This window comes from Ananas comosus, linkage group 20, assembly GCF_001540865.1.
Source record: "Ananas comosus cultivar F153 linkage group 20, ASM154086v1, whole genome shotgun sequence".
Lineage (NCBI taxonomy): Eukaryota > Viridiplantae > Streptophyta > Magnoliopsida > Poales > Bromeliaceae > Ananas > Ananas comosus.
This window is the reverse complement of record NC_033640.1, coordinates 10,317,588-10,384,988: the sequence shown is the minus strand read 5'-3', so window position 1 is coordinate 10,384,988 and position 67,401 is coordinate 10,317,588. Positions and strand designations below refer to the sequence as shown.

Genomic DNA, 67,401 nt, shown 5'->3' with positions numbered 1-67,401 from the left:
TCAACTAAATTAAATGGTAAAATTTAATTTTAATAATCTTATAAAGTTTAAATTAAAAAAAAATTATTATATTAAACTAAATTCTGAAGTCTAAAATATTATAGGGGAGGACTAAAAGCGTAATTTACTTAGCCAAATAATAAAAGGAGGGATTAAAATATTGATATTTGTAACAGTGGGAAAATGATTTGAGAATGATTGGGACTACAAAGCTTTTTTTTTTTTTGGGTTCTGTGAAGCTTGACTTTGGACATAAACAAACACGGGAATTACATGATAAACAGATGGTGGTTAAATTTGTTTCACAAAAAGTGAAAAAGCTGAAGTGATTTTTTCTACAAATATTTTTTTTATTGTTCAATTTATCATCAAATAATTTTTTCCCTTATTTTATTTTTTTAGAAAATATTACAAGAGCTAGGCTGATATACTATCGGTAGCACGGAGGCCTCTGTGGTACCAAGTTGTTTTCAATGATGCAGCTTCCAAATCGACGATCGGCTTCGTTAGACTTGATCTACACTGATGAAATTCTTATAGAAAATACTTTTCACTATTTAGAGTAAGATCAATATCTCTGATCTTAATTTCAAATATTTTATGATCATTTTTTATGAGATTTTTTTTTCAGCCGTTTATTTTTAGATTACTCGTTTGATAGGTAAATTATACCGAAAAATTATAAAATTTTGTTTCCAAATACTTTTGATAGTGTAGATCAAATCTAACGGAGTCGATCGTCGATTTGGAAGCTATATTATTAAAAATAATTTGATAGTACAAAGGCTTCCGTGCTAGCGATAGTATACGAGTCTAGCTCACATTATAATCGGCTTTATCTTAGATGACATTGTGACAAAGTTAATTAGGAGAGAAAAAAAAAATGATAAACAATATTAACTGGTATAACTTTATTTTTTTTCACAGTCTCCTATGCGGAGTGTTTGTGTGAAAAGTTTCAATAATATAAATATAATAAATGGTGAAGCTTTAAATTTCTATTATTAATTAATATTTTATCAATTAAATAACAAAATAGGAGAAAGTTTCGCTTCCAAATTATTGACTTATCATTAAACAAATAATGATGAACTAAAAAAAATATCCATACTTTTTGTTCGGCCCAAAATTAATTTCATCTTAAAATCAATTACGGAGAAATAAACATGCTGTAAGACTAGTTGTCTGCTATTTAACGTTTTTCGAAATTATTGAATCAGATCGACTCATTTCGATTCGTTTGATTTAAATTTACGAGTAATTCAGTGTAGGTTGATTTTGTCGATGAAAAATTATGCCTCTAATTTGTACTAATTAATATATATTTTAGCCTTAAATGGATGATTAATCATTTGCAATGCTTAACTAATGGCTGTTATCTCTCGAGATATTAAAAATTATAAAATAATTTTCTTGTAGCATTTTTATCTCTTTATAAAGAGATGTTCCAAAGAAATTTTCGTACTATGCATCATAAATAATTTGTATATTTAAAAAAGGGAGATTGAGTGAAAGTAACATGAAAAAGCCCCAAACTAATAAGAGGTTTCGTTTATTTAATTTCTAATAGCAAACTTGAAAAGTGTAAAATTTAATAAGGAAAAACTTCAACTATTATTCCTGTAGTTTCACACTTTCTCACTTTAATACCATGTGGTTTAAAGTGTATCAATTTAGTGCCATATATATATATTTTTTATTTTTTTTATTATAGATTTTACTAATTTTGTTGTTAAATTAGTGACAAAGTTAAAACTAAAGAGTATTGAAGTGAATACTCAATAAATCTAGGTGGGATATATGAAGTTTTTTGTATATAATTTAACAAAATATTAACGAAAAAACTGACGAAAAGATAAAAATAAAACCACAGTGTACTAACTTGATACACTTTAAACCACATGGTACTAATGTGAGAAAATGCTAAACCACGGGAGTGGTATTTGAAGTTTACCCATTTTACGGGACACTTTAAGAAATTTAGACAAAAATGTAGGGATAGTACAAGTCCATCTACTGTACTATCGATACTATCAAGTTTTTGATAGTATCAATTTTTTTTACTGTTGGATCTATCTTTTAATCATTTTTATTCGTTAGATTATGCTATTCAACTAACCACTTACTCAATCTCAAGGGACCACTATCATTTTAGTCATATATTTTTTTATCCAATAATTAAAAATTTGATGACACTAAGTGTTCGATACTATTAATAAAATTCAGGATAGTATGGATACGTTTTCACCCAAATTATTATTGTTATATACTTTAATACAAGCATTTTCCGCATACTCATTTCTCGTTACTCTTTTTTGTGTTTTTTGTTTTTTTTTTTCCTTTAACCGAGAGAGGGAGAGGGAGAGAGAGAGAGAGAGAGAGAGAGAGAGAGAGAGGAAGCATGAGAGTGGCTTCGAAGGTGATCGTCCTCGTCCGCGACCCCGACGGGTTCGGCATCGCCCTCGCCGACGCTCTCCGCCCCGCCCCCGAATCCCACCTCACGAGGTTCGATCCCTACATCTCTCGCAACCCTACATCTCTTCTCCCTTTCGCCCTCGATCGATCGACCTCTCATTTGCTTGATCCCTCCAGAGAATCCTCTCCCTTCGAGATCTCGTTGGCTAAGTACGGCATCACGGATACCAGCGCCTCGGGCGATTTGATCCACTTCGTCGATCCCCGCGGATCGCCTCAGGTTAGTGATCTTCGCCGCAAAACCCTAGATGATGATGATGATCTCATTGCATCGGAGGTGTACAGGATCTACTAGTTAACGTGTCATCGATCTATTGATTCGATTTGTATGTTATGTGCATAGTTGGTGGAACCTTATGCTGGGAACATTGATTTTAATGATGTTGGAGTGATTTGTCTATGTGTGTTTGATTGGAGGTGGGGTTTGGACAATAACTGTCTATTTTTGGCTTTATGTATCCTAATAATTGATAAAAAACAGTGTGTTAGCTATTTTTTTGTGAGATGATAAGATGTTGCTTTATGTAGATTGGTACATTTTGTTTGTGAAATCGTATAGAAGTAAATTACTTTATAGTTCGCTTTTAATAGAAATAATAGTACATTTGCCTAACTTTGCGTAATGAATCCCAGGTCTCTATATTGGTTCTCCCAAATTATGCACCTCCTGTTGCTGCATGTGCGATAAACGAAATTGTTGGATCAATTACTTGGGCTAACTTTTCACATCTTCCGGTCCTAATACTTCCACTTATCACAAAAACTCTAAATGCTGATCATGAAGTCGCGCATCGAGCAAAATCAGCAGAGGCAATTACCATTTATGGAGCTCAAATAGGAGATGCAAACAATTCTGCTGATACGTTAGTTTCTGGACTTGCCGTGCCGCCTCCGTCATTTCAAATTCGCAGCGAACCTCTCGCCTGCTTAGTTCAAGTTGTACGCGTGTCAAAATTACCTACGGTTCTCCTTATTGCTCCGAGCAGTGAACAGCAAAGTAAAGGATCTGCTGATCGTGAGCTTGAGGTTCGACTAAAATTCTCTGTAATGGTAGAAGCTAGTTTTTTTTTTTTTGGTTTTGGGAGTAGTGCTATGTGTACCTTAGAATGTGTTCCCGTATACCATCGATGAGTTAGCTCGCTCTGTACATGTGAAAGCTAGTAGTTGGTTTAGCTTTTAAAAATTTTAAACATGATACCTAACAGGGCATGAACTCTGAGCAAATAAACCAGTTGCTAGCTGCAACATATATGAAGTCGACTTATTAATATTATCCTTGTGCTAGAGCTAGGGGCCCATTTGACGGCATGTTAAACTACTATTGAGATGAATTGACAAATATCTAGTTCAAAGCTTTTTATTGGCAGTATACTGCATAAGGTTATTCATGCTGCTCGTCAAGGACTTTCTTGCTGTTATACCTCATTTTTGCCATTTCTAGTTATAGCGTTTACTGTACTGTACTTTAGTGATGTTGCCGCTTTGTCCACGTATTTTTTACTCAAACATTTTAGTCCTGAATTTCCTTTATGTTGCAATTGAATCCCTGGCTCTATGCGCAACCATTGTCATCTGAACTGACCATTTTACAATTGTACCAATTGAAGTGAAAGTGAAAGTTACTATGCAGGAAAAGGGTTAAAATGGTCGTTTTAAGGACAGTGGTCTTGTGCTTAGCATGTGACTAAATAGATGTTGGGCTACAGATGGAGCCCGGTATGCAATTTCAAATTGCAGGAAAGATTCCATACTATGTTGTTTAATTTTTATATTTCGGTACAGGGACGGTTCATAATTATACCTCCTAAGTACTTTTAGTTGTCTGTTCTTCCCTCACTAGTGGAGCAATTTGTTGATTTTTTTTTTTTCCTCTCTTTTTTTGTTTTGTGTTCCAGGCGCTTTACGAAATAGGGAACTTCTTGGCCGGCCGCGCTAATTTGAGCTTCTCCAAAGAAAGCATTCAGGACAAAAAGTTAGAGAAATCGCGGGGTGCCCAAGAACCATGGCGTGAATTGTATGGCTGAACTTTTGAGGTAATTTTGAAGTGTCGTTTTTGAGATGGCGAAAACCTGCATGTTCTGTGCCGAATACTAGATATCTAGTTTTCAAGCGTAAATATGCAATGGAATACTCTACCTTTCTCATTTTGTAACGGTTTCTCATCTTCCTGCAAAAGTTAGTAAGAACTTAGTCAATTGAGTTGCTAAATATTTTCTCAGTTTCGCTTTTATTTAGAGTTAGCAGTTCCTCCGGTTCTTCTCGTTTATGGCACAGATAACTGATTTTCTTTTTTTTTCTTCCCTTTATTCTTCAACAATCCACGAAAGTTGCAGGAAAATGTCATATTTTTTTGGCTATATTATAAAAACACTCCTTGCTCTTTAATCTGGCATTTCCTTAACTGCATCAAATAGGTCCAAATTTGGAATGGTTGCTTAATATAAGTGCAAAAGTTACATGAAAATTAATTTTTCCATTCTTTTGGCCCAAGGAAGAGCACTTGTACCAACTGTGGTTCGAAAAGCCATTCTTTTGGATGCCAAGAACGATCTAATGCTTGGGCTGTAGATGGTGAACCCATTTCTGTGATAGTGTCATGTATTTAGTTTAGATTAGTCTGAGTCGTGTTGGGTCCGGTCGGGTCAGGTTGGTTCAAAACGGGCTTACTACAAGTAAGGTATATGTATATCATTAGGAGCTTTCGAAAATATGGATATAATCTTGAACTAACCCTAGTAAGTGTCTCATATTACATTATTAAGAATTAAACCTTAACTATGACAATTTAATGGGTCAGTTAATTGAATATGGAAGAACTCTTGGTGCTGGAAACATTCATTCCTAGAACGAATACAGTAGAAAGAATTTTTGGCTTCAAGTGGATAAACATTTTAAGTTTGCTTATGAAACAACTCTTCTGTATTGGCTGATCAACGTAATGTAGTTTCTAAAGAGGTAAATAAGTATAATAAAAATGACATATAAATCAGTGCGTAAAGATCAGAATCTATCAGATGAAGCCTTCAATCGGCGAAGGAAGAAGCGGTTCCACGAACGGTGATCGCTCGTCGATCGCCGCGAGTGACGGCTGCCACATCCCTGCAAACCTCACTCTCCTATTGCTGAGCTTGACATTTTCTTCCGCAATCGCTTTGTCGGGTGCGGCGCGGTCATCGCTCTTGCTCATTTTCTTGCTGTCGCTCTCGGATGCATCAACTGTATCAGGCTGAGGCGGAGAAACCCTTGGTCGCCGAGCGCGCTTCTGCAGCTTTAGTACCGTACGCCGTGGCACAATGTAAAGCTTCTCGCCGGGCTTCAAGATCTCGTCGGGATGGACGACGGCCTCCCACGGCCGACGAAACACGTCGGGCCGCGCCAGCACCGCCAGTGGGTACCTTTCGATTATCGAGACCGCAGGGGTCGCCATGTAGTAGGACTCCACGTAACCGCCGGCATGGATAATTCTTAGCGGGCTCGGGGGTCGGTCGGGGAACGAGGCGGTGACTTTCTGCTCCGTCGGGTTTCGGAGAGCGCCGCTCGATTTGGCGGCACGGCCTCCGAAGATCTTGGAAAACATTTACGGGGCGACAGTTACAGCAGTTACGGTCGGTAAGATGGCGGCCGCCGGAGAAGCAGAAGGGCTACCAGATGGCTGTGAAGAGGCAGAGAGAGGCGTGTTTATACAGAGGAGTTGGCGGGAAAAGCAAGGAGGTAAATGTAGGCCATATCTTTTTTTGTTTTTTTTTGCTATTAGGAGTGTGTTAAGGAATTATTCTATCATTATATTCCTAAGACTTGGGCTTTATACGATAATTAATTAATTAGGAAAGATGAAATCTATGATTCTATTAAATCAGTAATATTATAATACAGATAAATTATTTGGTCTTTTAAATTCGGATTCGTATGACTTACTTAAATATCCACTTTTTATGAACCGATAATAATAATATGGTAAGGCTAAAGCAATGTTCTATAACTCACCTTTGAAGAAGTATAACTCTGATGAGATCACTTGGAAAGTGCTTATTGATGGCCTGCTATGAAAGGGCCATGTTGATGTTTTTTCTGAGATGTTGTCGTTTTTTAGAGAAGAGGAATTGTAGACCAAGTCCTCAGACATATGCAATGCTAAGCAAGGAATTCCCTAGTGGAGCAAATGGGACTTGGAATTAAGCTTAATGACCTATTTCAAATATACTTTCTCCTTCAGTTCATTATAATGGATCTGGCTGGGTAAATATTCGAAGCTCGAAGAAATTAAATTACAGATCTCGGGGTTGTACATCAGAAAAGGTAGAGAACTTACCCAGAGTGGTGTAAACTGTAGTATTTTACTATCTTACTTCCAAACAGATTCTTATATGAAACAAAATCAGAAGTACAAGGTACCAAAATATAAGCTTCAAATATCAAGGGTGGCAAAGGGTAAGCGAAGAAAAACACTGGAGGATGAAGTTTACCCTATGCATATCGCGACATGGTCGCATATATCTAATTGTTGTCACAAAGTCTCAGCAGAAAAGAATGCAGAACCGAAACATATAACTGATTTTCACATGTGATTGAGCATGTGCGGTGTCTTGAATACAACTGAAGCCTCAGATACCAGCAGAAAGGTAACATTTGACACCAATATGTGGACATGGGATGACGGGAATTTCCATAAGATTCAGGAACTTAAAAAATGCGATAAACAAATCGAAGCTGCTTCCCTGTAACTCGATTGGTACAATATTTGAGATCAAAAGAAAGAGACAACTAATGAGGAAGCATTGCTACTCTTCATCGTGTTTAGTGATTCCCAATGAAGAAAAGAAATATTTTAGCTCAACCTTCTATTTGAATAGCTTTCGAAATCCATTCAATATTGTAAGAGCTCTAAGTTCGCCGCTCCTCATGTCCCTCAACCTCCTTCGCAGTATCTACATTATGTGGGAAAAATAAAGATAAGAGAAAAATAAAGATAAAAGAAAATTTTGCGCACATTTAAACCGCAATGCTTTTATGTAAAGACAACACCATCTCCTTGAAGCCGATTTTGAGTATGTTACTTATGGCTTGTTTGGTCCTACTAGAGAGTATATTGTCATTTTATGAACTGCTACTCAAATAGTATTTTTTATATATATTGGAATCAAATACCTTAAACTGGAGCTTCTGCCTTTTGGACTAAAAATCTCATTTCAACTTCCCACCGTAGTAGGAAGCTCCAGGCCTTTCATTTTGCTCAAAGCTTTTTACTAGAGGTGGTCAGAGCGCCGAGCAAGGCCAAACAAGCAACTAAATAAAAAATTACATACTATTACTTCGTCGTGGTTTCACCTAGGTTGGCTAAATTTATATATTGGAAATTAAATGCGGATCAAGTGGCGTAGCACTTACATATTGAGCTCGGTACAGAATCCTCCGCTCGCTGATGCATAGGTCTGTCGCCAGCTGTTTCAGAAGCACTTTCCTATTGGCTTGCTTTGCACTCAGTGCAATCAAATCGAAGGTGGCACCACCCTGGATATATATATATATATATATATACACAATAAATATCACTAAATATTACCACCAAATTCTCTTCTTTTTCGCAAAGTGAAATTCACGCAGCATAAGTTTGAGAAAGTAAAACTGTAATGTTTAATTTAACAATATATCCGAATATCTTACAACAAATTAAGAAATTTCCAATCAATCGTGTCTAACAGTAAGTAATTAAGCATATTAATGTTAGACGAAGTTCTAGGAACGATGAGCGGAACAAAGTTTAATAAGCTCGACCTCTATGAATTTGTTGTACTTTGATATGCTTGATTCACAGCAATCCAGGATAAACTGAAGAGTTTGCTCCTCCAATTCAGGATAGTTTAGTTTAGCCTTTGCAGTTCCTTTATTGGATGCAGCAGCAGCCATCTGCAAAAATATGCCCAGGGTGTCAAAGAGAGTTTTCAGCATGAGCCGTCATTTCGAGTGGGCGGGCTCACAGGATTTACCTCTTCGAAGCATCGGCTCATGTTGGGCGGGCTCACCACAAGGTAAGCATAGGCCATCATTTCGAGCGGCCATCCGGTGATCTGCAAAGGAAACCTTTCCGACCTGCTCAAAACCAAGACATGAGAATGTGGTGAGCATTACATCATTTGCAAAACAAGTTTGGAGTAAATGTTTGTGTAAGTTTAGATAAACATTTGTCCTTAGGTAATAGCAGCCTACAGATTCAAGCGTTACGTGGGGGCGGATATCCGGTACTTACGTCGATAAACCATACTTTTTTAGGGCTTCTTGCTTAGCTTCATAGCATTTATCGGACTTGTCGACGGACATTGACAACTCAACTGAGTCATTTGGATTTGTGCCCTCTTTTGGAACAAAGCCATATGAGAGCAATAGCTCTCCGTTTGATTTCTTACCATAAGAAATAAATACCTGTACAGATCGGATAAAAAAAGTCAAATTGAGAAAAATATATTCAAAGACGAAACTATTGATAAAGACAAATAATAAACGAGTACTTTCGAAATAGTTTTTACTTTCTAAACAGGTTTTAAGTCTGGCAACAAAACTTATTATGTTGCTTGCCTTTTCAAATATGCAAGATCACAAAATTTGACATTGTTTTAGAAAATTACTTAAAATAAAGAACAATGAACAAATTTACCTGCTCACCTGGTTGATATGAGCGGTCGGTCGTGAAAACTATTCCTTGTGATGACTTGTCATAGTCCAAAAATGTTTCCACCTAGACCATTCATATAAATTATCTAAGCTGAAAGATATTCAAAATAGTAAGTTCAAATTAGTAAGTTTGTCTTCTGTCTATCTCGCAAATGCTTACACTCAAAGAACAAACTTACAGCTCTATCTATACCAAGCTACAGATATACACGTGAAGTAAATATGAACAAGAACATGTAGGTAAGTCCGGAAATGATAAAATTTGATATACAGGCAATCCAAGAATCCAACTGCCCGACGTCAATTTTTTCAAAAAAATGTAACTTGATACCTCAGAGCTATGATTAAGCATGTCGGCCCAAGGAACTAATGCAACTTTTCCATCCATAGATGGCAAGCGAACCTGTGTTGCCACAGTAAATATCCAATTAAGTTTATAACTAACTAGAAATAAACAAGTTGGCACTAAGACCATGATGGAGTCAGAAATCTACACTGAGAACAAAGCCCAAGTCCAGATTAGACCAAGGAGAACGAAATTACAATCTGGAGAAGTACAAATCACCCAATTACTGGATCACTCATAAAAAGCTTACTCACCAACCGTGAGAAGAGAATGCCGAAGGACCACCTAAATGTTTCCATGTTGTACACCTGAGAGTGATTACAACTTCATCAGAGTCTAGATATAGGTAATTCCTAAATTTAATGTTCGCAAGTTATAAACAGGTCTAACTGTCTCAACAGTTTGCATACTGAACAGCAGCCTTCTTCAGAAAACTACCTCCTCAGGGAACAGATCTGGATGCTTGGAAAATATTCTCTCCTTTAAATCAATGAACCTGCAAAAGTATACCAAAGTAACCAAACACAGAGCTGGTTCTAATGTTCCAAAGCAAATGCAATAACAAAGAAAAGAAGGAGAGTTACTTACGTTCCTGTAACATCGGTTATCCTTTCAATGGCTCTTTTCCTAATTGGCGATGCTACCAAGAATGTGTCAAGCTCGGAGCGAGTCCTGCAATGATATATAGCAGCTGTAGGGGAGAAATCTGAGAGTAAATCCTTAATAAGTGAGAGCAAGAACACTAAAATATTTCTTGCCTCATCAACCATTCTCTCTTCAAATTCTCAAGTAGTAGGCGAATAGGAAGTTTGGCTATACCAGTATAAAAGCGAGTAAGGTTGTCGAGGTAAGGCTGCGATATAACTGTTCCATCGTGAAGAGCTGCTGAGACTCGCCTCGCTTATCAGGTAAGTTGCGAGCAGCGGCCAATCTGGTACTGAGTGTCTCCTCATCGCATTACCTACTTCTGAGCTGCTCCATTCCTGCAGGTTAACATCGAAAACTTCTAAAAGCTTGCCTACTAGCAAGCAAAAAGATACGTTTAGTTTGAGTTCGATTGAAAGATGTGCCAGTGAAGTTTAATGTTAAATGCCTCATAACAGTTAGTCAGAGTTCTCCTTAACCTTAAATCATACATGAATCAAAAGCTTAGTGAACTTTGAGCCTACAATCTAGTGATGTCCTTAACAAAGTGAATTTGATAAGAGAAGCTTAAGACATCTGATATTAATAGCATTTCTGGGACTATGAATGTAGTCCTTCATGGGGTAATCAGCATATATATAACATGGTTATTTAGTGGCTTTTTTAAGCTACTGAAAATCAGTTAAGAGCCATTAAATTTGACGAAATAGTATATAAATTAGCAAGTTTCTAACTTAATTGACCGAAATTGTTTTTGAATCAAACCAACGCAAACTAAGCAGGTGTCGGCAAAAAAATAAAAACAAAAGGTAAAAGCTTCGATTTTACTACGTAACATATCGATTAGTTACTTTGATTTGAGTAATCTGAAGTATATAAGATGTCTATAGATTGACTTACGCTTTAACTAAATTAAACGCTACGATTACAAGGACGATAACAAAGAAACGGAATTACGAAGGGAGAAGCTACGATTACAAAAAATGGGCGGGGCGCACCGAATCAGGGGAGATGACGAGGGAGGGAGGGACGAAGAGGAGCTTCTCCCCCTTGCGGATGTTCTTGAGCGCGACGAGCCCCCTCTCCCCGACCTCCACGCGCCGGATCGCCATCTTCTGCTGGGGGAGCCCCGACGCCGAGAGCCACCGCTGCAGCGCCCCCGCGCTCTCCATCGACTCGATCTCGCACCCCCACCTTATCGACCCATCCCCCTCCCCCTCCCCCGCCGCCACCGCCGCCGATGGGGAGGCCGATACGGCGGCGCAGCTGAGGCGTCGGCGGCGGAGGGTGGGGGGTAGGCGGAGGAGCGGAGGAGGAGGAAGGGGAGGAGGGGAAGGGTTTGGGGGGAGGAGGTGGTAGGAGGTGCGGAGGAGGGATATGGAAGGATCGGCCATGGGAGGAGGAGGAGGAGGAGGAGGAGGAGATGAAGGTGAGTATTTACTGTTTCAGTAAAGAGAGAGAGAGAGAGAGAGAGAGAGAACCTTATCCTCTCGTTTAATGGCGGGAGAGGAGTGCGATTCTAACCACCCTCTCTGTTTTAGGCTCAATAATAAATTTTAAAATAATAATAGATAAATTATACTAATAAATAAGAATTTAGAATAACCGTGCTGTTAGCACGCTGGTGATAATTTGGGAGATCAGTAACGAAGTGATATTTAGAACGACCGGCCGGACCCCTTTGTTGGTAAGCTTCTAAAAATTAAGTAGCTTTGAATCTTTGGAGTCGCCTCTCTCTAAAGAATCAAGCAGTTTTTTTTTTTTTTTTTTTTCCGCCCCCTATGAGGTCGTTGCTTGTCCACCCATATATCAAGTTCATCTTTCCACTAAATAAAGAAGGTTAAAAAAAAAAAATTTAAATACCGTTGTACTAAATTATTGTCAAATTTACTGGACAAATATATATCCTTCATAAAAAATATCTATATTAATATATGTTGATTGTTTATTATATTCTTATCTTATTATTACACTAAAATATTCTCTGTGCTGATATATATTAAAAATTTTTATTAATAATTTATCTCACTGATTGTCGGATTAAGAAAATATTTTTAGACATCGAGAATAATGCTTGTTGCGTTAAATGCTTGCAAAAATCAATAATAAGTTTTTTAAAAAATATGTTACAATTGCAAATGAGGTAGAATTTGTCAAGAGTGTCCGTACAGTTTTATGTTAATGCATGCCCTGATGAATGTCGTTATATTGAAGTCGGCGATGAGAAGCCTCGAGTTGCAGAAATTTATTTTTAAAGGACGGCAAATGACAGCGGTCGAAATCGTCGCCGTATTTATAACCGGCGCCGAATCAAAGGTCAGTGCCGAGTTCACGTGCGGGCTCACTAGGGCGAAGCGAAGCGATAGATATATAGCCGTGGCTTCGACCTCCTCCTCCTCTTCTCCCTCTACGCTTGCGGAGAGATGGAGGGGATCGCCATTAGAGCCCCACCGAGGATTAGGGTTTCGAATCCGGGCCTCTTCGCCCCGAGGAGCACGAGGAATCTCATCGCCAGGGATCGGACTTTGGGGATCCAAATGATCGGAAGGGGGAAACCGAACCCGAGCCCTCTACGCTGCGCCAGTGCCGAGAAGGTTTGGTTTTTGCTCCCTATAAGTTCTTCCTTTTGGTTATTCGTAGTTTAATTTCAGTCGGGTATCGGATTTGGTGTTTTATTAGTTAGAAATGTTTGAATCAAACTGTTTATGCTCCAAATTTATGGTGATAGGGTGTTTTGGAATAGCTCTTTGTTGATTCCTTGTGTTAATTTAAGATTATAATGTAGTTTTACGGTGATGAGTGGGCATAATTAACTTGTCGGGGTAATCTGGAGGAGTTTGTGTTGATTCCTTGTGTTAATTTAAGATTATGTGTTCGTGCATGTACTTGTGCATGTAATATATGTGTGAATTTAGCGGCATGCGACACACCTTTTGTGCAAAAATGAAATGTTATGTTCCGTTTCATTAGCTGAAATGTATTGCCTTTGTGATAATAAATTGGAAAGAAAGCATTTTTCATTCAAGATGCAATATGCAACAAAATGTTCAGCATTGGATTTGATGCAAAAAATAAGACGAAAAGCATTTGTATACTTTCTCTTGTTGTTATAGTATTGTCATATCCAACATCTATATTGAATAATCAACTGAGAATGGTAATTTTCTTTTTACAAAGTTTGACACTAATTATGCATTTTTTGTGGGCTTTTCTTTAGGTGTCCAAAGATTCAAACGTCACCGTTACTTCCAATAGTGATGACATAACAAGCTCGACCGCAGACAATGGGTGGGATACTGGGGAGTCAGTAGATGACGCTGCAGCAAAGCATGGAATAAGAATCAGAAGACGGCCTCTAACAGGGCCGCCTACCCACATGGTTGGGCCATTTGAATTCCGTCTAGAGAACGAGGGGAACACCCCACAAAACATTTTAGAGAAAATTATCTGGGACAAGGACGTGGAAGTTCAGCAGGCATGTTCTGGTCCTACTTGTGAATATATATTTGAGTGTTATTTCTTGAATCCTGGGTTGAAGAGTTTTGTATTCGGTTCTTTTTTTTGATTGCTTTCTAGATAAAAGAAAGGAAGCCATTATCTGTACTGAAGAAAGCTCTTGAAGAAGCTCCTCCTGTTAGAGACTTCATTGGGGCTCTGAAGGCTTCGTATAATCGGACAGGAATGCCCGCTTTGATAGCTGAGGTGAAAAAGGCTTCTCCAAGCAAAGGTGTTCTCAGGGAGGACTTTGATCCTGTAAGTTTGCTCCTTTAGTCCTTTGCACGGTTACGGAAGGTGTGTTTCAACGTGTACATTCTGAAATAACAACAGTATTGTTCCTTAAACTGAGATTATACATTTTATGAAGTATTATAAATTCATGCTGCAATACTTCATTTCTTTTTCAATTATTAGGTCATCGTAATTGCCTGTTTCGTATATCATTTATATTATTGCTAAACAAATCTTATGAATTTTTTCATGGCAATTTGGCTGGAATTTTCAACATGATGCAAGTATTGTACTGTAATGCATAACTAATATGATTTGTAGGTTCATTTTGCATTTGTATAGCTATATTGCTGTGAGCGAATCGGCCCTTTCCTGTTAAATTATATCTCTAAAGCGCCCATACATTACAGATGTGGAATATTAGATATCTAGGGCCGCAAGCATCAAAACAAAACACGAAGCTTTGACAATATCTGTAGTTTGCATAAATTTAACATATCTGTGCTTCTCTGCCTACTGCTTTGGCTCCTCGCAACGTAGGATCTGCTTTTCGAAGGAGCATTAAGTTTTTTTACCTTGTGAATTTAAATGCTGCCAGCTAATGGTAAGGCCAAAAACAGGTTCATATAGCTAAAGCTTATGAGAAAAATGGGGCAGCATGCCTAAGTGTCCTCACCGATGAAAAGTATTTTCAGGTAAGCATTTAAGTTTTGAAGTTCTGGTTTTACTCAGAGTTTAGAACATCTATCAGAAATTGAATTTGGTCATATTCACTTGATTGAACGTTCTGCATATTTGTCTGCTTTTCCTCCAGGGAAGCTTTGAAAATCTTGAGGCCATACGCAAAGCAGGAGTTAAGGTTTGTTTAATCGTTTCGACAGTTAGCAACTATGTTTGCTTCAATGCCTTTTGCTGTTCAATATAAATATATAAAATATACTGTTGTCTGCCAGCTTCAACTTTTGGAGAATAATAGTAGTTTCGAATTTTTTAACAGTTGTTGATGTATCTACCTATGAATATCCAAACAGTCAATTTTCTTGTATTTTCCCTAAATATACTAAATTTGAGCTTCTGAAGTTGTTGATATAATGCAGTGCCCTCTCCTCTGCAAAGAATTCATAATTGATGCCTGGCAAATTTACTACGCACGGTGTAAGGGTGCGGATGCGATCCTCCTAATTGCTGCTGTCTTGCCTGATCTTGATATCAAATATTTGACTAAAATATGCGGAATGCTTGGTCTAGCAGCTTTGGTTGAGGTCTGCTATATTTCGACGGCTGTATTTTGTGCTTATTGCTTCTGTTTACTGCATTTAATTAAGCAATGCAAACATTATTCTAGTCTTGAATGCAAGTCTCGTACTAGAAACAAAAAATATAGTTCTATTATTATTCTTTTACTTTATAGTTGTTATAAAGATATTTTGTTTAAAGTGAATCCTGTTATTACTTTTAGGTGCATGACGAAAGGGAAATGGACCGTGTGTTGGGCATAGATGGGATCCAGCTCATTGGTATCAATAATCGCAACCTAGGTGTGTTTTTTCATTTGCAAGCATCAAGATTTCTTTTGCTCCCTCCATGACCATCTCAGTTTGATCATGCTTTAAATTTTGCCTTTCCACAATTTTTTTCGATAACAAAAGAGTACAGTGATGCGCCCTAGTAAAACTTCTGTGAACTCAACGGTGAACAAATATTTGATTTTTGGCAGAAACTTTTGAGGTCGATATTTCAAACACCAAAAGGCTTTTGGAGGGAGAGCGTGGTGGCATTATTGCCGAAAGAGACATAATTGTAAGTAGATTTTGACCTTCATGAATGGCATCATGCATGATCATTTTGCTAAAGCTATGGAGGTTTTGTCTGTGGATGCTGTCTTACTCTGTCTGTTTCGCACTAAATTAAATGCAGTAAATTTTCTTCAATAGACGATCTTTTATAATCTGGTATTATTTTGCCCTTTTGCCGTATCTTTTAGCAAAAGTCATTGGGATATTATCAATGTATAAGTTGAAGTTCTACTTCGACAAAACTACCTAGATTTGTACGCACATTGCCACTAAATACACTCCTTACAGTGGAGTTGTTGTCGAGCATTAGCATGGGAGTACATAAGGATTTCGTTTCTGAGGGCATTATCTGATATATTTCAGGTTGTCGGAGAATCCGGACTGTTTACTCCCGAGGATGTATCGTACGTTCAAAATGCCGGGGTTAAAGCAGTAAGTAGAGACAAGAAATTATCATTTTCGACTTGTATTCTCCTATTATGTAGCAATCACCATCCTTGTTCCTGAACATACTTAAAAAAAGCTATTTTATATTGAACTTTTACCGTTTTCTAGCAAGAACCAATGTTATAGCTTCATGTTAAAACCGATAAATCGGTGACCCATCTTATTTCGCAATTGTAGGTTTTGGTTGGGGAATCTCTCATCAAACAGGAAGATCCAGGCAAAGCAATTGCTGGACTTTTTGGTAAAGACATATCCTCGAGTGTTTGAATCGAAAACTATGCGGCGTAGTTTTTTTTTTTCCTCTTTTTTGGACGCATAGATTCTTATGAAAACTTCATAATCGCGGATCATTTACTTGTTTGATGTTGTGATCATTTATGGTGTTAACTTTTATTTACATACATAGTGGTTCTTAAATTGGTTTACTCATGTTACCGCAATCGAGAGATACCACGGGGTCTTTCTTGTAAAAATTGCTTGATAAAGCCAAACTCAAAAAGTTTGAATCTGCTCCAGCGACCGTTACCTTTAACCCACACCATACATGCATCAATCTCATCTTGTTCCAACCTTAGTATCTCAAAGGAAAAGAAAAAACACCCACCATTAATGTCGACCTCGTCCCGCACCGAGATCGTCCTCGTAGCCTCTCCCGACGGCCCCATCACCGCCCACGACCCCTTCTCCTTTGGCCCCCCGCTCGCCCGCTTCTCTACTGCGACTGCCGCTGCCACAATTCCCCGCAATGGCCTCGCACTCGTCGGCCCCCGCTCCGTTCAGCTGATCGCAGCCTCCCACATATCGCCATCCACTGCCGCTTGCTCCGTCCGCCTCTACAGTTGGTGGTCCCCCGCCCCGGCCCTCTCCCTCCCCGTCCCTGAGCCTGTCGCACCCCTTGCCGCCACCCCTGATGGGNCTCCGTCCGCCTCTACAGTTGGTGGTCCCCCGCCCCGGCCCTCTCCCTCCCCGTCCCTGAGCCTGTCGCACCCCTTGCCGCCACCCCTGATGGGCCTCCTCACCACCTCTTCTGTGGCGGCCTCTCTGGCCGCATCCACGTCCTCTCCCTCCCATCCGGCGATCTCTGTCGCCCTTTCACCGCTCACACCCACTCCGTCTCGTGCCTTGCTGTCAATGACGACGGCTCCCTCCTCATATCCGCATCCGATGATGGCACGATTGCGGTGTTCCCGATAATCCATCTCCTAGATGAAGACCCCGCCGTCGAAGTTACTTCGTTATACACGATATCGGCGCACGACGCACCGATCACATGCATTACATCAGGCCCTGGAGGCTGCAACGCCGCGATAGTTTCGAGCTCGCTCGACGGCACGTGCAAAATGTGGAGGCTCGCCGACGGGGTCCGCATGCGAACCCTAACGTTCCCGTGCGGTCTCTGGTGTGTTACAACAGACCCAATTGATTCACAACTCTACACCGGTGGATCAGACGGAAAGGTATATGTCGTGCCATTAATAAAGGAAAGAGTAAAAGAACCTACAAAAAGGGTTATTTGGGAATCTCCGCATAGTAGCGGCGGTGAGGTTATGGCTATGGTCATGGCGAATGACAACGAGAACATAGTAACAGCGTACGACGACGGAGCCGTAAAAATATGGGAAGTGAAGAGTGGATTGATGATTAGCACATTTTGTGTTCAGGGGGGGAGTGTTAGTGATCTCATTGTGGTGAGGGGAAGTGGAGTTCATGGTGTTGGTGGAAGTGGAGTTCCAGTTGTAAGTGGTTTTGCTGAAAGGGAGTTGCAGAGAAAGGGAAGTGAGGTGTGGGAACTGGAAAAGAGGTTAAGTGAAGTGAGAGAGGGGAGGAACAGGGGGTTGGATTTGGCTGAGGATGCTATGGATGTGTATAGGAGGTTATTGGTTCTCTTTCTTAGAGAGGCTGGGGGTGGTAATAACCATTAACCAGTAAGTACAAGGGCTTAACTGCAAAGTTGGCCCCCAATTTTCTCAATCTTTTTCTGAGTTTAGGTCTCCAATCCGAGACTCCTTTTGAAATTAATAAAAAATTTTAATTTTTTTTGCAAGTAATATTATGTCCGGTATACCACAACATATTCTCTTACGACCAAAAATTTAAGTATCGTGGTATAGGATCATGCCGAAAATTTACTGACATAATATGACACGGTATCGTGGCGGACCGTGTCAATGCGTGCCGATCATAAAAAATTTTATCCGTGTCCACGCGACGTATTTTCTGTCATCTGACCAAAAATTAGACTTCAACTACATTGAATTTACAGCTAGGCAAAGCAAAATGCGTGATTCCGATCGGACGGCTCAGCGCTAACCTCCGGAATCCAACGGTTGTGCGTTCACATCTCGCACGACCACATCGCCACCAATAGGAAAGCGACAGTTCACTCGGAAAGAGACTCACACGTGGCAACCTGCTATGGCCCGGTCAACGTCACAACACCAACCTTAGAAAACGTTACAACGTACGCCCCGCGCATTTAATACGTGTGCGACCCCCTCTCACGTTTCCCTTTCAACATTCCAATTCAAAACGGCTCGAGTCAGAGTCGAGCCTGACACGAGCCCATAGCCGTTATAGCAACCGAATTAAACGCACCCAACAAGAAATAGTCCCATGCACCCTGCGTATATATATATTATATATAATATCCCAAAAAGTTCCCAACAAATATTTTATTTTATAAATTAAATTTGCTGTTGATTTTTTTTTTGGTACTGGTTGATGCTTTTATTCTTTTAATACATTGATTATCGAATATTTGTGTGGTGTATGAGGTGTATGGATACACAGGGTGCAGGGAATAGTTTTTGTTTCCCAACCGTGTTCAATTAAGCTACTAGCTTATTACGGTGAGAATCTCTAGCCAAGCTCCACCTGCAACAGCAGGTCACTCACTATATTAAGTGTGGTACGGATGGACCACCTGACCGGCAATAGCCGGTCACTTGCGCATTGTTATTGAGAACGTCTCTCTCTCTCTCTCTATATATATGCGGCTTATGTTGGTCTCCCTTCTCTAATATCTCTCTCTAGCTCTCTCCCTCTCACACACTCTCTCTCTCTCTCTCTATATATATGCGGCTTATGTTGGTCTCCCTTCTCTAATATCTCTCTCTAGCTCTCTCCCTCTCACACACTCTCTCTCTCTCTCTCTATAATTTGTGTGTGTTTTTTTAGTGATGTTGTATAAATATTTTCATGGGGTTCAATCTAAAACAGTTAATATGAATAACATGTTGTTTTGATGCGTTAAAAGTGTAATAATATACATTATGGATATGTAATATTGGGTTATGTTGCATCTTAGCTTCATGGTAGAAGAGGAATTTTCTATTGGCTTTATTTGCGGTGATCTCCGCATACGTATGTTGTTCATCATTTTCATTAAGTTGTTCTTCTTTTTGTGTGTGTGTGTGTGTGTGTGTGTGTGTGTGTGTGTGTGTGTGTTTGGAGAAATCATGCATGGTAAGTTGGTAAGGGGAGAGTGCATTAGGAGGGGCCTGGGGGGATGCATGGTGGAGAGGGAGACCATAAAATGGAAGTGGTGACAGAAGAGAGAGAGCACAACCCCACATTGGTGAAAAGATTTTGGAGTAGTACTTCACTCTTGTTGGGGGTGTGCTCTCTGCTCTATCTGTCATTGCCATCTCTCTAGGGTTTTGCTTCCTCTCTCAAGCACATCCATGTACTTAGTCTCATGCACATCCATATTTGCCATTTTAGATTCTTAACTTACTCTCTCTCTGTCTCTCTCTCATCCATGTAATTAGTCGCATACTTGCCATTTTATATTCTTAACTTAAGCTCTCTCTCTCTCTCTCTATCATCCATGTAATTAGTCTCATACTTGCCATGTTATATTCTTAACTTAAGAGCTCTCTCTCTCTCTCTCTGTCTCTCTCTCATCCATGCAATTAGTCGCATACTTGCCATTTTATATTCTTATCTTAAGCTCTCTCTCTCTCTCTCTCTCTCTTGAATGGCATAAATGATTGCATTTATCAGCTTATTATATGACTTAGCAACGTGCTTAATTTAATTATATTTTCTCATTAGTCTCCATTACAAGTTATAATTTATCATTATAATTCTCTATTAACTTCTTCTTCTTCTCTTTTGGTTTTGTATTTTGCAGGTTGAATACAACAGGCTAATATAAATTTTGCACAAGTGTTGTTGGCTCATCTAAATTAATCACTCTTCTGTTAAGGGAGTTGGGGTGGAGAGAACTACCCAGAATTATAAGGATCGATGTTTTGTTACGCATTGCTATAAATATGTAACCATAATGAAATGTTTCTTTGTATCATAATGCCCAAGTTTGGTTTGTATGGATAGTGATGTTTATAGATTAATTTTTAAAATTTCAGTTACTAAAACTACATTTTCTTGCGCTATTAATTGTCGAGATGTAGAATATCTACATGTGGATTAAAAGCATTAATCAGTTGAGATGATAATTAATGAACTTCATGTATACATGAACACTTTGAGTTGTTTTTTGGTTTGGAGAAATAAGTAAAGAAAAACATCTTCTCTATGTGCCTGTTTTTGTGAACTGAGTTCAACTGAGAAGTCACTTGCGCCACATTTATTTATCACTAATGAAGAGAAGGAATAAAATGAAGGTCAATTTGCTCTTGCAAACTTCTTATGAACCAAACAGCAGTTCTTCACAATGTTTTAATCGTGTCATACCAAACCCGTGATTGCTGATCAGTGTAGCCTCAGGTATAAGTCACGCTAACAAATTACTCCACGAAAACTACATCTGTATCTCATTTTAGACTTAGTTTGGTATTGAGACCTATCTGATGTTATTAGATAAAATGAAATTAGGACAAAAATATATAGAGATATGCTTCTGGATTCTCCGGTGGAACCACAAAAAAATGTATCATAATTAATTTATCATGATATACGGAATGTAATATTACGTACGGAAACAAACATAGTATTTTTCCATCGTACTTTCTCAACGTACGTAACTCAATCTCTCCACAATCCCAAACGAAATGTTGGTTTAAATTTCTAGCTAATTAACTAAATCGTAATTTTAAGTTAGTTTTAAGATGAATGGCTAAAATAGAGTGTAAACAAATTAAGTAGTTAGTTATTATATGATAGAGATGTTTGGCCCATGGTCTTTTTACTCCGAGTGATGGGCCGCATATGAGCCCATTATTGGCCCAAGCCATACACTTAAAAACAAAAACTCGCACGATCTATTAGCCACCCATCGGTGCACCAACGGCTCAGATTTATCCAAAGCTGTGGGATCAATGCGGAAGCACATAAAAGGACACGGCACACGGATTATAAAGAGTTCTCCTTCCCCCTTCTTATTTGTAATGCATTTTTTAGGGTTTCGCTCGTCCCTTTCTTCTTGGACGCTCGCTCCTCCCACCACCAACACCACCACCGCCACATTAAAACCCTAACATTAGGCCATGGATCCCGACCCCCCCGAGGGCCTCGACGGGGCCTCCGGCGGCGCCTTCCACCCCAACGAGGCGATCTCCGCCGTCCAGGACGAGGACCAGTTCTACGGGGAGGACGACGACTACGACGACCTCTACAACGACGTCAATGTCGGCGACGGGTTCCTTCACTCTGTGGCCCGTAGCGGCGGCGGCGGGGGCGCGGGGGGGTTCCCGGGGGAAGAGCCGGCGTGCCGTCCCCACGCGGCGGCGGCCCCCCCGCCTCCGACCGCGCCGGAGAAGGTCCAGGTCCAGATCCCGGGGATCGCCGGGGTTCCGAAGATCGAGAGGCCCTCCGCCGATAGATCCGTCGGTTTCCCCGATCAAGGTCTCAGGGGAGGCGTCGCCGCCGAAGCAGCGGCGGCTGTGGGGGCGATGGAGGAGGAGGAGGAGGTCGCGGTGGGACGACGACGCTGTTCGTTGGGGAGCTCCATTGGTGGACCACGGACGCGGATCTGGAGGCGGAGCTGAGCAAGTACGGGCCGGTGAAGGAGGTGAGGTTCTTCGACGAGAAGGCGAGCGGCAAGTCCAAGGGCTACTGCCAGGTCGACTTCTTCGACCCCGCGGCGGCCACCGCCTGCAAGGAGGGGATGAACGGCCACCCCTTCCACGGCCGCCCCTGCGTCGTCGCCTACGCCTCCCCCTTCACCGTCCGCAAGATGGGCGAGGCTCAGGTAAAGAACCACCACTCCACAATTGGCGCCGCCACGGCGACCCAGGCTCCGGCCCAAGCCCCGAAGGGCCGGGCGCCTCCGGTCGCTGGGAATTTCGGCCGGGGTGGGGGCGGGAACCCTGGAGCCGCTGTCGCTGCTGCCGGGGGCGGCGGCAGCGGGAATTGGGGAAGGGGCGGGATGGGGAACCGAGGGATGATGGGGAATATGCGGAATCGGTTCGGGCCGATGGGCGGAAGAGGGATTATGGGAAATGGTGGGATGGTTGCGCCGCCGCCGCAGCCCCCGTTGCTGCATCCGGGTGCCATGATGGGTCCAGGTTTCGGGTATGGTGGCGGGTTTCCGGCGGGCCATGCTTCCGCTCCGTTTCCGGGGCTGATGCCTTCGTTCCCTCCCGTTGTGGCTCCTCATGTTAACCCGGCTTTCTTCGGAAGAGGAGGAATGGCGGCGGCTGTGGCTGGCGGGGGCGGTGTCGGTATCGGTATGTGGCCGGATCAAAGCATGGGTGGCGGGTGGGGCGGCGAGGAGCAGTCGAGTTACGGGGACGATGCGGCTTCGGACCAACAGTACGGAGAAGGGAATTACGGCAAGGATCGGAGGCATGAGAGGGAGAGGGAGAAGGATGCGATGGAGGACCGACCGGAGCGGAAGTATCGTGATGATAGAGAGATGGGTCGGGAGAGGGAGAGAGAAAGAGAAAGAGAAAGGGATAGAGAGAGGGACAGGGAGAGGGAAAGGGAGAAGGAGAGAGAAAGGGACAGGTATCGAGACGAGAGAGACAGACATGGAGATCATTACAGGCACAGGGAACGCGAGTCAGAGCGTGACGATGATTGGGATAGAGGAAGATCGTCTATCGCAAGGAGCAAGTCGCGGGAAGTCGAGCACTCGAAGCGAAGGCGTCTCTCGCCCGAGTGAATGTCTACGTGGAAGGAAAAGAGAGTGAGAATTTGGCAGGTGTCCTTGTTTCTGTTTTCTATGTAGTCTGGTAGCAACTTTAGTTTACTTCGTGTTCTAGGAGATATCTTACCAGCAGTGGATGCAGGGGCCTTTCGTAGCAATTGTTTGAGATGTAAGTCTTTCTATTGCTAAATTTTGTACCAAATTCTTTTGTTTATTTCTATGTAATCATGCTTATGTATCTATTTATGTACATAATGGTCTGAAATGTCAGAAGAGTAGGGTCATAGAATGATGCTTCCATGTAAATTTGTATAGAAAAGTGCTCGAGGATTCATTATTCTTGATGCTCAAGGCATCTTCACCCATAGAAGTTGGGTTTGTTCATGCTTTGGTTTGTAATACAAAGTTGATCTTCTTTACTAGCAACACCTTACCTGAATGTTCCATGTATTCCGCAGCTGTGTAATGTTGGAAGCATGTATGTTTTACTGTTCATGTCGTCTTTTGTCTCTGTACTTGATTATGTAATTTTGCTCCTGATCTTGCATGCTAGAAGTTTGTAGCATTTTGCAGTAGGAATCGGCATAAAGGCACTTGGTTGGGTTGTCTGTACATAATAATCCTGTGTTTCTCGAATCTGTGGACACTCGAAATTTCAAAATCTTGTGTCTCTTGTCTTGAGAAAGTTTGCATATGTATTATGGGTAAAATGTTACCCAGTGCGGAAGCAAAAGTATCATTTCTGCGATTAGAAAAGATAAAATATGTAAGCATGCCAAAACATGGATGCTAAGTTCCCACCAAATGCTGGTGGTGTATGCCATCTTTAGCTTCAAGCCTGAACATAGGCTCTATTTTCGTTCTTTGTTCTTGGATTGGCTTTGGGTTCAAGATGTTGCAGTTGAGCTGCTGTAAATGATTTGTAGATTGAAAGATCAGTTGACAAACATCACCAAGTAATCTTCTAAGATATATCAAGCTTGTATACATATATTATTTGTCTAAAATTTGAAACACGACTCTTCTTGAAATCTTGTCTTCTCCTGGATGTTTCACTTTTCTTTGACGAGTAAACACATATTATACGTCACTCTCTCGGTCTCTCTTGACAACCACCGAAGTTGTCGCAAGGTGCCATCTGACCGTTTCTCTTATTTGGATATTTTTTGGCTAGTAATGATGCTTGTTGTCAGGTGATCAACGAGGACACTGATGCTATTTGCTGTTTATGTTTTTTAAGTTCACTTACACATCTTAAGTTTTCTCGTAAATTTTAGAGAGTCAACTATGCTAAGACTTAAATTTATGCTAATGTTTGGGTATTTTTAACATACTTCAAATGTGCCAGGATATTTGCTTTGTCCTTGGGAAATGTATATGTAGAGTCTTTTATGCCGATGGACTTGATTCGTTGTCCTTTATATTGCGTAGATTAACACCGTACGAATGATTTAATCTCTCAGCAAGGACATTGACGGAACGTAATCAACATACACAGAATGAATCTATTTCTAAAAAAGCATCTCCATGTTTGGATCTTGTTACTGTTTCTTGGTTTCGCTGTCAATCTATGTTGCTATAGATAAAGAAGTATTTACTTTGCCCTTTCGATTTTTGCAGCTTACATGCAGTTTGGAATCAGGTCTACAAGTTCAAGTTCGGGTCCCCTCGACTAAGGTGTAATTGCTGGCCCTTTTCAGAGTTTGGAAAGATCAAGTGAATAGCTCTAGTAGTGAATGTATTACGGTTCTAAGAACAATACTAGTCATTGTGTCTTTTAGCTACAAACCTTCTTGTTATTGATTGTATTATGCTACTCTCTCTTTTATTCTGCGCTTGTTTTGTTAACTCTTGGATGATGATGATGATGATGATGATGATGATGATGATGATGGTGCTGATGGCGAACACGAGCCGGTTTCAGTGAACGAGAGTTCGGTTCTCCATTCCGCTTTTTTATTGTACCATTTACTCTGTGTGTGTGTTTTTTTTTTTTCTGGAGAGGATGGTTTAGAGAGACGGAGTCGATACTGACTTAAGAGCCGGGTCGAACTTCAGCATTCTTTTATGATTGTTTGTATCTTGTAATTTTCTTTCTTGTTTTCACATTAATTCTGCTGCTCTCTCTCTCTCTCTTTCCCTCCCTCTTTTCCCCTCTGTTGTTGTTGTTCTTGTTGTTTTATTTTTTTTTCCCCCCCTTTTTGTGGGGAGAGGGAGAATTTGCTTTTGTTCTGTAAAGTGTACATATGCATATCAGGTGATGTAATCAAGTTGGTATGATAATGCAACTCTCAAACAGTTGAAAGAACTCTCTTACTGCAATGATTTTTTTTTTTTTTTTTTTTTTTTTTTTTTGGCTTTCAGTGTACCATGTGCAAAGTGTTCATTCATAGGATTGAAGTATGAAATGAAAAAAAAAATAAAAAAAATAAATGTATGGGAAGATGTTGTGGTGGAAAGGACCAGTAATAGGTTGTAATTGTTACTGATTCAAGGTTCTACTGATGTGACTAGTGGTTCAACCATCAGTACGGGCTTATAACTGTTATTGGTTTAAGGTTTTACTGATTTCGATGAAGCCCAAGTTCTACTTCGCCCACCCTCATTTTTCTTATTATTTTTCTTTAATCTGTACTACGTCTCCTATCCTTTTAAAAGTACGAAGGTTTTTTAATTTATAAATTATTTTCAATAATAGAATATCCGATTCGTCGATTGACTCCGTTAATTATAATCTACGTTAATAAAATTATTTAGAAATTAAACTTTATAATTTTTCGACATAATTTACCAAGTAATCAAAGGGTCTAAAAAATAACTATTTTAACAACCGTTGTGGCATGTTTGTATGTCCAATGGTGTAGAAAAATCTAAATTACATGAAAATTTAATAAAAAAATTTATTTAACATCAAGAGTAAAATGAAATTTAAGTCTTTTATGACTGTTTTTTAGAAGATTTTTATTCGCAGTCGTTCGTTTTGAGATTACTCATTCACTAGATAAACGAAATCAAAAAAATTATAAAATTTGGTTTCTAAATAGTTCTAATAGCATATATCATACCTAACGAAACTGATCATCGAATTGGACGTCTCATCATCGAAAAATTTGCAAGTATAGAAACTTTCTTATTTTCAAAAGTGCAAGAGCCAGCTCATTTTTCTTTCTATTTTTCTATTGTTTTCTATTCATTTGACTAAACTTCAATGTGAGAATAAAGTTTCAAAATTTAGAGTTCTAGATAACAAATATCGTTGAAGCATTAGGAACAACAAATTAAGGTTTGATCCAAGCAAAAAATATATAGATCTTGGGGGGGTATTACTTCAATCTAGAATAATACTCATATATGTGGCTAATCCTACTCCCATACAAAGGATATGACTATAATAAATGTACCAAAAATAATAGAATATACACTATCAAGTTCCTCTAAAATCATTATGGCACTAAAACAAGCACAAGTTGGTCTAGGAAAACATAGTTTACTTGCTTAAAAAAAGCTTGGTCTTTGATCTTGCATGTGCATGATGTGCAAATAGTTCATTTAGAAAATTATGGTCAATGCATGTACTTACATCCATAAAAGCTTAAATAAAAATAAAAAAAAATGAAACTTAAATATTTAAAAATAAAACTTAAAGATGACCATGTAGATTAATTAGAAGAAGATTCCCTTATGATTTTGTGCATTCCCATGCATGAGAACATGTAACACAGTTCACTGAGATATTGTGGAGAAGTTGTTCACATGATTGAAACTGTGGGTTTAAATGCACATTGCACTGTTGGACCAGAATACAATTGGACCAATCACTAATCACATAAATAGCTACAACAGCTAAGTAATAATGTCACACTTATATCACATTAGTTAATGAGGATTCAATGATAAGTGTTAATTAAATTAGTTGAACATGGGTTTCAGTCCCTGTAATCTTCTCTTTTGTCTAGTTGAAGCTAATATTAAAATAAATTAATGCCTAATTTACTTGGCTTCTCGAAAACTATAGCATTAGACTCCTAATGATATGTTGTTAAGAGCAAGAATTTAGATTACCTTTTTCGTTTTCGTATTTCAAAAAAAATATATTAGATTGAAGATCCTCTAACATGCATGCTGTTGATCTATATGATTTGCAATACAAAATGACTCATGATTTGAGTTGAACACATAAAAGGCTAAACATTTAATATATAGATATATCACTAGCATTATAAAGCTGTTACATCAAATATACTTTATAGTATATTTGATGTGACTTATTAAATTTAGCTTGCACATCTATCAAAAAGTTTCGGAAAAAAAAAAAAAGTCTTTTTCTATAAAAATTATTAATATGTCGATATTTATGGTACAGAATAATTTGATTGGTTAATGTACATCCACAACTAATATTAAAAATCCTCACTGTCACCTTATTCTCGCGCTTACGTCACCTCTGCCTCATCGTGATGAGAAAGTTTACACTGTCACACCTGCACCATATTATCAGTAACATACCGATCATATCTCTTTATTTAATAAAAGAATATAATAAAAATGTTTTTTATTAATTATAATGGGACATATCAATCCAGGAAATAATTCTATTGATTACGTACGCCACATCAGCAATATTTCAGATGCATTCTAAAGTTTTTCCAGGCTGATGGGTCCTAGTCACGCCACGTGTAGCACCTCCGAGGATGACACCTGTCACTGACAGCTGTTCTCCAACTCGCCACGTAATAACGTGTCTTGTCTCCTTTGTGGGGTCCACGTCATTTAGTGATTATATATCATTTAATTAATGATTCATTAACCTTAATTATATATATATATATATATATATATATATATATATATAATTATATATATATATATATAAATTAACCAATATATATATAATTTGATCTGTTGTATAGAATTATTTATGTGCATGATTTGAAGAAAATATATATATATATATTTTTACAAAAAAATTCGCATAGGTTACGAAGATTAAGGACCCACATGAGGGGTTTATTTCATGAAGTTTACGTGCATGGATTAAGCTTAGATATGTGAACTAATGATACACTTTTACACTTGTTACAGGTGAAAAAAAAAAAAACATGTTTGAAAAATAATTTTTTTCATTATTCATACATTAATTATAATTCCCCATGCCATTTGAATGATCTATATATATTCTGACACTGATAATATTCACATTTAGTGTTTTTTTATTACAAAATATTTGTCCAAAGTGTAATTCGAAAGTTAGGTTATTCTCCAAATTTACTTTATTTATTTTTATTAATGTTAATGTTTCATATTTTATTATTTTTGCCATCAAAATCAAACAATTATATATATCACAATTCCCGCCGGAATTTCGGGCTTGTTTTTCTCTATCCTTCCAATTAGATAGCATTTTTTTTCTTTATTTTTATTTTTTAAAACTCATTTTAAGGCATATTATATTGTGGCTCCCCCACCACGTCCAAAATTGTAAAAATATTTTGGTGAGACGTTTCTTTCGATGCTGGATACTTTTGTAAGATGCAGTGCTGCTGGATAAAATTATCAAAAAGTATATCTGAGAAAAATATAGTGTTAAGTATTACTGGTTTCTTTTAATTAAAGATAGAACCTTTAAATTGAAACTTTTGTTTTTGAATCTTAAAATTGTAGATTTTGTGTTTTACCATTGCAAGTTGGTCGTGTTGACTTTACTATAATGGATAGTATTTGTAAAAAATTTTCATTTTTTAATTTTAGAATCTTACTTCCGATTTCTATTACAGTAGAAGCATATTTTAAATTTGATCCTCCAAGTACTTTACTAAAATTATTTATTGCTGAATGCAAAAGCAGAAGCAGAGGCGCACCAAATAAGCATTTATTGAATTCCTTCCTTCTCTATGGTGGTGATTTAATGCATCCAACAAACAATTGGGTTGCCCTTTTTTGTGGTGTTTTCAATTTCAAAAACCAAATTTTTAATTCCCTCTCTCATTTGACTTCAACAATTCCCACTCTCTCTCCACCTCCTCTTCTAGTATTCTCTCTCTCTCTCTCTCTCTCTCTCTCTCTATAGTCTTATTCTACTGGGAGAGGCCTATGGCAGTAAAATAACATAAAAAGGAGGCCTTTTTGAGGTTCAAGTACAGATCCAAGGATTTTGATTACTTTATTCAATCCCCTCCCTTGAGTTCCATGCTGTTAATTCTTAATATTAACAGGTGCTTCTTCTATGTTTGGGGTTTTTTTGGCAGATATATTGGGCTCCTCTTCTTGTCTTTGGTCTCTTTGGAAGCACAGGGAGAGAGAGAGAGGGAGAGAGAGAGAGAGAGATTCAAAGGTGACTCATTTCTGGTACACTCCTCCTTTTCATTCATCTTTGCTTTTGTTTCAAAAATTGGTTTTTTAAGCCTTTTATGATCTCTATTTTTTAGTTTTCATTAGGTGGTTTTTGTGTTTTGGAGTCTCTAATGGATGGAATGTAACCCAAGAGGATTTTGGCCATGGAAAAAGGAGAAAGATTTTTGGGTTTTTTCTTCTCATCTCCTTTCTTTTTAGGTGTTTAATTCATATTAGAGGTTGAGACTTGAGAAGTGGGTATGCATCAATAGCCCTAGAAGTTTCTCTTTCCTTCTTGTTCTCTCTCTCTCTCTCTCTCTCTCTCTCTCTCTCTCTCTCTCTCTCTGTGCTGTGGACCACATACATACCAGCTTTATGCCAAACTGGTATATTTTTGTTAGGTTGGTGCTATGATGACCATTAGATTCCCTTTCTGTTTTCTAGTGTATTGGAAAAATGGGGGTTCTATCCTTCTTTTCTCATGTTATATTTTGCCCACAAGTTACATGTTTTTACTTCATCATAACTGTAGTTTTGATTGAATCTCTTTTCTCTGCAATGGACTCTATGACAAGAATTTAAGTGTTGTGACATGGAGCCGTGTCGAGAACATGTTGGTATGGTATGACACAGCGCGTACTGAGCTATACTGATTATATTGACACATTATGGTGTAGAAGTGTTTATCTTCTTTGGCGTCGATATATCTAAATTACTTATTATGTATTCTTATAAAATCTTCTGCATGGAGGTCGTATCGTGTCGATAGTTTATTGGTATAGCCCGTGCCGATGGGCTCTCAAAATCTTGCTTGATGACCTCTGCAACAATGTGTGATGCCGCCAAACTTTTTCCATCATGTATAGATCCTTCTTCAATGTTCCAATAGAGTTTACACTTGCAACCCTTTTCTCCTTTTCTTCACGAGTCGGAATTCCTCAAATAGCAGGTGCTTGTTCATAATCTTTAGTTGAATTTTTTTCCGGAGCGGCTTCGTGTTTTGGTCTAAGTTGCTAAATTTCTTTCTAGTTTTTCCTGTGCTTATTTTTCAAATATATGTAGGTGTATGTAGGTGCACAAAGTCCAACTTTTTCGTATTACATAAGAAGTGTTTATGTTGTATGACTCGGTTGTCCATCTGGGGTGACAAAGAAACCTGGAATTTAGTGGCTAAAGACGTAAACGAGGGTAGCGATTTCCGCTTCTTGTAAATGTGGCGTAGCGGCGGCTATTGACAAATTACTACGTTTCTCACCTTATTCGATTTCCACCGATTCTGAAGCTGGTTTCAATTCATTTAACTATATAACATTGGAGACTGAGGGTGAACATTGATCTATAGTTTTTAGAATCATACTATTTAAGATTGGCGAAAAAAAGAAAATATAGTGTTCCAGTTGTAGCTTCATATTGCCGCTATTAGTTAACAATCGACTTGATTTTTACATGGCAGGAAACTTGAAGCTCTGTACTGCCCGATTAAACCGTTACAGATTGAACATGCATTGAGCTAGGATCCAAACCATGAAACTGGGTAATTGATAGGATGTTTTTCTTGTTCTTTTTCTTCTTCTTTTTTTATATCTCATTTATAGGCACTTGACTGATTTTCTTTTTGCTGTTATTTTACAACCAATTTAAGTATCATCTAGTAAGTTGTCCAAATGCCTTCTGTAATTTGGAAATTTTCATAGAACAACTTCGATACAAGATATGTCGTTTGAGGATCCTGCAGTTTTTGCATGGTTTGTTCCCAATTTGTTTGCTCTTAAATATTTGTTGAGTTGTAACTTGGCCAATTCTCTGCAGTATCATTACAGTGCCTTCATATTCTCATCGTTTAACACTTCGAACTCTTCTTTTTCCCGCTTAATGCGTTATTTATCATTTATATATAAGAATACGTATGCCTGCATGCAGATGGGGAACAGCCCTACCGTCAAAACGATACTCGTGATGTTGCCTCCAAAGTAGATAGACCAGATGGCAAACTGTCGACGATCGATATATTTAAAGTTGAATCTCTATGGGAAGACTTTGGGGAACCGATTGATGGGAATACAGCTGGACTCGTTGTAGAAGAAAAACGCTTTTCCATTGAAAAAGCTGCTGTGGAGACTGAGTTGTCGAACATGGTTGTTTCTCTTGATAACAGTGCGTCTGAAGTTGTCAAGGACATATGTGTCGACGAAGGGTTGCATTCTCTCAATTCCAACTTTGATCATTCTGCGGCGAACGGAAATCATCGTGATATTATGAAAGAAATTACAGACGGTGCAGCAGCAGGAATTACAGGTGATATGGAATCGAGATCTGTAAATGGACCCTTGGATAGCAATAGCGGTGCAGAACACTTTTTAAGCGATTCGTTTAGCAGTGGGGACAAGCCAAAAGCAGCTGAAGAGATTACAGGTGATATCTGTAGCGGGAAGATCAGTTTAAAGGATTTACTGTCTGCCAATGATTGTGCCTCAGAGCCCCAGAAATCGAGCCCTATCAGTTTAAACTTCAGCAGCAGCGATCGTAAGCGATCTTTCAACAGCAGAACAGTTGAGCAGGTATCTCAGTTTATAGTACGGAAACTCGCGCTTTTGTTTTCTTCTTCAATACATGTGATACGAATCTTCGCTTATTTTTTTTACCGCAGGATACAGTGAAGGAATACTACGCAGTCACATCTGTCGCATCTGAAGCTGCTACGCTCAACCAAACAAGTAAAATCAAGGAGAGTCCTACTAACGGAATCACAAAGGGCTCGCTAGAAGATCGTTCCGGTACCATTACTGTGTTTTTAAATAAAAATGAGTCCAGCCAAAGTAGCGCGCCAAGTGCGCATATTGCTAATGGCTCAACACTATTTGAGCCAGTCGAAGCAAATTCCTATGATGATGGAGTTGATATAGACGACTTTAATCCGAGGGCCAGAGAGACAGGTGGAATGGATGGGGGCGAAAGAACTACTAAAGATAGTGAGCAACTTAATCGCGCTGAAAAGGGTCCTGCCGTTGACGGGTCCAAAGTCGACGGTGCGACAAATTCAGTTCGAAATTCTGTTCATCACTATGACGGGGATATGATAATGTCTGGACCTATCATTTCATCTGGCCCAAAAGCTTCGTCCGGTCATATACCGTATTCTGGAAGTATCTCTCATCGGTCGGATAGTAGCACGACGAGTACTCGCTCCTTTGCATTTCCCATGTACGTAAACAAAACCGACGATTTTGTAGACTAGCTAGTGTTGCTTGAGCACTGTGGCCAAATTTGAACATTGTTATGGTAATGATCTCTAATCCATAATGTTTTGTGTAACATCACATGTTTATTGTATTACGTTTTTCGCAGACTCCAAACCGAGTGGAACACTAGCCCGGTGAAAATGGCGAAGGCGGATCGGGGACGCTTCCGGAAGCACCACGGCTGGAGAGTGGGACTCTTCTGCTGTAGATTCTGAATAGCTTGTTCCATTATTTATCATCCAAATTTTCGAACCTGGTTCTGAAACCTCAGTTTTAATTTCCTGCCTCTACTATCCTGCTTTATTTATTCCACAGCAGGTTAATTGTCTGGGTTATGTAAGCAGAAATGTGGCTTTTATTCTTCTTTTTTTTTTTCTGTAAAATTTGAGTTTCTTTGGAACAAGGGACAATTTGAGATGTCGCCATTTTATAATGTAAATACGTTGAGATTTATGCGGTTGATCTGAGAGCAATTCTATGGTGGTAATGTACTGAATCTTTTGTTGATTAGAGCAATGCTATTTATACACTCAACGTGGCTGTAAATTTTACACACACTATTGAAAAGTAAACGTTTTCATGCCAGTCTCGTCACTTCTTATTCATACATGATCTCTCCAGACCAGGGCCGGGCTGTGTTGTAGCTGGGCTCGACCCATGGCGGCGAAATAAAAATATGCTACATCACATGATTTATTATTATTATTTTATGTGATAAAGTTTAATAGGGCTGATAATAGGCCTAGGCCTGTTTACAGCCCATCGGGTGAAAAACCGGGCCAGATCCGGTTATATTCTCACCCCAGTCCCGGCCCAATTCGGCCCATTAACATACCATTTCTACTGGATCGTTCAACCATTGTGTGAATTAGTCCACAACTCATCCCTGGACCACACTGTGAGATTTGGGGGTGACGTGGCGAAGCGGGTCCATGTAAAATACACTTTTTTGGGTGGAGGTGATCGGTCCATCCTACAATCAACGTCGTAGACCTGGCGCAGGCAATAATATCTCATGTCAAAATGGACGGCCCAGATCTGAGCATCAATTTCAATACACCCGGAGTAAGGAGGAATCGTCTCGGCTCCCTCGGAGTCCGTCACCCTCGCAGGTCAAAATTCCCCGTGTTTATTATACGCCTAATCCTTGTACCATTATCCCATTTCTCTCTCTCTCTCTCTCTCTCTCTCTCTCTCTCTCTCACGACGACGACGACGAAGACGAAGACGAAGAAGAAGCTCGTAGGAGGAGGAGGCGAGAGAGGAAGAAGGGGCTCTAATGGATCTGTGGGAGAGGGCTAGGGTATTCGCGGGGGAGGCAGCGAAGCGGTCGCAGGAGATCTCCATGGAGGCGGCGAAGCGGTCGCAGGAGCTCACCATGGGCGCCGCGCGCCTCTCGCAGGAGCTCGTCTCCGAGACGGCGAAGAAATCGCGGGAGATCGCGGCGGAGGCGACGAAGAAGGCCGATCTCCTCCGCTACGAGGCCCTCCGCGCCGCGGGGCAGATCAAAACCCTAGCTTCTGATATCCCCATCCCCCCGATCCCCCCGATTCCCCCTATCCCGTCCATCTCCGCTGGATCCGGATCCGGATCTCCCGCCGCCGATGACGAGCTCAAGCGGTTCGGGGTCACGGAGGAGCTCAGGGAGTTCGTGAAGGGGATCACGATCAGCACCTTCCGCGATTTCCCCATGGAAGGTTTTGGTTTCGATCGATCTCTTCTCTTTGTTTGATTTTAGGTTCACGATTGGATTCCCGTGGTGTTTGGATCGAAGAAATGGCGTATATAGATTAGTGTCATTTGAAGTTGTTAATTTCATTGTGTTAGTAATGTAGTGAGTTCTCTTGCGTTCCTATTGTTATTGAAGTTGTTAGGAATATTTTCCTGTTCCTCGTTGGAATTTGATGTTGTTTGCCCAATTTAATGCGGAGTGTTCTGTTCTTTTCATGTGTAGATGAACCAGAAATATCTGAGGTTCCTACAGTGTCAAATGTTCGGCAGGATCTTAGCGAATGGCAAGCGAGGCATGCTACTCTTGTTCTCTCAACTGTTAAGGTTAGTCTTATCATCAGCCTTTAGTTGATTTTATCTAGTTTTCTGTTTACTTTGAATAGTGTTTTGCTTAACTTGGTTCCTGAAGCTGATAGACAATATTATGAACTTGATGTTTCTCATGTAAACTAAACATGGTAATATGTAGATATATGTTTATAGGATTTTACTTGACGTTCCTGATCTAAATTAAAAATAGTTTACATGAAGTCGCGGTTCTAGATAAAGTTTCAACCTTGTCGGAGTTGTATGTCGTTGCTACCATTTGAGCAATCATCTTTCCAAATATTTCTGTAGTCACAGCAAACAGGCATATTTCTGTAGTCACAATTGGCAAAATTGTAACTTTTATGCGCCTACCTTCATTGTCCTGCTTCTTTAGATCATTATTGCATCTGCATTTGTCTCACCACTTTGTAATTGGAGAAACTTATCAATAGTTGTGCTTTGAGGTTTGGATTACTTCATTCAATGATTGGTTTTTGAAGAGACTGTATCTGAACAAATTATTTTTGTGTTTCAGGAAATATCAAAATTCAGATATGAGCTATGCCCGCGCTACATGAAAGAGAGAAAATTCTGGCGGATATACTTCATACTAGTGAACACCTATGTGGCTCCGTAAGTTTCTCCTGTATTCCTACTGTTTTATCTGTGGGCATGTCGAGTTAACACTTTTAACTTGTATTCTTTGCAATTGGTTAGGTATGAGAAACAATACATGGATGAGTTAAAGATGAAATCAGAGCAAAAGAAAGATGATGGGGTGAAGGAAACTTTGACGAGTGCTCAAGCTACTAAGACGGCAGAGAAGGATACAAAGTTGCAAAGCAAGGCTTCGACCTCATCAAACGCAGAGCACGATTTGGATATCTTTCTTCTTGGAGATCTTGGAAGTGATGATGAGGGTCCAGGTAGCAATTTCCTTTCATATACATGTTTTTCTTCCTTGATAATGAAATGTGAGCTTTCCATGTTCCAAAGATAAATGTAAATATTTTTGAGAGGAGCAAAGAATTCTTTTTTTTTTTTTTGTTAATTCAGTTTAAATAATCTGCTTTTTTCAGATGTTCATGATGATGCTGAGGATAATTTTGATGACGATTTTGATAAGATTGACAGCACCTCGGTAAGTTTCTCGTTTTGTACCTATGCTTATTAGGTGCCCTTCTTTTATCTTTTTTTCTTCTTTGTCTAAACATATGAAGATTATAACGGCTGACAGTTTGTCCGGCCTTTGAGTTAGGTTTTTGGGGAGAAAAAGGTTGATTATCCGGACATTGAAGTCCACAATTTTTATTTTTTGGGCTGAATGACCAGTTTTTCCGTCCTTTGAGTTAGGTTTTTGGGGAGAAAAAGGTTGATTATCAGGACACTGAAGTCCACAGTTTTTATTTTTTGGGCTGAATGCCCAGTTTGTCCGTCCTTTGAGTTAGGTTTTTGGGGAGAAAAAGGTCGATTGTCAGGACATTGAAGTCAATTTTTATTTTTTGGGCTGAAAGTATTGTTTATTTTGGTTCTGATTAAATAGGACTATTCATGAGATGCTTTCGAATTTAGACTTTTCTTTATTGTCACAATTTTAGCTAGCCATGTTAGCTTCTGATATAATCACCTCATGTTCTCTTTTTCTGCCTCAGAAAATAGGTATATTGTTGAGCATATTCCATCTATATCTGAGCCTGCTTTTGGGTTCATGACTGGATCTCAACCTGATTTTGAATTTATATGTAGGGATGATGAACGAACTTGATTGAATATTAGGTTTGATATTAGATTAGTGTTGGTTGATTTGACAGATGTTATCAGCTGTATCAATTTCAACTTGTTTGTTTGCTTGACTTTTGTTGCTATTCAAGAGGCCATTGCTTGAATAATTTTAGATTAAGAACGCAGACTAAATCGGACATCAATCAGTTTGCTTGAGTTTAGCAAGAGTTGAGGACTAGAGGAGTGATTCTGCCGAAACAATTTTAGATGGGAATTATTATTACAACACATAGTCCATATATAGCATAGGGATTGCCCAAGCATTGATTGATATAGCTGTACTATAGTGATTCTCAATTGCGACGCCCTAAATGTCATAATTACACCTACATTCTGGATCCATTGAGAAACTGGATTCATACTCAGTTTCGCACAAAGATATCATTTTAATCATGCAATACTTCGTAACAATGATGATAATCCTGTTTTTGTTTTGCAGGGCCTGGAAAGTGACGAAGAGAACAAAAAACATAAGGACTCGAAGTAAAATGGCCGACGCATGCACTAGGTAACAACATGTTCTCGAATTTGGAAAAGGTGTCACTTGATAGAATAGCCTCTTCTTTGCCCCCAACACTTATATTTGTGACGGCGCACATCTCACCGCTTCAGTAATCCTGCTTTCTATTGTATAGTCGTATATTTGTTCATTATTTCAATGAATTCAAAATGCTGTTCGATGTTCTCCTTTTCGTAGAGCACTTTGATTTCTCAATCTTTTTTTTTTTTTTTTCTTCCTTTCTTTTTTCTCGCCTCTGTGTCATCTGTTATTGCCGTGACCATCCATATTACTGGTGTTTGTTTTTGGTGCATTTTTATAGTTAAATTGGTTTAGACTTGGTTTGGTTCTTTCCGTGTGATATTTCCGTTTTATATTCAAAGTTCCTTTATATATATATTATATATAATTAAGGAGTTATCCAATTTTTGTTAAAACATGCATAGGTTGGTGCTAATTAGAGAAAGGATACGCCAAACCATCTTATGGCGTAACTTGTTATTACATTGTAGCTTGGTGATTGAGATGGAACTATAATTATTTTATTTTATTTTAAAATTTTTCACGGGACAAGGGTCATAGGCTTTCCAAACTCCAGAAACCCCGAAAACTTCAAATCTGGAGCTTAGATTCTCAACCGAAGGAGTACTTAAACTACTTATGCGAAGGTGGATTGGTAAAAATGTTAGATTAAGTGGACCAAGGGAAGATTAGGAAATCAGGGGTGGAATTAGATATACATATACTTGTGGCTAATGACTAATGAAGCTATTAATTTTAACAGCTAAAAACGATTGTCTCTCCTTTTGATTTATTCGGCATATAATTTGTTTCGCACGTAAAATACATGTGATATATCTAAATCCTAATTTATAGCCGTGTGGAAATACTGTACCTCGTCGATGGTCGTTGAATCAATGGATTTTGTTTTTATCTGTAAGAAAAGAATTTAATGCATTTGTCGTAACTAGGTTAGATCGAGCGCTAATTATTTGTTAATAAAAAAGGTATAGCCACTCATTTGTGTATTTCTTTCTTTATTTTAATTTTTAAAATAAAGTAAATTCTCCTCCTGTAATCTACAACTGATTACGCACAATAAAGATAAATTTGCTATAAATTACGTAGATACGCTATAATACTACGTACAACGGTTAGATACATAATTAACAAAAGAGAAAAAACATAGCAAGTGGCAAAGAATTTATTGGTTGGTACTCGAAATCCAAGTTCGAATTCTAGTTGATTCACATTTCCAGCTAAGTTTATTTTTAAATGAAATAAACGAAGCAGATAGCGTGCTACCTATCTTTCAAAAAAAAAAAAAAAAAAAAAACCAACTCTTTTTCGCAAAAGGCTAAAAATCCGCATACAAACTATTATGCGGTCGTGGCCGCGGAGTGCGGTGTGGTCACTACTCGGTGAGTGTAAGCGAATTCACCCCATTTCTATACTCGAAGAATAATTTAAAATCGCGCTACGAAATGGACAAAGATTCGAAGAGGGGGTGGGTGAGCTCACCGATTTACGCAGCCTGCGAAGAAAACGCGGGCCGGACGAGTCCAATCCTTTATTGGGCCGGTTGTGGATGGAAGTGGGCCTCGTCCAAGCCCAACATCCACATTTGATAAGCCTTTTTTTGGGCTGTTTCGTTTCCTTTTGCCCGAAATGGCTTGGTATTATATCGTACGGCAAACCTTCGTTCACATATCCGGGATATGTAGTGTCTTATACATACATATGTTTTTTTTTTTCCGCTTTACTTTTTCTACCTGGCTAGTCTGGCGGCTTATTGGTGGATAATTTGATGAGAAAAAAATAATATGATTTTTAGGAATTAATTTTTCGATGCTTTAGCGACTATTAGACGAATTCGTAAAATGATGAGAGAATGGGTTGAATTTGCAGCTTTAGATGATATGTGTTTTGAGGGTGGGTTGTAACCTCTTGGTTAAACTTAACAGCAACCATTAGATTTAGATGGTTAAATCACTAGTGTATGCCTTCATGCTCCTAATAATACACAAGACCTACTCTCTCTCTCTCTATATATATAATAATTGCCTATATATATATATATATATATGTAGAGAGAGAGAGAGAGGGAGCTAGGCACCTATACTATCTATAATACCAGAGCAATGGTATTATAGTCCCATTTTCAACTTTAGAATGCTTAAATTAACGATACATACAGTTAAAACTGATTTAGAGTATTTCAAGTTTTTAAAAATAAAATTATATATATATATATATGTATGATGATGATGATGGTGATGATGATGCAGGACTAACCCAATTTTTGTTAAAACATAGATTAGTGCTTTTAATTGACAAACTCCTTTTTATTCAGTTGGAGGGTCTAATTAGAGAGAGGATACACCAAAACATCTCATGGCGTAAATTGTTATTAGACTGAAGCTTGGTGATTGAGCTCGAACTATAATTATTTTATTTTATTTTTTTTATGGGACAGGGATCAGGAACTTAGCCTCTCAACCAAAGGAGTAGCTAAACTGCTTATGCTAAGGTGGATTGGTAAAAATGTTAGATTAAGTCGAACAAATCGGACATCACCATGGAGCTCGATCGGAGTATAAGGTTTCCGGGATTAGGTCGAGGGAAGAATGGGTCGTGGCCCACTCCCGGACCATTAACAGCTCGAGCTCGCACGAAATCGAGTAAATGCATTGGAAGCTATCTATAATTTTGATTTGATCAGAAATGAGATTAACAACCAATTAATCCAACTGCAGGTTGAGATGTGGGTGTAAGTTCCAGAGGAAATTCACAGCATTTCATAGACAAACAAGAATAGCATCTTGCACATGTATTTCAAACATACATATGAGAAGGAGACAAACACAAATTGCTCTAAGAAGCCACAAACCTACTACTATCCTTACCTTGGTGTATCTTTTATGCAATGCAGAGAACAACTATACATACATGCAGGAAAACAAATTAAAGAGAAGTTTACACTCTACACAGGTACATCTAAAAGTATATTTAACATTTGAATAACTAGCTAGTTCTGAATATCTAATACAAGCCTCAAGCTAGTTCATCACTGCCAAAATTGCCCTTTTTAGTGTATGATGATCATCATAACCATGATTGGGCTATACTAGCTTAAAGCCATGCATTATTCCACAACCCTTTTTGTGCAAGATTATCCTATTGTTTGACTACAAAGAACATTATAATACATATAAATATATATATATTCTAACATAGCCCTATAATATTTGTAAGCAAAAAGGATAGTATCTAGAACAAGCTAGAGAGAGGTGTTCCTCTCTCACCAAAACTTTTCTTTTGTTTTTTCTTTGGGGGACACATCTAGGGTTTGTTGCCGAATCGCTTTACGGGTACATTGTTGTTGATCGGTGGCCGATGACGGGCCCTCGCTTGGTAGTCCTTGTTGAGCATATTGAACATCACTGTAACTGGGTCTAGTTGTTTCTGGTGTTCAAATCTCTGAAATGGAATTTGTGATCCATTTGGAGGGTCTACATGGAAACTCCCTTTAGATTTTGTGCTAAAATTGCTTCTGAATCCCTGAATCAGATAAAGCGAAAATAATCAGAACTAATTAGTATCAAATTGAGAATTGGCATAACTAATTAGCATAGTTATAGTTATAGTATATAGTGTCTTAATTGCTTTGTAAACAAAAAACTTTTATGGAAATCTTTTTTTTTTCGTAATGTGTAGATTAATTAACTTGTTGATTAAGCTAGTCAAAATGATCTATTTGCATTCATGTTTTGACTAGATGTTCAATATTTTTTCGGAAAATATTTGTAACAAAACTTGTGGAGCATGTAAATGATTAACATAGTCATATTATTGCGTGTTTATTTGTGAGTGTGAGTGTTACAGAGAGAGAGAGAGAGATAAAACCTTTGCATCCATTCCTTTAGTCGCTGAATCCGCTGACTTCTTAATAGAGTTATTAGCCTTTCCTGCATTCAGAAAATCAAGTATTCAAATTGAACAACAACCAAGTATATATCTCTTTCTACATCACACACACGCACATACTCTTTGCTATATAAGATAAAAGGTAAAATAAAAAAAAAATGATCAAATCCTAATCCTCAAAGCTTATGTTTCAGATAGAAGCATAATAAGCTAAAATGATGCTAAAACAATAACAAAAATCTGCAAAGATCCTTGGTTAATGCAGATATATCAATTCCTCTCAACATATATTATATAAGAGTGATCAATTCATACAAATACACTATAGGGTTCTGTCATTTTACAATGAACCACCTATAGGACATGATAAAGGGAACTTAACAAAACAAAACAAAAAAGAAGAAGAAGAAGAAGAAGAACCTAAACTAAACCTATGAGTCTATGAGAAAGAGAGAGTGAGTGGCATAAGTAGCCTTTTTAGTTTACTTAGTTGTTCTTTGGGGGATGAGTCTTGGGTGCATGGTAATCAGAACTGAAAGGTATGAGACCAACCAATTTGACCCTGGAAGGGAGTTTTCTACCACTCAACCCATGACCCACTAAGTTCAACTCCTCCCCCTTGTCTCCACTGTGATCATCATATTTTCCAACAGAAGGGTTTGCACCTGTGTTGGTTGGGCCCTTGTTCACTCCCACTACAGCTTCTTCATCCTCCAATACATGATTTCCTCCACCCATCTTCCTAATCCCTCTCAGCCATCTACTACTCCTCATCGCGTCGCGAAGTTCCTGCTAACCAAAAAAATGAATCAGGAAAAAGGGGGAAAACAAAAACTAGGCTAAAATACAGTGTAAAATACACATCTTTCATTACTATACTGCGACGCATGATATAATATTACATTCACTAGGTTGATACTGACAAAACTTGCCAAATGACCACTGGGTGCATATATATATCAACCTTCATGAATGTAATTACTGTATCATCCAGCGATAAATGTGAAACGCGAAAAATACTCAGAGAGATAAATTGTGAAAAAGAGTGCAAGTTTTATGAATAATAAAACCAACCATGTTGCCACTGTTCTTTTGGTCATCTTTTGCTACCATCCCAACCACTGCAAATTAGAAAAGACTATATATAAGGCTCAGCAAAACCTTTTTCTTATTTTGCTTTATGTATAAAGGAAAATGGTGGAAGGAAAAGAAGAAGAGGAAGAAGAAGAAGAAGAAGGAGCTCACCATGATGGGCTAGCAAAAGCCCTAGAAGAAGACATGATGGTCTTATGCAACCCATGACCCTTTCTATCTCTCCTTTAGATGTGTTTGGTCTCAAAATGCAACAAAAAGAGAAGAGAGGAATGAGAGGGGGGTAAGTGGGCTTTTATAAAGGAGGCAAACCAAGCTAATTACAAAGTAACAATAGTTAAGTCAAAGCTAGGATTCCCACAACACTCCTCTCTCTCTCTCTCTCTTCTCTATCTCTTATTATTATTTTTAAAAGTTTGCTATGGGTTCTCTATGATATTATCTTTATATATCATTAATGCGTTACTATTTACAATAGAGGAATCTAAATGGTTCATACATATAGTCCGAAATGTTTCTTTAAACTGCAATGTATACATATATCAACAACATTATAGGGCACTCTTTTGTGGATATATATTACGAGTCCTCAAAAAAATTGTCTTTATTCACTATTAATGTATTAGCATCCATCAAATGGAGCATTTAATTACAGTATAAACATATGAGTCTGTTAGCTAGCACATCAATAATATAATAAATTAATTAAACACTCTCTGGAAGGAAAAATTCTAGAATGCAACGGGTATATTAGTGACGTGGCGTAACAAACCAATCAAATTAATCATTTTAAGAATATATGTCCCATCATGATTGTAAAAAAGTATTTTTATTGTACTTTTGTTTGAAAAGAAGAAATGTGATTGACTTGTTATTGATGACGTGGTGCAAGTGTGACAGTGTAGAATTCCTCCTCTGAAAGGGGGCCGTCCAAATTGGTTTCCCATTTTTAAATAGTTCTTGGATGCACTTTTCTATGTATTGGTCTTACTTTGTGTACTTGGATCAGCTAGAACCATAAAGCAAAGTTAAAAGCTTTTTTAGAGAGACAAAAAAAAAAAAAAATGATCAATGACTAGTAGTCCTTAAATTTAATATGTGGTGAAAGTAGCATGGCGTGGAATGGAAGATACTGGTGTGTTCTGTGCCTGTCGACCCCCATGCATGCAACGAGCATGGGGGGGTGAGGTTAAAATTGCCAACCCACCAACTCAATCTAGGGTTTTGGAAGCTAACCCTAAATTAAAACTATAATTATAGTTGGACCCAAGTCCCCATGATATATATATGTAATGTGCCTATTTATGTATCTTTTTGGTTGGATCTAGCTTAATTAATTAGTATCTTGATCATGCCACTTCATATTCATAAATAACATGGAGAGACTATATATATTTTTTGCTTGCATTTCGTGCATCTGTACAACCTGTGCACCGCAATATAAGCATTTCGGCCGATGATTTAGACCCATCGAGTTACTAATAGTAGTAATGAGCTATAGGCCATGCACAAGGTGCAAGCAATAATTTCACTTACTTGAGGTGAGTGCAAATATATTAAGATGACTTGAAAATAGCAAAAGCCCAACTTGCCTAGCTAGGGCATACACTTCCTTAATTAACACCAGTGGTTAATGCATGCAAAACCGTTACTAACATAAAATCTTTGATTCCCTGAATCTGGTTTAATTTTCATTGGAAACATTTATCAGATGGTTTAGTTCCGATTGAGTTAGTTAGTTTAATTAACACTCACCTGGGAATACGTGCATATAGAAATTTATATGTTTATGGTTATCTAAGCTATCGAAATTCGATTAAGACTCGATCGTACCCGAGTGGTTAGAATTCGAGGTTTTTCGACTTTCGGTCGCGGACTAAACTGCCCACTGTAAGAAGTAATCAGATTATTTCTTCGCATTTTCGCGCTCGAGAGTTTTGAAATAATCACAATGTGATCTCATGTCAGGTTTTGTTGGTAAAGAGATAAGCTGTGTAGTATACATATATGTGGCTATGATACATGAACAGATTGTGGTACCTTAATTAAGTATTAATTAGTATGGGAATAAATTAGGTGCATTAGATGCACTAATTACAACTAATTTGGAGATATCAAAAATTTATGAATGGTAGTAATAGCTATATATAGTGGGGTGTGTGTGTGTGTGTGTGTGTGTGTGTACCGATGCTAATTATAGGCAAGTAATAGGGTTATGTACATGTGTGTGTACCAATGCTAATTATAGGCAAGTAATAGGGTTATTCTGACAACTGGAATTAGAGGGATGTTTTCTTGATAATTAATGAAATAATATTTATAAATTCTATGAGGGGAATCTTTGACAATTCCTGGTTATTGATCTCATTCCTTTTTGACTAGGGAATTATTAACTCTTTACACTACAATAAAAACGGTCTATAGCGACACTTTTAAATGTCGGTACATGTCAAAAAAAGTGCTGCTGGCTAAATTACCGACATTTTTAAAAAGTATTGCTACATGTGGGATCGCTAGGTATATAGTGACAGTTAAAGAGTGTCGCTATAACCTAAAAAGAGTGCTGCTAATTTACCAATATTTATTTAAGCATTTAGCAACCGCCGGAACTCTAACTCGTTGGCTGCGGTGGCGGAGGAGGACAATAGGAAGGGATCTTCATCTAGGATTTCAGTTGATTGAGTGAGGGGAGAAGGGAAAATGATAATCGAATTTTCTTTTATTTTTCATTTATGTTTGTAATCGGGCCGAATGAATTAGGTGGGGTGAGTTGAGTAGAGTAACTTTTTATTTTTGGTTGGATTAGACTTTATATTTAGGTATTAATAATTTTTTTTAAGTTTTGGCATAAATGGGACACTTACACAAAAGTGTTCTAAACATGTGTTTCTATAACCTAACTCTGTTGTAGTGTCATTTATTTCAAATAAGGTCAAATCACTGCTCTAAGTGATTTTGATCATATTTCTATAGTAAATCACAAGTAGAAGAATATTCACTACTGTGTGTTTGGTTACTTGAAAAATCGTGAAAATTATTTTCCGAGAAAAATGTTTCTATGGCAAAATTAAACCAGTTTAATTTCTATAGTTTTTGTTTTCCAACCTAAAAACTATTTTCTAAAATATTTTCCAGCGAACCAAACACTTCCTAACTTATAACTTATAAATATCAAATACTTGTTACCACCCCCACCAAAAAAAAAGAAATTTATAAAAGGAGACGAGAAGAGAATTGTGTCACAATTGATATATAGCTATTGAAATAAAATTAACTACCAATTGCAAAATTTCTATGTTAATGTAGAGCAATTAACTTTTTTTAAATATTAAACTACTAGAACAGTATATTTAGTTTAAATACACCAAATCAAGTGGTAACATATTACATGCAAATTTATGCATGTATGTGAATATATATATAATAGTTCTAAAGAACTTTGAATATTTCGTCTTTTCATTTGGAATCCACAAAAGATATATGTTTCCAATCACAACAAATTAGATATTTTCACCATCCATCAAATAGCAAATTAATAAGGTTAACTGGATTTATCATATTAACCCCCAATTTTCCCTCTACTTAATCTTTAGTGCTCCATCAAATTAAGTGCATGCTTATTGAACATGGGGTGGCTCATAGTAATTACCAACACATCCTATCATTAGCAATATTAAATTTGAGTAATTAATTAAGAACACTAATTAATTTAAGGACCACATGCTTAGGGTTTAGGAAGGGGATATATATATATATATATATATATATATATATATATATATCCTTTTTTTTGTCCTTGTTTTTATTTTTATTTATATATTATTATTTTAGAGGAGTGGGGTGTTTTAGAACACGAGGGTGTGGACTCCAAGTTTTTACCAGTGGGTGTCCTTTGAAAAGCGTGTTCGGTTCACAAAAAAAGTTGGTTTGGTCTCCATGCTTTGTACAAAAATTCGGTGGACCTGGTGTACCCGTACACCTCATTCACTACCTTTTATATTTAATAATTATTATATGTCATTCTGAGTGGTTTAACATATTTTCACTCACCAAAATAGTAAAGTTTTACTTTACTGTCTCACGACTTTTTTTTTATTTGCTTCATCTTAAGAATTTGTGCCTAAATAGGGTAGTAAAATTAAATATTTTACAAACTACAAAGCATTTAAATTATGTTCTTATTAGCTGGATGTTTAGTAGTCTCAAAAATTATTTGTACAAAAAGCGACATTATTTAATTTATGATTTTGATAAGTAATTCTCTTGGGTGTCCTTGTACATGCATAATGAATTAGATTATATATATTTAACGAATTAGATTTTTCAGCTTCTTAATTATAGTATGTACGAGATGTATTCATGCACCAGGTGCATGCAATAATTTTTTTCATTCTACTTAGTAAATCGAGCCAAGGTTTTTTTTGGTCCAAATTTGAACATTTTTGTCTAATACTGTACTTGAGATTTCAATTTTTTTTTTAAAATTATAACAAATAATTTAAATTCAAACGCAAGATAAATTACACGAGTTTCCAAATTGCGTTGCATTTGTGTGCATATTTTTATACCCAAAAAAATAAATAGCATTCGTGTATTTCGTAACGTATCTTGGGGAAGCGGTACCGTACAATTCGGGACGTACCGTAACACAGGCTCCAAATGTGAAGTGTATGATAATGCACAGTTACATTGTTACTACTTCCATAAAAGTGTAAATAAATGAGTATTTGTTGAATAATATTATTTGCTTCTTCCATTTATTACCAATTTATAATCTTTTAAGGAACAGTATAATCAACTTACAAAATAAAAGATTAAATAGCAAGAAATTTTTTTTACGCAAAAACACTTATTTACTATAGGTTGAGGACTAAAGGGGTGTTTTGTTTTATCGATGAAATATCCTAGAAAATAATTTACAAGCTGAAAAAATATTTTTCATTCATTTTTTCTGATTTTTTTTTTCAGATTTTATGTAAAAGTCTTCTTCTAGTTTTTGATTTTTTTTATCCAAAAAATAAAAACTATAGAAAATATTTTTTTTCATGAAAAAGTTTTCTCCCATAAAATAATTTTCCACAATTTGTGGAAGAACCAAACACCACCTAAGCTTGTGTGTAATCACCACAAAAAATAGGAATTGATATTAATTACCTGAGCTCTTTATTTTTAATATTCACATAAAGGCACATAAAATTGTATCTAATCATAATTTGATTTTTTTGTCTCTGTAATATAGAGAGAGATATTGAAATCAAATCAAAGCTAAATTAAAGCATTGGCTAAAACAAAAAGAAAAAAAAGACTCATAATTGAATATACTAAACATTAGCTCAAAGTTCACAAAGAGTTGTTCATGGAGAATTTCAACAGGGGCAAATGTGAGTACACTGCATGTGATCTTTTGCCTCAAAAGGAATGTACCCCTTATTAATTATTAAACCACAATCTCCTAAGCTCAATTATTTATAATTACACAAACACACACACACATAAACACACACACTCTCTAGATCTCTCATGCTTCTATTGTATAGAGTGAGTTGATTGGAGTTCACACTTGTTCAATTTTGAAGTAGGTAATGAGAAGAAGCGAGTAACATTCCGTACAGATGCATGAAAAACAGAGAAGACGACTGAAAGGAGGACACCTTCGCAACCCCGCAGATTCCCTTTCAGATTTGACTGCAGCATAAGTTTAGACTAGCAAAAGAAAATAATAATAATAATAATAATAATAATAAAGTGGTCAAAAAAAACACACAGTACTTTTTTTCTTAATCTTGATAAAGTACTTCAGTAAGTTGTCTCGTTAAGTGATCTTTCAAACCATCTCGGAATGATGTTACCATGAATTAATTGAGAGATTCATTGTGTCTAGTCAATACTTACCGACTGAACTTGATCAGATTTGATGAAACTGACGATTAGCGGCTGCTTAAAAGTACGTAGAGTGTTAATGCGAAGCTTCGACTTTCACTACAAAATAGAAAAAGAAAATGTTGTAAAAAGTTGTTAAATATGTCTCGAATTCTAGTACTGCATGGTCTTTTAATTCAATTCTGTTTTAATTATTCCATTAAATTAAGTTTAGATTATGCATAATTTTATTGAGATATTCCTAATCTCAGTGGGTTTGTATTCTTAATCGTATTAGGATTTAGCCACTATTATAAATATACCCTTTCTGCTATTGATTTAGTGCAAAAGATGAGAGAGAGAATATGGGTGTATTTTTGGGATTAGGGTTTTGTGAGAGAGACATATTTTGTACGCCACTTTAATTCTAATGAAGATTTCTGCTCCATCTTCGCCCGTGGACGTAGGCCGTTGGCCGAACCACGTAAATATTGTGTGCTTTATTTTTTTCTTCTCTTTCGTGGATCTCTTTTGGTATTTTCGCATCCGACGAATTAGATCTTCTTGATTTTAGTTCTAACAAAAGTGAATACAAAATGTCTAGTTAGGACAAAAGTTTGAACAAACAAAAATTTTACGGCCACCATCGTCATGATGAGAACATCAGATTCATTGTCCGTCACTATTTTAAGATTCGACCGCTGTATGTGATGAATAAATTTTTCACGATATCACCACAGAAATGGTCCCCATAATTTTTTTGCTTAGTTTGAACCGCGCACTCCAAACTTCTATACTAACCAAAACTTATATGGATTGGGCCTTCTACAGTGATTGGTGGTAGCGTGATTTTTACTGCCCACGGGCTTTTCGTCGAGAAAGGGCCAATTCATTTTGGCCCAATCCAAGGCCGAATCGACCAAACCAGACCTGAACTTAACAATCCAATCCAAACCGACACGACTCGACATAAACCATACCTAAACAAAACCTACTAAACTTGACGCAGTTTAACCGACATCAAACTCGACCAATCTTAACCTAACCTAACCGACCCATTCCATCGGTATCGGCCCCAGCTGATGCTCGGCTTAACCGTTGGTTCAACCATAACAAGCATACTGTTAATGCTACTACTAACAATCTTACTATCAACCACCAAAAGATTGATTACACCTACTTTCAGAAAACTATTGCTAACATATATATAAAAAAGGAATATTTAATGAGTACATTTTGACTCTTTCTCTCTTCTTGGAGGTTGATCAACCAAAAAGAAAAGAAAAGAAAAGAAAAGAATACAAAACACAACTTGATTCGACATCTTCGCCTTTTGAATGAGTCATTGATGTATATGAGTTGTTCCAAATCCTTCAATTTAGTTATGTGTTAGTAGTGCTATGCGTTGCATGATGATGGTGACTTGTTGTGGATCATTATATTACTAGCTATCGCCAACCTCAGCTAGGTTAGGTGATGAGTTGGTATTAGGCTTATGAGAGTGAGATCCTAATGACTTCTTATATACAGATGTTGCGAGCACGATATAGATATACATCGATAAAGCACTTCTTAGAACAGTTCTTAGGAACAGCTCGAGCATAACAAGAGCGTGGTGGTGGTGCAGTTCTCCGATTCTGATTGATGGGTGAGTTCCTCTTCGTTTATCGACAACAACTGCAATCGATAATTCTCTGAATTAACAAAAAATTTGCTTGTAGAAGACCTTTTGACCTTGCAAGAGCTTTACATATATAATCACACAATTATGTGTAATAAAGTTGTATTCTCTGGGTTCATCATAGTCTACTAGGAAACAAGAAGTGAATAACATGCCACATCAGATAAGTAAGTAAAAGTCAATAACCCTTTCTTTACCCATGCATACTCCAGTATTTAGCCAAGTATTTTAACTAACAAGTCATATCAAGATGTTGATGTTGTTGAATGAGTAAGCAATAGAAATCATTTGACTGTGTCATAGGAACTGTCACATCTAAAATTAGTCTTCAGAAGGAACCAGAGTATGATATGGGAAAGAGATCTTGCATTTTCTTCAGAGGGGGGGAACAGAGAGAGAGAGAGAGCACCTCTCAATCCTGCTGAGGCCTTCGAAATTGGATGTCGGTAGGTGCTCTCGCCTTCCATTCTCGCCTTCTAATATCTTCATATATTTTCTGATTTTGTCAGGTATATAGTAACAAATATGAATCTGACGCGATATTCAGATTCTGTGTATCGCATATCTCAGAACAGAAGCAGCAGCAATTCTGAAATTTATCAGACTCTGTGCGCAAAACCCGATCTTTATTTCGTCGTGTATGATTAATACTTTGCAGTTGTTCTAATAGGCGTGGATTCGGAGTATGAAGCAAGGAAACAAGTCATATAACATAAGTCAATGTATAATAAGACTTACCAAGTTTAGCATCCTGATCTCGGCGTCTCAACAAATCAATCGAGCAAAAATGATTATCCAATTTATTTTGGCTATCAATTTTTATTTAGGATCCAAAATCTTGCAATATATTCATCGATGTACAGCGATTATCCAAATTCGTAAATTGAAATTACTCTTTTATGCTTTTCTTTTCAGCGGACTAAAATTAAGGTTCAAAAGAAAATTCTCAGTGATTCATTGCTAGTTTCTATCTCCGACGTTATGTCGTCGGTAGTTGATGTGGATACAGAACAAGAGACCTTCATGGAATTGGGATCGTACCTTCACCGCACGTCTCCGGCCATAATGGAGCTGCGAAACTCCCCAGAAAACGCGACGGAGATTCTAAAGTCCCTAAATGCAAACGTCAGTCTGGCGAAGGAACTCGTTGCGAAGTGCAGCAGCGGAGCACAATCAATAGCGGATGGCGAGCTCAAAGGCATCATTCAACAGCTGGAAGAAGTGATCAGAAACATCGGAGAAAGCCTCAGCAAAATTCCAGCTTCGACATTTCGCAACTGCGCATACGCGGAAATCGCAATCAGGTCTCTCTCGAAAGAGATGCGAGAGGCTAGATTGCAAGCGAACGGAACTCGGCAGGAGAATCGATATGCGGAGATAAGAGAATCGCAGGAAGACGGAACAGTTTCAGTTCAAAATTCGAATTTGGTGTCTCGCAAGCTCAGTTCGAAGAGCGGAGAGGAGCCGCGTCTGATAGATTTCCTTAAAGGGGTGTATTACAGCGGCGAACAAGAAAGCGGAAGCGGACAGCTCGACACGCTCCCACAATTAGCTCAATTGGCGGAATACGTCGAACCTTTGTATGAAACATTTTTTTGCCCGATAACGAAGAAAATCATGGATGATCCAGTAACGATAGAAAGCGGTGTGACGTACGAAAGAAAAGCTATTGCTGAATGGTTTGAGAAAACTAAAGACGATTCCGAAGGCATTACTTGTCCAGCCACAAAGACAAAGCTACAAAGTACAGCTCTAAACACTAACTTAGCAATTAAAAGCACAATACTGGAATGGATTGAGCGAAACGAAGCAACCAGAATCAGAGTCGCCCGCACCGCTCTATCGTTAGCGACATCAGAGGCCATGGTGCTTGACGCGATTCGAGACCTCAAATTCCTCAGTGAAAAGAAAAGAAGCAACAGGGAGAAAATGCATGGTATCGGAATTACAAAACTGCTCACCAGGTACCTGGAGAATGACGACGCGGTACTACGGTTGGAAGCGCTGGAGCTTTTGTGCTTGTTGGTCGAGAACGAAGAAGGAAAGGTTCGAAATTTCTCATATGCTCCTATTACAATTTCGAATCTGGGTTTTTGGCGCAATTTTTTTTTTTTTTTTCGGTCGAAGTTTAGCATCTTGGTATGCCATCATGTTAAATGATAACAGGCCATTCCATAACAAAGGAAGTTTTGTTAAGGTGTAGATGATATCCGAAAAAGCGGCGATTTTGACAGAAAATGAAGTTTCAGACAGAAGAACACAGTTCTGTCGCGCGTTTTGATACTTCAAAAACTTCAAAATCAGCTACTGTAATCTTCTCATAAATGGCTTTGTTTTGTGCAGGTAATAATTGGGAAAACTAGAGCAATATCCAGGGCAATCAAAATGCTGTCAAGAATCAATACTTCAGAAAAGCACGCGGCTCTTTCGTTCCTGCTAGAGCTTTCCAAATCTGACCTACTTCTGGAAAAGATTGGATCTGTCGTCGGAGGCATACTGATTCTCATAACGATGAAATTCAACGAGTCTGCCGATCCATTTGCATCAGAGAAATCAGGAGAAATTCTAAAGAATCTGGAGAGATGTCCGATAAATATCAAGCGCATGGCGGAAAATGGCTTCTTAGATCCCCTTTTGAACAATCTTGTTGAAGGTAACTTATCAGCGATTCTAACATTCTGATGATACTTTTTTCGTCTACAAAAAAGGCATTCAAAATGTAGACCAACAACAACTTCTTTTCGTGAATAAAAACACAGGCACCGAAGACACCCAGATGGAGATGGTAAGCTACCTCGGTGAGCTTGCGCTAGAGCAGGACATGAAGATAAGCGTCGCAGAGAACGCCTCCGAAACCCTGATCAAAATGGTCCAAAGTGGAAACAGCATGGTCCGAAAAGCAGCATTCGGCGCCCTGGTCCAGATCTCCTCCTACCACGCGAACAGCAAAGCTCTCGTGGAAGCTGGCGTGGTGCCGATCATGATCGAGGAGATGTTCACGCGAAAAATCCACAACGAGCCGATGGAGTCTAAAGACGAAGCCGCCGCGATCCTAGCCAACATACTCGAATCCAACGTCGACCTCGAGAGCCTCCAAATCAACAAGCATGGCCACACCATCACCTCCCATTACTCCATATACAACATCACCCACATGCTGAAATGTTCCGTGCCCGACGAACTCAACACGAACCTCGTCAAGATGTTGCTCTCTCTATCGAAACTCCCTAAAGCTTTATCGACCATCGTGTCGGTGACGAGAGAAACAGAAGTGATCTGTACAGTCGTCGAGTTCTTAAACGCACCGTCGGAGGAGCTCACGGTCGTCGCAGCGAAGCTGCTGATCACACTGTCGTCCCACAGCGGCCACACGATCGCAGATGGGCTATGCAAGACCAGAGGGCAGCCAGAGAGCCTGATCAAGAACTTCGACCACAATTCGACAACCGAAAAACACGCAGTGTCAGCGAATCTGTTAGCAAAGCTGCCCCACCGGAACGTAACACTCAATCTAGCCCTTCTAGAGCAAGGCGCGGTACCGATAATACTCGACAGGATACAAGTAATACAGAGAGGCGAAACGAGAACAAGCAGATACGCGAAGCTCTACGTCGAGGGCCTGGTTGGCATCTTAGTGAGGTTCACCGCTACTCTCTACGACGCGGATATACTTCAAATGGCTATGGAGCAGAATTTAACCTCGGTGTTCGTCGAACTGCTGGTGCGAACATCAGGGAGCGACGAGGTGCAACGGCTCGCGGCAGTCGGGCTCGCGAACCTGTCGTCGGAGTCCATCAGCCTCTCGAAACAACCAGACGCGACGCGGCAGAAGAAGAAGAGCTTCCTGCCAAAGTCCTTCAGCCTGCGCACGAAGAAGGAGGATGCGAAGGGCCAAAGAATCCAGCTCTGTCCGGTCCACAAAGGCGTTTGCTCCGCGTCTGCCACCTTCTGCTTATTGGATTCGAGAGCCGTGGAGAGGCTTCTCGGTTGCCTCGAACACGAAAATCCTAAGGTGGTGGAGGCGGCGCTGTCGGCTCTTTCCACACTACTAGATGAGAGGGTGGACGTGGAGAAGAGTGTGGGGATACTAAGCGAGGTGGACGGAGTGCGGCACGTGCTGAGGATACTAAGGGAGCACAAAGAACAGAGGGTGTGGCAGAAGTCATTCTGGGTTATTGAGAAGTTCCTGGCGAACGGCGACGACAGATCGTTTAGAGACATATCGAGCGACAGAGTGCTGCCGTCTGCACTGCTGACAGCCTTCCATAGAGGGGACGGAAGCACGAAGCAGGCGGCCGAGAACGTTCTGCGGCATCTGAAGAAGATGCCTGAGTTCTCAGGAAGTATGATCTTGTAACATATATATATATATGTATGCATGTATTCAGAAGATTGTATGATGTTGTGTGTTTTATTTATGTAGTATGTGCTAAACAAGCTGTGAGATGTTTACTGCTGCTTCTTGTACAAAGAATGTCATGATGTGTTTTTTTGGCACCTGCTCTGATTCTCTACAGTGAATTTGGAATTTGAATCAGATTCAGAAGAGAGGGAAAGATAGATCCTCACTATAAGTTGTTAATTCTAATGTATTATAATCGCTAATTTTGTAAGATCGTTTCTGTGATTCTACCTATATTACATCTTTTGTGATCGATTTTTTTTTTATGAGAAGTTATATGTATTTTTGTTTCTTCTTTTGCTTTTTTACTTCAATTTTTAATTCAAACAAGAGTAAGTAATTTTTTTTGCTTCTTTTTTTTTTTTCTGCATCCGATGGGAGTGTAAAAACCTACTTGCCTTGAATTAACAAGCAAAGAAACACTAGGGATCTAACTGTAAAAATAAAAAAGAATCAGGATCCAAATGAGATTACGGGTAGAAACCGGGGGTCCAAGTGCAAGTTTACAATGACAAATAAATCCCACATCATCTCTGTCCCCAAAACTGCACCATTGGGCTCCACCTCTCCACTTCTCTGTATACAAGCTCTTCCACAGAGAGAGAGAGAGAGAGAGAGAGAGAGAGAGAGAGGAGGAGGAGGAGGAGGAGGAGGAGGAGGATGATGGGGTACTGTTTCCACCTGCTCCAAATGGCGATGGATCTCACAGTGGCGGGGATCTCCTTGATGCTGTTTTTGGGCTTCTTTACCCTAATCGCCTCCATCCTCTGCGCCGCCGCTTTCATCCACAACGCCAAATCCATCTCCTAAATCGTCGTCGTCGTCGTCGTCATCAATTCATCATCGTCATCATCGATTCATCATCTGCGACGTTGTGCAAAGGTGTTTCCTTTCCAACTTCTAATCCTTGCTTTTCGTGGTGATTTTGATGCTCGGGTGAGTTTGAATTAGGGGAAAATTGCGGGGTTTGCGTGGAATTGGTAGTTGGGTAGCTGTTGAATTGGGGAGATTTGAGGTGGATTTTGTGGGTTTTAGCTCCTTTTTCTGTAATTATTTCGTTGTTTTAATTGCAATCTCTTTCATGTTTAATAGATGCATGGATGTGGAATCCTTTGATAAAAGCACATATAAATTTCCAAAATTAAACCCTTGTGATTTGAGAACTATTGAACCCTCAAAAAGAACATGCAAGTTAAAAAAAAAAACGCACACACACACACAAAAATACTCCAATTAAAATGTAAGAGATTTCCTAATTCAAATCGAAATTTCGAAATGGGATCACATAATACATACATCATTATTACCAAGAACATTTTAACACATCTCATATTTGCTCAATACATGGACTATAAACTTAAACTATTTACATTTCACTAAGCACTCTGTACACCATAAAATAAGTATACTATATCTAAGAATAACAAAGCAGAACCCCACCCTAAAAACCTGAAGAAAACACACTTTGTACAAAGAAATGTACAGCATAATTTACAATGGTACAGTTGGAGAGGAGACTAGATGTGAGGGTTTATTTGATAACTTTGCAAAGAGCTTGTCGAGGTGAAAGATGACGTCTTCGATGTAAGGCCGCATCGCAGGTTGCGGCTGAAGCATCCAGATTATAAACAGGCGAAGAGAGTCGGGGTATGGGGTTTCGGGGCCGACGGGCCACTTTATCTCTCCATTTGAGATGGCCAATTGTAAGCTTCCTCCGGATTCCCCGATTGCATACTCGAATGGAGACATGCCGTACCTGCAAGGATCGGGAGAGTTCGGTTATCTTCGATCGAATGTAGGATAACTTATGCAATTCGTAAAGTGCAAAGATTGCCGGCGAGATTCTCACATTATTGTGTACAGAGTACACCCGAGAGACCAGATGTCCGTCCTCTCATCGATGTCAGCGTGGCTCGGGCAGTCCCACAACTCGGGAGCTCGGAATGGTGCAGAACAATGCTCAGCAGCCCATTCCTACACAAAATGATTTTTTTTTTTAAAAAAAAAGCTTCAAATAGAATTGATCGTTACTATATAAGAATGAGTTGTGGCCCTCGATTCATTGTTTTTTTGACATGAAGTAGCATGACAAATCATTCACATACCCAAAATAATGTTATGAGAATTTTCATTAACCGCAGTAAGTCAAATGAAGAATAACAGACCAAATATAATAAAAGCAAAGATAGACATAGTTCATGAAATAAGATGAAGTAAGAGCATATTATCTTAGAACACAAAAATATGGGGAGAGAGGGATGATGAGTAAGCTAACATAGACTAGAAGAGATAAAGAGAAAGGTCTTGCCTGCAACTCTAATGCTTCGGAGCGTGAACGAATTTGCTTTCTTGCGGGCCGGGCGCTTCCAAAATCTGTTAGGATAGCGAGAGGTGGTTGTCCTTTTGTATGTGTTATCAGGATATTACCAGGTTTCACATCATTATGGGCATATGGAGGATCAAAACTATGCATATGCTTCAGTCCTGAGCAAAGCTGTTTGTGGTATAAACCGTGTTAAGAGATGTTTATTGGTCGTTCATGCGTAAAACTGTTTATGAAACAACAGTAGAAAGAGAAACCCACAATTGTAGAGCTAAGGAAACAAGCTTGAAGTTGTCATACAATGCAAATAGTTTCAAACTTCAAAGTGGCTCTCGATGAAGAACACTTGTACACTACTACATTTACTGATGTAGCTGGATACAGCAGTAAGTTTGATGAATCTTGTGTACTTGAGTATCTAATTAAGCTTACTGCGTCTGATTATACGCTCGAAAACTACGATGTCCAACAACTTACGAACCAAACTACTAGATTCTGGTTGAATGGCTATCGATGAAGAATGCTGTACGCTACATCTTCATTCAATGATGCAGCCAGATACGGCATTAAGTTTGACGAATCTCGTGTAGTCGAGGATATAATTCAACTTATTGCTATTAGATTCTGGTTCCAAGCTACTATAATGTCCAACAACTCATGTACCAAACTACTAGATTCTGGTTGAATCGCGGTCAATTGAAGAACACTATATGCTACATCCACATTTACTGATGTAGCTATAGATACAGCATTAAGTTCGACAAATCTCATTAACTCTTTGATATAATTCAACTTACTGCATCCAATTATCAGGTCGAAAACTACAATTTCCGACAACTTTATGTACCAAAGTACTAGATTCTGGTTGAATTGACTCACCTGGCGAAATATTTGCAAAACAGTGTATGTGGGAAAGAATTCATCTCTTGAATGCATAGCTATAGCATTGTCCAACATTGTTCCATCCAAATAAACTGGGAATAGCACGTATGCTTCATAGTTCCATGATCCTCCTTGTTGGCCCTAAGATTGTCGTAAATTGAAAATAATGAATCTATCAAAATTATACAAGTAAAATCCAGTTGCCCATAAAGCTGGGTAACAAAGATCGAGTTTTCTAAATGTATTAAAAAAAAACATATTAATGCATTTTTATTTTCCCCTTTACTATATGATTGTGTAACAATAACACTTTTTGATGATCATAGAACATAAAATGTTTGAAGGCGAAAAATGCGGAGTGATTACCTTAACTGCAATAATTGAATGGTCAAGAAGAGGGAGCAAATTAGGATGATTAAACAGAGATGAAACATGAATCTCCTCCTTCACCAACTCTAATTGCTCTGGACTCTGGATAAGGATTTTCTTCATAGCATATGTTCCATCACCTGAAGCAATTATAGTAGTTGCTACTTCATGAACACTACTGCTACCATTTAAAATCTCAACATTTATTTAAAATATTGAATTTGGCTAAACGTATATTTTAAATTAATTAATTTGAAATTTTACTAATATAGAAAATTTGTTAAATTTAATAGTTTTAATAACTCTTCAGCAAATACAACTATAAGAATTGGATTAAATAGTTAATAGAGCTATTATCGTAAACAAAAATTTCAACTTAAGTAGCTATTATTATTTAATGAAAAAATCAAAAGTTATATAATTGAGGGGTCTATTTAAATAATTGTACTGATAAGAGTAAACGGAGATTAAAAAACTGCATCAAATCAACAACGTAACAAAACGCTAATGGTTAATAAAACCAAGCAAATTAAATTAAGTAGCTTCTACCTCCAAATCGTAATCAGAGACAAAATTAGGGCTTAAGGAGTGTTAGAATGGATCCGAACCGTGGGAGGGGGTGTGGTGGGGGTGGTGGTGGCGCCGCCGCTTCCCGGCGATCCCTCCACCGCCGCCGCCATCGTCTTCTCCGGCGGCGGTGGCAATCTCCTTGACGATGTAGAGGGAGGCGGATTCCCCTTCCCCGAGTTGCTTCAGGATCCTGAATCGGTCCTCGTTGATCCACACGTCCCCTCCCCAACTCATCGCCCCGTAGAGCGCGTTCAATCCCGAGAAGGAGCACCCCATGAACGCCACCCCTCTCTCTCTCTCTCTCTCTCTATCGAGGAAGAGGGAAAATAGTTGGAGTCTCAAGAGAGTCGAGACGATAGCATTTTTCGCAAAAAACTCCCTCTGAAAAACTAAAATTGGCTCATTCCAAAAATAACAGCTTAAAGCAGCTGAAATAATTATAGATAGTTTTTGGGGGGTGCAATGATATTTCCTCGTAATTGTTGTAGAGCAATATCTACGGCTAAATTAATTGATTAATGAAAATAAAATTAACACTAAGGTGATTGCAACACTCAATGGTGATTTAATCATATGGTTTTAGTCAACATCTTTGGAAATTAAGCAATGTGAACTTAAGTGAAAGTTGATAAGCTATTTGCTGGATGGTGTGTTTACGTGTACGTGATTTGGTGAGATGTCGTATTCCAGTTTAATAAATACGGAAATAGACCGGATTCGGGTCGGGCCGGGCCGACAGTGTTGCATTGGGTCCATGGCCTAGTGTGACACAAAAAGCCCATTATCTAATTGGAGCCAATGTAGGTCCAATTCCCTCTCTCTCTCTCTCTCCTTTTGTTCTTAGATCAATAATTAGGATTGAAAAAAAAGATGAGATAAAATACAGATTATTCGACGGCCCATAGGTGCATGATACCCAGGCGCATGAGATCAGAAACAAGAAAAGAGTTAGCACCGAAACTGAAATACGCTTCCAGATCTCAAAAGCCAAAAGCTCTGCTTTAAAAGCTTTTGTTTTAATTGTCATAATGCTTTCTCGAACAGCTCTACTCATAATCATCTTCAGTAAAATGATGGACCATCAGCGAGGACGATTTTATTATTATTATTATTAGAGTACCTCAACAACTTACATCACATGGAAAAAGCTACCATTGTATTGCTTAACAATAACAATAATAATAATCTACCACAATAGCATACTCAACCATGTCCCAATTTCTGCCTTGGAACAATGCTAGAAATATAAATTCTTATTGCGCGGCGGAGAGTAATATGTAGATTCCTCTGAGATCTTAGTTTGCTGCATCTGTGATAGGTGCAGGCTGCTGCTGTATAATGCAGTGTATGTTGCCCCCTCCCAGCACTATTTCCCTTGCGCCTTTCACCATTACAACCTGTAATTAGTTCGCAAAAGCAATTCGCAAATTAGTCGAATTATAAGCTAAAGTTTCTACTAGTGTCAACTATACATCCTCAAAATGTTGTGTGGGTTACAGTCGAAGTTTCTAATATTCAACAACACCATCTGAGATTGAACTCTGAAATCTATTTCAACTGTAACTACAATTATTAGTGGTAAAATATACTGAAAAAAAAAGATAAATTGTACCTCGTGATCCGGAAATAGTTTCCTGAGAACATCGTAAGCCTCCCCGTCCCATTTATTGCCAAATGCTGGCGCTACAATTCCCCCGTTAGCAATGTAGAAGTTCACGTAAGAAGCCGCTAACCTCGTACCAGGCGGTCTCGGTACCGCATGTCCCTATAATCAGAACAAACAAAAGAAAAAAAAAATTAATTAAACACACTATTTGAGAAAGAATTAAATCACTACATGTAAAACAGAGACAGAGATATATATGAATTTCTAACAGAAGTAAACTGATATTGAGAACAAGTACTCGAAAAGAAGAGCTTTTATCAGATTTAGAGATTTCGACATGCGTAAGCAAGTGTATATGTATCAGAAAAGCTTCTCTTAGAAACAGAAACCCTTTTACTATCAGAAATAAGTTGAATTACAGAACACAAATAAAGAGAATTGCACTACCGATGATTCGACGCCCGCAGACTCTTCCTCTGTCATGTACAGCGGTCCGGGAATGTGGATCTTAAATACCTCTATCTTCCGGCCCTTGGCGTCGGTAGTGTTTGAGAGAACAGATAAAGCCTCAACCGAGCGCTCGTACTGAGGATCCGATTCGTCATCGGTCCACGACAAGAGCACCGCCCCGGGCTTAACAAAGCAGCAGATGTTGTCTATGTGACCATTGGTATCATCATCCCCTAGGAGTTGTAACACTTCATTAATGATCCATGATTCATGAAGTAAAACATCTAAATTTTCTTGTTCTTCTTGTTTTGTACGTTAAATTAGGGCAGATATCAGTAAACTCTGATTCGAAAATGGTTTCTAACTAAATTACATGCTCCGGCGAAGAAAAAAATATAAAAATAATTGAAAGTTACCATAGAGCCCTCGAGGCAACCAAATGACCTTTTCGACCCCTAGATACAGCTTCAACTGCTCCTCTATCTCATCTTTACTCATGTCGGGGTTCCGATTCGGGTTTAACAAGCACTCTTCTGTTGTAAGACAAGTACCTGTTCAAACCAATATGCATAAAGATATCAGATAATTAGCGTACACTCTTATTCGACTATATGGATTTTTCACCAGAAATTTCACCAATAAAGAAAAAAAAAATTGTAAGAAAAAGAAGTACATACTAAAAACAACACTGTAAAATGTTGTTTATATTTTATCTCCCATGGCCACACAACTACACAAGAGGCTTGGTTATATGAAATTTGAATGATAAAAATACACATGGAAAGAGCGGATATATTGCGATAGATATTCGAATGATTGAGTCTTGCAATATATTAATATAATTACATATGGAGTCAAAGGATGATTGGAGAATGGCAAAAGTTGACAGGTATTAGATACCAAATTCGCGCAATCAACTAACATATGGTCGAAGGTAGAACACTTTAAAATATGTAAATATATATTAAAAAAAAACCTCCTGAAAGCTACAAGCAATTAATTTTACTCGTTATTATGCGAAACAGAAGAGAAAAAGGAATGAGAGAAAAGCAAGAGCAATAATGAAAGTCCTATTGAACTTGTTGTAAAGATCGTCTAATAAAATTATTTCAATATGACAGTGAAAAATAGCTATGAATTGGAAATAGAAGCTCAGGAAGCGAAATCGCCGTAAACAACTTAATCTCTAAAGCATCTACATAATTGAGTCATAGTATATTATGACCTTCGCCGTCCACATGGATACTTCCACCCTCGAGAATCATGTGATGTGGGAACCTAGGATGCCTCTCCAGTTCCAGAATCTAAAGATAAAAATTAACGCAAACGACAACCCATTTGTTACTGAAACTCTTGCAGAAAAGATCTGCAACTACAAACAACAATTTCTTATCAAAATTAAACTGCTTTTACCTTCTTTGCAACAAGATTATCAAGGCTCCAATCATCATAGCAACCATCTGCTAGTCCTGTATGATCAAAATTAAGAGAAAAAAGAAGAAAAAAAAAGTAATTTAGATCTTAAGATCCTCGTCGAAAATAGCTTATTACTTCGAAATGATATTAGAGGTGATAAATTATAAAAGAGGAGCGAGTAAAGCGCGCATAATTTGAAGAACATAAACCTCCCCAGCTGTTAAATTGCCAATCAATCCCTGCAACTAGTTGTTCGTCACCAGATGAATCTGATGTCCTGTCGCGACGAACAAACTAATATCCAAAATTATTAGTATAGCTACAAACCTACATTACTTAAATAATCACAAAACAAAATCGAAAACAAGAATTGTTGATAAAAAGGAGCTTACAGTGGGGCCAGTGTCGCGGAACCAGGAATCATTCATGCTCATCTCTACTACCCTGATGTTAGGGTGATGCTGCATCTCTTCGTAAACTTTTGTGAACTGTTACATAAGTTTAAGAAAACTCGAAATCAAGTGATATAAAGAACCACAACTAGAAGCAGAGAAAACCATTTTGCACATTGAGGCTGTTTCAAACCTGCGCGGTACTCGCGCACAGGGTAATAGGTTCGAATTTTGAGACCGCGATCGCGACTTGAGCAAATGTGGCTTGCGCCGGACCTGCTTTCTCCCTCCAATTATCAGGCCGCTCCTGCGATCGCAATGCGAAGAGAATTTTACCTTAAAAAGTAGATTTTTTTTTTGTTTTAAATTCACCTTCTTTGCAGTATACAACAAAGAAGAGCTCTTTTTTCTTTTTTTCTTTTTTTGTGAGAAGCATGTCAATTGAAAGAACAGGAAATATATATATATTGAGTGGTTCCTGAGATCAAAATACGAAGAGAATTTACTTTTTCAAGTGGACTTTTTTGAAATTAACCTTGTTTACAGGGTAAAACAGAGAGGAACTGATTTGAATAAGATGGAAAATAGAAAAAATAACATCAAATAATAATAATACACATTATAAGCATATCAATTGAAGGAATAGGAAACAGAGAGTTTTCTGAGTAATTTTGTTCTAACGTTGAACAAATAATTATAGTGAAATAGTTCAAAAAAATGTTAAAACAAGGGATTTGTAAAGTCTCACAAGTCCACAATCATATAGAAATAAAAAACAAGAAGAAAATACATCAAAACAAAGAGAACTTGAACAGAAAATAAATAAGAACAAAGGAGATAAAAGAGAAGGAAAAAAAAAGGAATTAATTACTCACAAACCAACCTATCCGGCATTCGAGATGAGTATAGAATTATGAAAAACACACACACACACACACACACACACACACATACTGAAAATCGTATAAGTTTCAGAATATACATCGAAAAAAGTGATTTTTGAACAGAAAATTACAAAAGAAATAAGAAAAATTGGGTTAAAAAAAGGATTTTTACGAGAAATCTCGTAATTTTGAGAAAATTCCTGGAGCGAAAATCATATACGGATAATAATACCATCAACTTTGAACAGGAAAAAACAATCTCATAATTTTGAGAAAAACCAACATGCCCAAAATAGTAAACGGGCAAGAAAACACATCAAAAAAGCGAATTTTGAACAGGAAAAAAAAAAAAAACGCAAAAAAAGGGTGACAAAATTAGGAGATCAAAAAGTAAACAAAAAAAAAGGGGGGTGGGAATTTAATGACGCACAGGCCAACCCATCCAACACTGGAGATGGGGCTCCCACTCGGCGGGCATGTGGTAGCCCAAAGCCGATGGATTCTCCCCTGTTATAACCTTCACCATCTCCCCCCCAACACCCCAAAAAGCGCTTCTCGCTACAGCTCTCTCTCTCTCTCTCTCTCTCTCTCTCTCGCTAAAAGCGCTTTTCAGTGTGCAGTGGCGAAGAAGCGAGGGAGGAGGAGGAGCCCTTTATATAAAGCGAAAGGTGACAGCTTTAAAGCACGCGAAAAACACCACCTCCCCCTCCTCCTCTCTCTCTCTCTCTCTCTCTCTCTCTCTCTCTCTTCTTTTTTTTTCGGTGAAGAGGGGGAGGGAGAGAGAGAGAGAGAGAGAGAGAGAGAGAGGGAGAGAGTTCGTAACAAAAAAGAGATGGTTTTGGTCCACCACTATGAAAAAAAAATTATGGAAAACTTCAAAAAACTCCCTTGTGGTTTCGTAGTTTCTCACTTTGCCCTCTTGTGGTTTAAAATGTATCAATTTGCCCCCTATGGTTTCTTTTTTCTCTTTTTCTTATCAATTTCATTATTTTTTTTTAAATCCGTGATAAAGTTAAAATTAAAGGGTACTAAAGTGAATATTTGATAAATCTAAATAGGTATCTGAAGTTTTTTGTATATAATTTAATGAAATATTAACGAAAAAGCTACCGAAAAGATAAAAACGAAACCACAGGGGGGCAATTTGATACATTTTAAACCACAGGAAGGCAAAGTGAGAAACTACGAAACCACAGGGGAGGTTTTTGAAGTTTTTTTAAAAATTTACTGTATCATATTTATATCACATTATCAGTAACAAGTCAATTATATATATATTATTTTAAAAATATAATAAAAAATTTTGGAATTCAAAAAAAATAATCGTATTGATTGGGGAGGCCACTAACGCTGGTACATTTTAGGCTTTTTTTAAAGGACTACCATGTGAGCAGTAACTGTTGCATGTACCTTGTGTTTCACATATCTTATACACCACACATAAATGTGTTAAAGATCAACCCACCAAAATTGTGGATTCTTTTGTATCTACTATTGGATCTTTCTAAATTTTAATTTTACTGTCCAAATTTTTAAAATTTTTTAATTTATTTTATTTGAATGAGTCGCCGCCACTTTGACTTTACAATTTAGGCTAATTATTTATTTTAATAAGTTTATAGTTTCGAGAATTGTGTGTAGTATATTAACCAAATAGGCAAAAATAAATGATACATTCAAATTTTGAAGCCAAAGTACTGTTAACTGACTCAAATCAAGCAAATTGAAAGATTGAGTAGCAAAATCAAAATTTTGGATTGTTAGAGGGTTGATTTAAAATAGTTTATAGCTCAGATAAGTTATGTAGTTTTAGAATCTATTATTTAAGAATTATATAATATTTAAAATTAATGATGTAGAGAAGGAATATAGTTTGGTTCATGAAAATTCTATATCTTAAAATTACCAATTTGTCATATGTAAAAAAATTGCATATTATATTTACACTTTTAGTGAGTTAGATTTCAATTTAAGAAAAAATTTAAATTTGTCCTCTTATGATCTAGTGCGTGTTCACTTTGCTCTCTTGTGATTCAAAAATTATGCTTAACTATCTAATTTTTTTTTTATTTTACAGTAAATATCTAATCGCAGAGTGGCCAAGTACAGATTATAAAATAAAATAATAATAATAATAATAATAATAGTAAATATGAAAGTAAATCCATTGAATAATTAAATATAATTTTTTGAACAATAAAGTGGCAAAGTGAATATGCTCCCTATAATAGCATTTTAGATTATGGTGTATGAAATATGCTTGTACACTCGGTGCAGGCAATTTTGCTGTTGCAAAAGGGAAAGAATGAGTCAAAGAATCTTCTTTGGGCAGTGAGCCCAATGGGAGAATTATTCTCTGCGCCTGGTGCATCCGTGCACATCGCATGTTGTATTTATTATTTACTAATTAATATTTATAATTAAAATTTAAAAGTCTGTTATATAAATAGCAATCTTAGAATTCATTAAACAATAGGTTTCAAATATTTTAATTTTATATAATTGGCTTTGTGATATGGTTCATAGATAAATATTTTTGTAAGCAAATTTTATTAATTTTATGATATATATATATATATATATATATATATATATATATATATATATGTAATTTTTGGTGAGAGGGACATTATGATTATATGTCGAGATCTAAGCATATATAAATATGCTTTAATGATCACAAGGACAGATCCATTACTATCATATAATAAAGAAAAATACTATTTGTACATCTTACATAAACGCGTACATCTAACACTTTTTTCAGTTTTTGAATCAAATACTATTCCAACTATCCGTACTAAATCCGAGACATTCAAAGACTAAAAAGTTGATAGTAAATACTATATCTTTACTATTAAAAGAATTCTAACAAAATATTTTGATAAGTTATACAACTTTAATCTCTACTGATTTATCAAGTTTAATGTAGATGAAACTAAAAACCCTTGGTGTTTTTAACCAACTTTAGATCAATGGCGATTAAAGCACAATTAATTTTAGACCCAAATTTTAATGTGATTAAGGAAAAGACTATATTAAAAATACACTAATAACAATGCAGTGTACGTATTAAGAATAGTTAAGCTTCAATGCGTGTCTAGCATAGACACAAGTCATTGCGTTCCTAGTAACTTATAAAGTGTTTTGGAAAAATATGATTATGTAATATATATAACACAAAATTTGATATAATTATGTTAATCTTGGAGAAATATCTATGTTAAATAAAAAAAAAAACTTCTGAATAGTAAGTTAAAAATTTCCATATTAATCACCAGTCCGAAATAATCTTCTATTTTGAATTTAAAATTTAAATTGATATCAACTAAGCCAATTTAAACTACCATTTAATTTTAGAAAATAAGATGTTTGATTTATTCCTGTAGTATCATTGTTTGTTATTGTGAGTTGGTAAAGGGCATTTTTGTCTTTGCCAATCCTTATCACCTCCACCGCCTTAATTAAGGCGGCAGGCTGTGAGTTGGAATATTGCTAATTAATGTTGGCTCCCGTTTCTCTTTCTAGAATTGGAACGTGAGTTGGAGGAGGAGCTCCGTGAAGTGTCGTTGGAGCTCGGATTCGACGCCGACATCGCGCCGCGAAACCGTTCGAGGGTACGGTCGCCGCCGTAGCATCACGAGGAGGTCGGGCGAGGGTGTTTTTCCGCCATTCTCGACGTCGCGCCGGATTCGATTTAGCGATCGAGGTGGGTTTATTATCGGATTCTTACTTCTAGAGGCCCGTTGGTCGACATGTATATTTCGGGTTTTCACGTACTTGTATTATAGCTCTAGTTTATGACCGTTTAATGTTTTGTTGATTAGAATAAGTTTAGAGCATGATTCTAATTATGGATAAATTATGAATGAGTTTAGAGTATGATTTTAATTATGGATAAATTATACATGTTGGACTCAGATTTGACTTAGGAAAAAATTCGCGAATAACCTGTCATTATGCTTATACTACCAGATTTAGCTCTAGGAACCGTTATATTTTTGTATCGCAGCAGTATTAGTATGGTGGATACCCCAGGTAGTGTAGTCAGCTGTTAAGCTCGTGTTGGGATGCCGAGCCTTTTTTTTCAGTAGCTTCAGACTGTTCCGGATTGTTGGGTGCCGTTGGGACTGACGGTGGACCTGGTTTGCCGTTTTGGCATGGCATCAGATTGCGCTGAGGGCGCGTGACTTTTGGTTGGTAGACCAGTTCAACCCAGTGTACTTGACTATAGCCTGCGAGAGCCTGATTGAGCTCGACAGAGATACGCTTACATACTCGGTTGGGTAGCGTCCACGAGTGCCACTCCGAAGTCGGGCTTAGTGCTGTTGCGTTGGTGCCGCTGTGTCCTAGTTAGACTTGCTCTCCACTAACTACCCAGCGGGGGTGGTTGTAGTGTTGCTTCGGCAGGCGGGACTGGTGTATCAGTCCCTAAATTAATAGATTGGGTCAGCATTAATATTTTTGCTACGGATAATTAGAGTAGAGCATGATAGTGTA

At 38.1% G+C, this 67,401-nt stretch overlaps 11 protein-coding genes across 16 annotated transcripts; 7 read left to right on the top strand and 4 right to left on the bottom strand.

The window, feature by feature from the left end:
- Positions 2,328-6,353, top strand: LOC109725723. 3 transcript variants are annotated; one of them, XM_020255039.1, is made up of 5 exons: positions 2,328-2,505; positions 2,593-2,695; positions 3,109-3,501; positions 4,371-4,508; positions 5,490-6,353. In XM_020255039.1, exons 1-4 carry the CDS (start codon positions 2,402-2,404, stop codon positions 4,497-4,499), a joined length of 729 nt encoding a protein of 242 aa, XP_020110628.1. In that variant the 5' UTR covers positions 2,328-2,401; the 3' UTR covers positions 4,500-4,508; positions 5,490-6,353. The 3 variants fall into 3 exon arrangements, with proteins under 3 accessions (XP_020110628.1, XP_020110627.1, XP_020110629.1); XM_020255038.1 differs by having other exon boundaries at positions 5,466-6,353; XM_020255040.1 differs by having other exon boundaries at positions 5,701-6,331.
- Positions 7,002-11,497, bottom strand: LOC109725721 (ribulose-1,5 bisphosphate carboxylase/oxygenase large subunit N-methyltransferase, chloroplastic). The gene is made up of 12 exons (XM_020255036.1): positions 11,131-11,497; positions 10,307-10,470; positions 10,076-10,159; positions 9,926-9,983; positions 9,742-9,795; positions 9,473-9,544; positions 9,125-9,205; positions 8,720-8,892; positions 8,460-8,562; positions 8,248-8,379; positions 7,861-7,983; positions 7,002-7,400 (listed from the first exon to the last, which is right to left on the bottom strand). Exons 1-12 carry the CDS (start codon positions 11,302-11,304, stop codon positions 7,314-7,316), a joined length of 1,305 nt encoding a protein of 434 aa, XP_020110625.1. The 5' UTR covers positions 11,305-11,497; the 3' UTR covers positions 7,002-7,313.
- Positions 12,394-16,533, top strand: LOC109725722 (indole-3-glycerol phosphate synthase, chloroplastic). The gene is made up of 10 exons (XM_020255037.1): positions 12,394-12,726; positions 13,350-13,607; positions 13,709-13,885; positions 14,482-14,556; positions 14,676-14,720; positions 14,959-15,123; positions 15,321-15,399; positions 15,579-15,661; positions 16,021-16,089; positions 16,282-16,533. Exons 1-10 carry the CDS (start codon positions 12,556-12,558, stop codon positions 16,369-16,371), a joined length of 1,212 nt encoding a protein of 403 aa, XP_020110626.1. The 5' UTR covers positions 12,394-12,555; the 3' UTR covers positions 16,372-16,533.
- Positions 16,714-18,026, top strand: LOC109725615 (protein ROOT INITIATION DEFECTIVE 3-like). The gene is made up of 2 exons (XM_020254854.1): positions 16,714-16,946; positions 17,039-18,026. Exons 1-2 carry the CDS (start codon positions 16,714-16,716, stop codon positions 18,024-18,026), a joined length of 1,221 nt encoding a protein of 406 aa, XP_020110443.1.
- On the top strand, positions 21,422-25,466 carry LOC109725846 (cleavage and polyadenylation specificity factor subunit 6-like). Its single transcript, XM_020255240.1, is given in 3 exon segments — positions 21,422-21,956; positions 21,959-23,327; positions 24,779-25,466. Coding segments are annotated over 2 exon segments (1,617 nt in total). The 5' UTR covers positions 21,422-21,554; the 3' UTR covers positions 23,174-23,327; positions 24,779-25,466.
- LOC109725996 lies at positions 29,264-33,261 on the top strand. Its single transcript, XM_020255418.1, has 5 exons — positions 29,264-29,292; positions 29,404-29,489; positions 31,409-32,046; positions 32,136-32,689; positions 32,834-33,261. Exons 3-5 carry the CDS (start codon positions 31,621-31,623, stop codon positions 32,940-32,942), a joined length of 1,089 nt encoding a protein of 362 aa, XP_020111007.1. The 5' UTR covers positions 29,264-29,292; positions 29,404-29,489; positions 31,409-31,620; the 3' UTR covers positions 32,943-33,261.
- LOC109726006 lies at positions 33,839-37,398 on the top strand. Of its 2 annotated transcripts, XM_020255433.1 has the most exons (6): positions 33,862-34,424; positions 34,682-34,782; positions 35,303-35,400; positions 35,485-35,693; positions 35,847-35,908; positions 36,989-37,398. In XM_020255433.1, the coding sequence occupies exons 1-6, from the start codon at positions 34,007-34,009 to the stop codon at positions 37,034-37,036; spliced, it is 936 nt and encodes a 311-aa protein (XP_020111022.1). In that variant the 5' UTR covers positions 33,862-34,006; the 3' UTR covers positions 37,037-37,398. The 2 variants fall into 2 exon arrangements, with proteins under 2 accessions (XP_020111023.1, XP_020111022.1); XM_020255434.1 differs by lacking the exons at positions 35,485-35,693; positions 35,847-35,908; positions 36,989-37,398 and having other exon boundaries at positions 33,839-34,424; positions 35,303-35,404.
- On the bottom strand, positions 40,128-42,243 carry LOC109725413. The gene is made up of 5 exons (XM_020254595.1): positions 42,221-42,243; positions 42,050-42,096; positions 41,641-41,764; positions 40,955-41,016; positions 40,128-40,609 (listed from the first exon to the last, which is right to left on the bottom strand). Exons 2-5 carry the CDS (start codon positions 42,086-42,088, stop codon positions 40,391-40,393), a joined length of 444 nt encoding a protein of 147 aa, XP_020110184.1. The 5' UTR covers positions 42,089-42,096; positions 42,221-42,243; the 3' UTR covers positions 40,128-40,390.
- On the top strand, positions 49,418-54,181 carry LOC109726004 (putative U-box domain-containing protein 42). Of its 3 annotated transcripts, XM_020255430.1 has the most exons (6): positions 49,418-49,574; positions 49,651-49,774; positions 49,911-50,053; positions 50,523-51,653; positions 51,951-52,260; positions 52,367-54,181. In XM_020255430.1, the coding sequence occupies exons 3-6, from the start codon at positions 50,048-50,050 to the stop codon at positions 53,962-53,964; spliced, it is 3,045 nt and encodes a 1,014-aa protein (XP_020111019.1). In that variant the 5' UTR covers positions 49,418-49,574; positions 49,651-49,774; positions 49,911-50,047; the 3' UTR covers positions 53,965-54,181. The 3 variants fall into 3 exon arrangements, with proteins under 3 accessions (XP_020111019.1, XP_020111017.1, XP_020111020.1); XM_020255428.1 differs by lacking the exon at positions 49,651-49,774; XM_020255431.1 differs by lacking the exons at positions 49,651-49,774; positions 49,911-50,053.
- On the bottom strand, positions 55,243-58,553 carry LOC109725554 (probable serine/threonine-protein kinase DDB_G0291350). Its single transcript, XM_020254791.1, has 6 exons — positions 58,192-58,553; positions 57,581-57,723; positions 57,212-57,355; positions 56,318-56,503; positions 55,859-55,983; positions 55,243-55,765 (listed from the first exon to the last, which is right to left on the bottom strand). Exons 1-6 carry the CDS (start codon positions 58,427-58,429, stop codon positions 55,501-55,503), a joined length of 1,101 nt encoding a protein of 366 aa, XP_020110380.1. The 5' UTR covers positions 58,430-58,553; the 3' UTR covers positions 55,243-55,500.
- LOC109725552 (agmatine deiminase) lies at positions 59,213-63,675 on the bottom strand. The gene is made up of 10 exons (XM_020254790.1): positions 63,332-63,675; positions 62,211-62,324; positions 62,018-62,113; positions 61,835-61,919; positions 61,623-61,678; positions 61,435-61,513; positions 60,626-60,760; positions 60,207-60,442; positions 59,766-59,918; positions 59,213-59,550 (listed from the first exon to the last, which is right to left on the bottom strand). The coding sequence occupies exons 1-10, from the start codon at positions 63,425-63,427 to the stop codon at positions 59,449-59,451; spliced, it is 1,152 nt and encodes a 383-aa protein (XP_020110379.1). The 5' UTR covers positions 63,428-63,675; the 3' UTR covers positions 59,213-59,448.

Bases quoted from the DNA above. Each gene is read 5' to 3' on its own strand.
- LOC109725723 (XM_020255039.1), top strand. From the start codon at position 2,402: ATGAGAGTGGCTTCGAAGGTGATCGTCCTCGTCCGCGACCCCGACGGG. The intron at 2,506-2,592 runs GTTCGATCCCTA...TGATCCCTCCAG, and splicing joins CCCGAATCCCACCTCACGAG to AGAATCCTCTCCCTTCGAGA. The intron at 2,696-3,108 runs GTTAGTGATCTT...AATGAATCCCAG, and splicing joins ATCCCCGCGGATCGCCTCAG to GTCTCTATATTGGTTCTCCC.
- LOC109725721 (XM_020255036.1), bottom strand. From the start codon at position 11,304: ATGGAGAGCGCGGGGGCGCTGCAGCGGTGGCTCTCGGCGTCGGGGCTC. The intron at 9,984-10,075 runs GTAAGTAACTCT...ATACTTTTGCAG, and splicing joins ATAACCGATGTTACAGGAAC to GTTCATTGATTTAAAGGAGA. The intron at 8,380-8,459 runs GTAAATCCTGTG...ATATTTTTGCAG, and splicing joins TGAGCCGATGCTTCGAAGAG to ATGGCTGCTGCTGCATCCAA.
- LOC109725722 (XM_020255037.1), top strand. From the start codon at position 12,556: ATGGAGGGGATCGCCATTAGAGCCCCACCGAGGATTAGGGTTTCGAAT. The intron at 13,608-13,708 runs GCATGTTCTGGT...ATTGCTTTCTAG, and splicing joins AGGACGTGGAAGTTCAGCAG to ATAAAAGAAAGGAAGCCATT. The intron at 15,124-15,320 runs GTCTGCTATATT...TATTACTTTTAG, and splicing joins GTCTAGCAGCTTTGGTTGAG to GTGCATGACGAAAGGGAAAT.
- LOC109725615 (XM_020254854.1), top strand. From the start codon at position 16,714: ATGTCGACCTCGTCCCGCACCGAGATCGTCCTCGTAGCCTCTCCCGAC. The intron at 16,947-17,038 runs GTGGTCCCCCGC...CCGCCTCTACAG, and splicing joins TCCGTCCGCCTCTACAGTTG to TTGGTGGTCCCCCGCCCCGG.
- LOC109725996 (XM_020255418.1), top strand. From the start codon at position 31,621: ATGGTTGTTTCTCTTGATAACAGTGCGTCTGAAGTTGTCAAGGACATA. The intron at 32,047-32,135 runs GTATCTCAGTTT...TTTTTACCGCAG, and splicing joins ACAGCAGAACAGTTGAGCAG to GATACAGTGAAGGAATACTA. The intron at 32,690-32,833 runs GTACGTAAACAA...CGTTTTTCGCAG, and splicing joins CGCTCCTTTGCATTTCCCAT to ACTCCAAACCGAGTGGAACA.
- LOC109726006 (XM_020255433.1), top strand. From the start codon at position 34,007: ATGGATCTGTGGGAGAGGGCTAGGGTATTCGCGGGGGAGGCAGCGAAG. The intron at 35,401-35,484 runs GTAAGTTTCTCC...GCAATTGGTTAG, and splicing joins GTGAACACCTATGTGGCTCC to GTATGAGAAACAATACATGG. The intron at 35,909-36,988 runs GTAAGTTTCTCG...TTTGTTTTGCAG, and splicing joins ATAAGATTGACAGCACCTCG to GGCCTGGAAAGTGACGAAGA.
- LOC109725413 (XM_020254595.1), bottom strand. From the start codon at position 42,088: ATGGTAGCAAAAGATGACCAAAAGAACAGTGGCAACATG. The intron at 41,765-42,049 runs GTTGGTTTTATT...TTTGGTTAGCAG, and splicing joins AAAAGAACAGTGGCAACATG to GAACTTCGCGACGCGATGAG. The intron at 40,610-40,954 runs GTTTTATCTCTC...TATCTGATTCAG, and splicing joins CTAAAGGAATGGATGCAAAG to GGATTCAGAAGCAATTTTAG.
- LOC109726004 (XM_020255428.1), top strand. The intron at 51,654-51,950 runs GTTCGAAATTTC...TGTTTTGTGCAG, and splicing joins TCGAGAACGAAGAAGGAAAG to GTAATAATTGGGAAAACTAG. The intron at 52,261-52,366 runs GTAACTTATCAG...ATAAAAACACAG, and splicing joins TTTGAACAATCTTGTTGAAG to GCACCGAAGACACCCAGATG.
- LOC109725554 (XM_020254791.1), bottom strand. From the start codon at position 58,429: ATGGGGTGCTCCTTCTCGGGATTGAACGCGCTCTACGGGGCGATGAGT. The intron at 57,356-57,580 runs GTAATCACTCCG...CGACAATCTTAG, and splicing joins ATTCAATTATTGCAGTTAAG to GGCCAACAAGGAGGATCATG. The intron at 55,984-56,317 runs GCAAGACCTTTC...CATTTTGTGTAG, and splicing joins CCGAAGCATTAGAGTTGCAG to GAATGGGCTGCTGAGCATTG.
- LOC109725552 (XM_020254790.1), bottom strand. From the start codon at position 63,427: ATGGTGAAGGTTATAACAGGGGAGAATCCATCGGCTTTGGGCTACCAC. The intron at 61,679-61,834 runs GTTTATGTTCTT...TTGATCATACAG, and splicing joins GCAATTTAACAGCTGGGGAG to GACTAGCAGATGGTTGCTAT. The intron at 60,761-61,434 runs GTCATAATATAC...TGGTTTGAACAG, and splicing joins TATCCATGTGGACGGCGAAG to GTACTTGTCTTACAACAGAA.